This window comes from Bos mutus, chromosome 15, assembly GCF_027580195.1.
Source record: "Bos mutus isolate GX-2022 chromosome 15, NWIPB_WYAK_1.1, whole genome shotgun sequence".
Classification (NCBI taxonomy): domain Eukaryota; kingdom Metazoa; phylum Chordata; class Mammalia; order Artiodactyla; family Bovidae; genus Bos; species Bos mutus.
The window spans coordinates 42,167,495-42,239,583 of NC_091631.1; the positions used below are offsets into that span (position 1 = coordinate 42,167,495).

The 72,089-nt window shown below is 39.8% G+C and overlaps 1 protein-coding gene and 1 non-coding gene across 2 annotated transcripts; both read right to left on the reverse strand.

Annotated features, from left to right (window-relative positions):
• Window positions 1-12,354: 12,354 nt before the first annotated feature.
• On the reverse strand, window positions 12,355-16,800 carry LOC102268273 (calcitonin receptor-stimulating peptide 2). Its single transcript, XM_005902010.2, is given in 5 exon segments — window positions 12,355-12,480; window positions 13,028-13,064; window positions 13,066-13,200; window positions 15,836-15,967; window positions 16,715-16,800. Coding segments are annotated over 5 exon segments (516 nt in total).
• On the reverse strand, window positions 15,496-15,566 carry TRNAY-GUA (transfer RNA tyrosine (anticodon GUA)). Its single transcript has one exon. It is a non-coding gene; the product is annotated as a tRNA-Tyr (tRNA).
• Window positions 16,801-72,089: the final 55,289 nt, after the last annotated feature.

Below are 72,089 nucleotides of genomic sequence, written 5' to 3' on the forward strand. Positions count from 1 at the left end.
AGAGGAAAACAACAGAATGGGAAAGACTAGAGGTCTCTTCAAGAAAATCAGAGATACCAAAGGAACATTTAATGCAAAGATGGGCTTGATAAAGGACAGAAATGGTATGGACCTAACAGAAGCAGAAGATACTAAGAAGAGGTGGCAAGAATACACAGAAGAACTGTACAAAAAAGATCTTCACGACCCAGATAATCATGATGGTGTGATCACTGACCTAGAGCCAGACATCCTGGAATGTGAAGTCAAGTGGGCCTTAGAAAGCACAAACAAAGCTAGTGGAGGTGATGGAATTGCAGTTGAGCTATTTCAAATCCTGAAAGATGATGCTGTGAAAGTGCTGCACTCAAAATGCTAGCAAATTTGGAAAACTCAGCAGTGGCCACAGGACTGGAAAAGGTCAGTTTTCATTCCAATCCCAAAGAAAGGCAATGCCAAAGAATGCTCAAACTACTGCACAATTGCACTTATCTCACACACTAGTAAAGTAATGCTCAAAATTCTCCAAGCCAGGCTTCAGCAATATGTGAACCATGGACTTCCAGATGTTCAAGCTGGTTTTAGAAAAGGCAGAGGAACCAGAAATCAACTTGCCAACATCCGCTGGATCATGGAAAAAGCAAGAGAGTTCCAGAAAAACATCTATTTCTGCTTTATTGACTATGCCAAAGCCTTTGACTGTGTGGATCACAATACACTGTGGAAAATTCTGAAAGAGATGGGAATACCAGACCACCTGACCTGCCTCTTGAGAAACCTATATGCAGGTCAGGAAGCAACAGTTAGAACTGGACGTGGAGCAACAGACTGGTTGCAAATAGGAAAAGGAGTACTTCAAGGCTGTATATTGTCACCCTGCTTATTTAACTTATATGCAGAGTAATGGCACCCTACTCCAGTACTCTTGCCTGGAAAATCCCATGGACGGAGGAGCCTGGTGGGCTGCAGTCCATGGGGTTGCTAAGAGTAGGACACGACTGAGCAACTTCACTTTCACTTTTCACTTTCATGCATTGGAGAAGGAAATGGCAACCCACTCCAGTGTTCTTGCCTGGAGAATCCCAGGGACGGGAGAGCCTGGTGGGCTGCTGTGTCTGGGGTTGCACAGAGTCGGACATGACTGAAGCGACTTGGCAGCAGCAGCAGAGTACATCATGAGAAACGCTGGGCTGGAAGAAGCAGAAGCTGGAATCAAGATTGCCGGGAGAAATATCAATAAACTCAGATGTGCAGATGACACCACCCTTCTGGCAGAAAGTGAAGAGGAACTAAAAAGCCTCTTGATGAAAGTGAACGTGGAGAGTGAAAAAGTTGGCTTAAAGCTCAACATTCAGAAAACGAAGATCATGGCATCTGGTCCTATCACTTCCTGGGAAATAGATGGGGGAAGCAGTGGAAACAGTGTCAGACTTTATTTTTTTGGGCTCCAAAATCACTGCAGATGGTGACTGCAGCCATGAAATTAAAAGACGCTTACTCCTTGACAGAAAAGTTATGACCAACCTAGATAGCATATTGAAAATCAGAGACATTACTTTGCCAACAAAGGTCCGTCTAGTCAAGGCTATGGTTTTTCCAGTGTCATGTATGGATGTGAGAGTTAGACTGTGAAGAAAGCTGAGCGCCGAAGAATTGATGCTTTTGAACTGTGTTGTTGGAGAATACTCTTGAGAGTCCCTTGAACTGCAAGGAGATCCAACCAGTCCATTCTGAAGGAGATCAGCCCTGGGATTTCTTTGGAAGGAATGATGCTAAAGCTGAAACTCCAGTACTTAGGCCACCTGATGGGAAAAGTTGACTCATTGGAAAAGACTCTGATGCTGGGAGGGTTTGGGGGCAGGAGGAGAAGGGGACGACGGAGGATGAGATGGCTGTATGGCATCACTGACTCAATGGATGTGAGTCTGAGTGAACTCTGGGAGATGGTGATGGACAGGGAGGCCTGGCATGCTGCGATTCACAGGGTCGCAAAGAGTCGGACACGACTGAGCGACTGAACTGAACTGATACATATATCCACTCTTCTAGATTCTATTCGCATATAGGTCATTTACAGATTACTGAGTAGATCTCCCTGTACTGTACAGTAGGTTCTCTTTAGTTACTTATTTTATAGTATTGATCCCAGCCTCCCAGTTTATCCCTCCCTGCCTTTCTCCCTTAGTAACCACAGTTTGTTTTCTGCATCTGTAACTCTATGTCTATAGTTTTGTAAATAGGTTCAGTTGTACCATTTTTTAAGATTCTACATATAAGTGATATCATATGATATTATCTTTTTCTAACTTCACTCAGTATGATAATTTATAGGTTCATCCATGTTGCTGCAAATGGCATTATTTCATTCTTTTATATATATGTGTGTTATATATATGTACCACATCTTTATCCATTTCTCTGTTGATGGACATTTGGGTTGCTTCCATGTCCTGGCTGTTGTAAATAGTGCTGTAATGAATGTTGGGGTACATATATCTTTTTGAATTATGGTTTTCTCCTGATATATGCCCAGGATTGGAATTGGATCATATGGTAGGCCTATTTTTAGTTTTTTAAGGAACCTCCATACTGTTCTCCATAATGGCTGTACGAATTTACATTCCCACTAGTGTGTAGGAGGGTTCCCTTTTCTCTACACCCTCTCGAGCAATTTTTGTTTGTAAATTTTTTGATGATGACCATTCTGAGTGGTGTGAGGTGATACCTCGTTATAGTTTTGATTTGCATTTCTCTAATTAGTGATGTTGAACATCTTTTTATGTGCCTCTTGGCCATCTGCATGTCTTCTTTGGAGAAATGTCTATTTAGATCTTTTGCCCATTTTTTGATTGTGTTGTTTGTTTCTATATTGAGCTTCATGAGCTGTTTGTATATTTAGGAGATTAATCCCTTGTCAGTTGCTTTATTTGCAAATATTTTCTCCCATTCTGAGAGTTATTTTTGTCTTATTTACAGTTTCCTTTGCTGTGTAAAGACTTTTAACTTTCATTAATTCCCATTTGTTTATTTTTGTTTTTATTTTCATTATTCTAGGAGGTGAATCAAAAAAGATCTTGCTGAGATTTTTGTCAGAGAGTGTTCTGCCTATGTTTATGTCTAAGAAAAAACTCCTATTATATGCTGGCCTCTCCCTTACCTCTTTGGAGTAGTATGTCAGCATTTTCTGAAAGTGTGTCTTCTAGATTTAGGTCCTCAGCAAATCCATAAAATAAAATATAGTTCTTAGGCTTCCCTGGTGGCTCAGTGATAAAAGAATCTACCTGCCAATGCAGCCGTTGGATCACTGATTCAGGAAAATCCCACTTGCAGCGGAGCGACTAAGCCCTTGCACCACAACTATTGAGCCTGTGCTCTAGAGACTAGGAGCCACAACTACTGAGCCCATGTGCTGCAACTTCTGAAGCTTGCATGCCCCAGAGCCCATGCTCCGCAACAAGAGAAGCCACTGCCATGACAAGGCTGTGCACCGCAACTAGAGTGTAGCCCCTGCGTGCCACAACTGGAGAAAAGCCCATGTGGCAACAAAGACTTAGTTCTCATTTGTAAAGGGGAAATCATTTGTCAACTTAGATCCAATGAGTAATCAACTTATTCAGGCCTAGTTACTTTGTTCACTTGAGAAAATTTTGTTCATTTTTAGAGATGTGATATGATATCACATCCTCTAGAAAGTTTTAAAAAATCTAAATCAGGTTAGATTATAGTCCTCCTGTGCCTACTTCAAGGATAACATTTATCTCAATGGGTTCTAATTGCTTCTTTCCTAAATGCTGCAAAGACTTACCTTATCTGACATTATATTAAGTGCTGCAACAGAGAGCAAAATGGATGTGGTTCCTGTGTGAATGGGACTCGCAGTCTAAAAGGAAACAGATACTAATGAGATAATAAGCCTGAATGTATAAACTAAAACTGGAACAGTGAGTTGAAAGAAAGGTATCTTTGAATCTTTGAAGTCAGATAAGAAAGGAATGTAGCCTAAACTCAGGGAGTGGTCCCTGGGAAGGCTTTCAGGAGGAAACAACGTTTAGCTGAGATCCAAAAGGTAGAGTTAACTGGGAACAGAGACAATAAATTCTTCCATGAGTTTCAATAATTTCTTCCATGGAAGAAAATAATTCTTCCATGTAGGAAGAACGTGCAGATTTTTACAAATTGAAAGAATACCAGTGTAATTAGAACTCAGAGTGGGACGAGGAGCATCCTGAGAAACGAGGCTGGAACAATAGTCAGGTTTCACAGCGTGTGTAGCTTTGTGGACTATCTTAACGGTTTTATACAGGGCGTGGCAGATAGTTGACTATCTTCATGAAGACCACTCCTACAACCTTCCTAGATCCACAGTTTAGCCAGACTCTTCAGGAAGTCTCTAGAATGCCGGTCTTTATGGAAACAATCTTATTTTTGTCCTGGCAAGCCTGAGAGGAAGAGAAGAGGCCCAGCTTTATAGTGCTTGGCTCAGGCACTCCACGGGAAAAGGGCAAGACATTTTTTAGTTCTACCAATCATTTATGTACAGCTGTTGCTACAGGAATACCCTGAAATCTTTCACCAAGAGTAGAAATTTCTGAGGATCCAAATAATGGAAGAAATTTCTCCCCACCCTAGATACATTCTCGAAAATAAATAGGTGATTATCTAAGATGAATATAGCTAATGAGATGGCTAATAGAAAACCAAGTCCAGACAGACTTCATAGTAAAGAAAATATGATTTACTTTAAATCCCCATATGATTAGTATCTTCAGATGTGTGGTCTTAAGTCACAGCTAATTCTCCCTGGGTATTTTGCCAAAGAATGAATTTCTTAAGAACCCAGTGAAGCGGGAGAGGAGAGAAAGTGAATTCTCACTGTGCTCAATGTTGGAGAAATTTTCTAAGAGTCAGAATGATCCAAAGATAAAATGTCACATCAGTAGATTGTGAATCAAATTTTTAAAAGTAAGCTAGAAGACCAGTTGGGGGAATTATAGAGTAATTCAAGCGTGAAGGTTGGGCTATGTGATCTTAATGGTTTCTTCTCACCAGGAGAACCTTAGGGGCAGAAAGTATAATGTGGAAGAGTAGCTACAGGACGGAGAACATTGAGAACTCAGAGAGAGAAAGAGGCTGCTGGTAAAAAACATTCAATACCCAAGTCTCCTGCATTGCAGGTGGATTCTTTACCAGCTGAGCCACGAGGGAAGCCCAATAAGGAGGAACAGAAAGATTTAATTTTGTTTCGAGTGCAAGCCACTTGGGAAATTGCACCTGATATGATCTGGGTTTGGGGACCAGGGGAAAGAAATCTGACAATGCATCCTTTTCAGGAACTGTGACTTCCAATTTAAACTCAGGTCTGCTCATCTAGCCAACTTCCCTTGAATGTGTTTTCCAGGGAAGCACTAACATTATCATAGTTTGGATGGATATTAGTTATCTATTGTTGTGTATCAAATTTTCTCAAAATTGTGTGTGTGTGTGTGTGTGTGTGTGTGTGTGTGTGTGCATGCTCAGTCGAGTAGTTCAGAAGAACAAATATCTGTTTTCTTCACAGTTTATGAGGGTAGGTTATCTGAGAGAGGCTCAGCTGGGTGGTTCTGATTCAGGGTCTCTCTTGAGGTTGTTGTCCATCTCTCAGCTATGTCTATAATCAAATCCAGGCTCAAAGACAGTTGGAGAATCCACTTCCAAACTCATTCATTTGGTTGTTGACAGGCCTCCATTCCTTGCTGGCTATTGGTCGGAGACATGCATTTTTTTTTTTAATTAATTAATTTATTTTAATTGGAGGCTAATTACTTTACAATATTGTAGTGGTTTTTGACATACACTGACAAGAATCAGCCATGAGTGTACATGTGTCCCCCATCCTGAACCCTACTTCCACCTCCCTCCCCATCCCATCCCTCAGGGTTGTCCCAGGGCACTGGCTTTGAGCACTCTGTTTCATGCATCGAACTTGGACTGGTGATCTATTTCACATATGGTAATATACATGTTTCAGTGCTATTCTTTCAAATCATCCCACCCTCGCCTTCTCTCACAGAGTCCAAAGAGACTCACAGAGTCCAACTCACAGAGTTCTTTATCTCTGTCTCTTTTTCTGTCTCTTGTATAGGGTCATTGTTACCATCTTTCTAAATTCCATATATATGCATTAATATACTGTATTGGTGATTTTCTTTCTGACTTCACTCTATTATACAATAGGCTCCAGTTTCATCCACCTCATTAGAACTGATTCAAGTGCATTCTTTTCAATAGCTGAGTAATATTCCATTGTGTATATGTACCACAGCTTTCTTATCCATTCGTCTGCCAGTGGACATCCAGGTTGCTTCCATGTCCTAGCTATTGTAAACAGTGCTGCGATGAACACTGGGGTACACATGGAGACATGCATTTCTTAACACGCAGCTATGTTAAGCAGACTTCTCCATAGCCTGCTTGAACAGCCTCATTTCATGGCATCTGGCCTCCCACAAAAGAAGTTACTTAACAGGAAGAGAAATGTGAGCAGGTAAGTGAAATAATTCCCTAAAAGAAGCAGGATTCATATCTAGAATAATATTAAGATCTTTTATAACTATATTAGTAAGAAGATAAGGTGTCCAAGTAAAAATGGGAAAAATAGTGAAAAAAGAACTTCACAAAAGAATATAAACAAATGGCCAATAGGCTCATGAAAGGCTATTCAATTATCAGGAGTTATTAGGGAGATAAAAATTAAAACTCACAATGAGAATCTGCTACAGTATCACGAGCATGGCTAAAATTATAAAGGCCGAAAATACCAATCATTGTCAAGGTTGTATGCAGCAAGTTAAATGATCTAAAATTTATGCTGGGAGTGTAAAATGACAGAGCCATTTGTAAACTGGCTTAGTCAGTTTAGTTATAACAAACATTTACCATACAACTTTTAGCTATTTATCCAAGAGAAATGACTTAAGCTATTCCTAGAAATATTTATACATGAATGTTCCTAAGAGTGTGATGCATAATAACCAAAACTGAAAATAATATATCTGTTTGTCCAACAAATTTTGGTATGCAGTGGAATGCTACTGAATTTCTTCATTCCAACTCTTGAGAATTAATACTGAACTAACGTCCCATTAGTTTCCCAAATAATTATGTACTGACACATGAAAGTGAAAGTGAAATTCACTCAGATGTGTCTGACTCTTTGCGACCCCATGGACTATACATTCCATGGAATTCTGCAGGTCAGGATACTGGAGTGGGTAGTCTTTCCCTTCTCCATGGGATCTTCCCAACCCAGGGATCGAACCCAGGTCTCCCTCATTGTAGGCGGATTCTTTACCAGCTGAGCCACAAGAGAAGCCCAAGAATACTTGAGTGGGTAGCCTATCCCTTCTTCAGTGAATCTTCCCGACTGAGGAATTGAACCAGGGTCTCCTGCATTGCAGGCGAATTCTATACCAACTGAACTATCAGGGGAGCCCATACTAATATATTTAGTTCAGTTAAGTAGCTCAGTTATGTCCGACTATTTGCGACCCCATGGACTGCAGCATGCCAGGCTTCCGTGTCCATCACCAGCTCTTGGAACTTACTCAAATTCATGTCCATTGAGCCGGTGATGCCAACCAACCATCTCCTCTGTCATCCCCTTCTCCTCCCACCTTCAATCTTTCCCAGCATCAAAGTCTTTTCTAATGAGTCAGTTATTCATATCAGGTGGCCAAAGTATTGGGGTTTCAGCTTCAGCATCAGTCCTTCCAATAAACACTCAGGACTGCTTTCCTTTAGGATGGACTGGTTGGGTCTCCTTGCTGTCCAAAGGACTCTCAAGAGTCTTCTCCAACACCACAGTTCAAAAGCATCAATTCTTTGGCGCTCAGCTTTCTTTATAGTCCAACTCTCACATCCATACATGACTACTGGAAAAACCATAGCTTTGATTAGACGAACAAAGCAAAGTAGCGTCTCTGTTTTTTAATATGCTGTCTAGATTGGTCATAACTTTTCTTCCAAGGAGCAAGCGTCTTTTAATTTCATGGCTGCAGTCGCCATCTGCCGCCCAAGAAAATAAAGTCTATCACTGTTTCCATTGTTTCCCCATCTACTTGCCATGAAGTGATGAGACCAGATGCCATTATCTTAGTTTTCTGAATGCTGAGTTTAAGCCAACTTTTTCACTCTCCTCTTTCACTTTCATCAAGAGACTCTTTAGTTCTTCATCGCTTTCTGCCATAAGGGTGGTGTCATCTGTATATCTGAGGTTATTGATATTTCTCCTGGCAATCTTGATTTCAGCTTGTGCTTCATTCAGCCTGGCATTTCTCATGATGTACTCTGCATATTAGTTAAATAAGCAGGGTGACAATATACAGCCTTGACATATATTTGGATTTGGAACCAGTCTGTTGTTCCCTGTCCAGTTCTGTTGCTTCTTGACCTGCATACAGATTTCTCAGGAGGCAGGTCAGGTGATCTGATATTTCCATCTCTTTAATAATTTTCCAGTTTATTTTGATCCACACAGTCAAAGGCTTTGGCATAGTCCATAAAGCAGAAATAGATGTATTTCTGGAACTCTCTCACTTTTTCAGTGATCCAGCGGATGTTGGCAATTTGATCTCTGGTTCCTCTGCCTTTTCTAAACCCAGCTTGAACATCTGGATATATGCAACTATATAAATAAATCTCTCAAAATGCTGAGTGAAAAAAAGCTAGATAATAAAGAGTACATAGCATATATCTATTGAAAAATGAGTCCACAGTGACGGAAATTATATAATTATATAATCAGTGATTATAAGAGGTAGGGGTTCAGAGGATATTGACTTCACAGTAATATAAAGAACATTCTGAAATGATGGAAATATTCCATACCTTCTATTATGATGGTTACATAGGTTGTGTGGTATACTTTTGGTAAAAATCATGGAAATATAATTCATCTATATAATTTTATATTATATAAATTATACTTTATAAAAGTAGATTTTTAAAACAAGAAAACCTTTATAATATGTAAATGTTTTTAGAAATATGAGGGTATAATTCACAGAGACAAAATAATACTTGGAAACTTTACTGCCCTCCTAGTCTTTGATCAACTACCCAGGCAAAAATAATAGATAAGAATAATATAATTAATCCCTTTAATTACATATCCATAGACATACATATAGATAGATACCTATATGAAAATTTTAAGTTCAGGGAAAGTACTTTATTTTCTGTTACCTTTATAACACTTGTGAGAAAGAGCCACAATGATATGCCTCAAATAAAATCTAAATACATTTCCAAGCAAAAAATTATAGAGATCACTTTGTCAAAACTCAATGCAAAAAGTCTAGAACTAAATAACTGAAGTGTAATTTTAAAAGCTATTTTAAATTTGAAATTTCTCTACTAAATAACTTTTCAGTTAAAGTAGATAGCAAAAGAAAAATTAAAGATGATTTTTAAAATGACAACCTTCTCAAAACCATGATATGATGCATGGTTAAAGATGAATTCAGAGGGGGAAAAAGCCAGAAGTTCATAGAGTTTCATAGTTTATTAACTCAACAGGTATTTATTGAAGGGCTACTGTGTTCAGAATTTTTCTGCAATCCAGGGATATAGATAAATATCCATGCAACTTCTCTCATAGGGTTACATGCTAGTGGGAGTACATAGACTAACTAAATATATAACATTTTAGACAGTGATAGGTTCTATGTGGATAAAATGGTAAGCTCTATATTAGTAAAATAAGCTGAATGTTGGTAGAGAGTGATCAGAGCCATTTCATATATAAGCATACAAGAAAGCCTTTTCTGAGAAGGTGATGTTTCAGCAGACTTCTGAAAGAAAGGGAGTGTGTTAGTCATGTAAGACATTGAGGGAATAGCATGCCAGGCAGAGAAAATAGTAAATGTAAAGACCTAGAGGAAGCTGGAAGTAGAGCAAGCAATGGGTTAGGAGGCGATCAGAGAAATGATATAGAGTCAGGTCATATACCTCTTAGACTAAGGAAAATACAGATACACTATATCCAGAATGAAAAAGAAGATATAGTCTCAAATATGAAGATTTTAAATTATAATGAAAAAGTCCAATTTGCTAATGCATGAAAGTGAAGTCGCTCAGTTGTGTCCAACTCTTTGCGACCCCGTGGACTGTAGCCCACCAGGCTCTTCCGTCCATGGGATTCTCCAAGCAAGAGTACTGGAGTGGGTTGCCATTTCCTTCTCCAGGGGATCTTCCCGACCCAGGGATTGAACCCAGGTCTCCTGCATTGCAGGCAGACGCTTTAAGCTCTGAGCCACCAGGGAAGCCCGAAAGTTTCACAGAAATACATATAAAACAAGAATATATATTATTCTATATATTAAAACAAAATAATAATAGAATTGAGTAACCTTGGCAGAAATTGAAAACTTTGCTAGGTACTATGTTATAAAGGAACGCTGAGAAAATTTCACAGGTGAATTACATCAAGCTAAGGGCAGAGATAATTTCCACAGTATTTGCACTGACTTAAAACAGAAAAAGTTCAAAAGTTTATCAATTCAGGTGATACCATTGCTGTAGCCCCAGTTATAGACTTAACAAAGGTAATACAAAATCCTAAATAAATCACAAGCAAATTGAATTTGGAAATAAATTTTAATACATATCCTCTGACAAAGTAGAGTTGATTAAGAAACCACTGCAATGCCCCAAGTGTTTATTCTGAGATGTGGAGTCAGTGGAGAATTCTGTACCTAAGGGAGGCATGGTCTGATCTATCTTTATATAATTTTATGATGAGTAAAGAATGAATGGGAACAAGGGTCGTAATTCTATGAGCTTCTGAGGAAATAAGTAGAATCAGTAGGTAGTAAGAATGGTGTTCTAATTAAAAAAACCCACTTAGGGCTTCCCTGGTGGCTCAGTGGTAAAGAATCCACTTGCCAGTGCAGGGAACACAGGTTCGATCCCTGGTCTGGGAAGGTTCCACATGCCACTGAGCAACTAAGCCCATGTGCCACAACTATTGAGCCTGTGCCCTACAGCCTGGGAGCCATAACTCCTGAGCCCATGCGCTGTAATTACTGAAGCCTGCACACCTAGAGCCTGTGCTCTGCAACAAGAGAAACTACTGCAGTGAGAAGCCTGTGCACCACAACTAGAGAGTAGCCCCCGTTCACTGCGATTAGAGAAAACCCTGCACAGCCAAAAATAAATAAATAATATCTATATTTTTTTAAGTATAATCCATTAAAAAAAAAAACTGACTGTCCACCAGTGAAATGGGCTGTCCAATCATCTTGGAAGTTACAGTCAATAGCTGGTATCTAGCATTTCCAACAGATACCAAGAATGTTGATGCTGGGAAATTTCTGCATTTAATAAACCTTTAGACCCTATGACATCCCAGATTCCTTCTAATACTGAATGCCTCTGACTCTACAGCTGGATCACCTCAGCCTCCCCTGGTTAGAATATAAGCCCCATGAATGCAGGGGTTTTTGTCTGTTCTGTTCATTGCTCTTCCTGGAGCTAAAATGGTGTTAAGCCTACAGGAGAGACTCAGTGATTGTTAAACATGGCAATGTCTCTGTTAAACTTATTTCAGGCCTCTGAGCAATGCACTTTTCTTCTCTGCACCTCAGAAAGTAAAACATTGGATTAGATGGTATCTGATGATCTTTCCAGGTCTACCAGTCTGTGATCCCCTTTCAGATTGTTAGCCACTGCTTCTAAAGGGCTTTGCAGGCTGTGGGGGGTATGAAGAGTGGCTGTTGGGAGGTAAGACAGGAATGGGGGATGGGTAAGGAGAAATCTGAGTCAAGGAGAAGAGAACAGATAACCTCTGGGGCTGGGGACCAGAGCACTCCCTGAAAATAAATGTGAATGTCTCTTTGAGATGCTGAGGGTTCTAATTCCAATAAGGGTTTTTCACTTGACACTGAGGGTACATGATGCTGATGACCCAGCCCAAGCATGGTATCATTGCCTCATTTGAGCCAGCCTGGTCAACAAAGTGTTCACAGTTCCCTGAGTTTCTCATGGGAAAAGCAGCATAAATAGCAGCAACTGTCCTTTTAACTGTATTGAAAATATATTTTTATCTTGATGAAGTGCATAATGCATTCATATGCATTTATTATGATAAAAAAACATTTCTTTAAAAAGAGTTCCACTGAGGCTCGGTATTACTATGTGCCCTCCAGACACCCACAAGTCAGCGACCTCATGTGCTCCTGAAGTTTCACAGAACAGCTGACAGGTTGGCTGACAGGGTCCAGATTTGCTACCAGCTAAGTCAATGAGATATGTGTCATATTTACTGAATACAGAATCAAATATAAAAAGATGCACATTGGGTAATTGCAATGATTTTATTCTTCATTTGCCTTTATTTCAAGCAAAAAGAAATGTTTTCAGTATCAAGAGGCATGCATATATATGTGTCTTCCATTCAATTTTTTTTTTCAATAAGTTGCTTTCATGCAAATTAAAAGAAATGGAGTTCAGCTTCTTGGTGACCTAGGAGGAAAAAAAAGAATAGAATATTAGTACTTATTAATAATGAGGCTCTTGTCATGTACTATCTCAATTACTTTTTATATTAATGATGAAAGGTGGGTACGATTGTTGCCTTCAAGTTATATGGGGAAACCGAGGCTCATGGGGTAACTGGGTCTGCTCCATGGTTACATAGTAAGGCAAACACAATATTTGAACCCAAGTCTATACTCTGAATTCAGATGTACATGACATTGTAGGGCTTACTCCAAAGGGAAGGCTCTCTGCCTTTCAAAGTAAAAAACTAGAATACTTACAATTATAACTACAAAGAACAGTATTTTAAATGAATAGGATCTATATTTCCTCTCAGTGTCACAATAAGACACTGGAAAATAGAAATGAATAGAGGGGTTTCAGATATTCAGACTCTCTGTTCTATATCTAGACACTGGGGCCAGCAACTCTGCTGTGGATTTTTTTATGATAGAGGAAGTGTTAGAGTGTGGGCTGTACCCCTGCAATACCCAGCCATTTGCCCTGCTATCTGAGGTATTAGCATGCTCACCTTTCTTCCTGGAGTCATTTCACTGCTTAGTCCTGAAGGTCCCTGCGGCGCGGTCAAAGGCGTTGGTGGACATGAAGTTCCTCTTAATCTCACTCCCAGATCTGCTTAGTGAGCCTGCCACCTTATGGATCACACAGGTGGCCCTGTTACAGGATCTTTTCTGGGCAGTGATGCTGATTTGCAGAATGGAGAAAAAGAGTCTGTCAGTGAGAGGTTGAGGGCAAGTGCTACCCCACAGTAAAATTACTGCTCTGAGAGGCACCAATGAACCTTAAATATTTCTTCTAAGCACAAAATCACAGCAGAAAATCATAGAGCATAAGAGAAAATGCCACAATCATTCTCCATTTCCAGGAGTGTCAGAAAAACCAAACCCTTTCTGGACAACAAGCCATGGAACACAGAACTATAGCAGCCAATCTTTTCTGTGCAAGTAAAAACCTTGGGATTCCCATGTGGCTCTGTGGTTAAAAAAAAAAAAAATCCAATGCAGGAAATGCAGTAGATGTGGGTTCAATTCCTGGGTTGGAAAAATTCCCTGGAGGAGCAAATGGTAACCCACCCCAGCATTCTTGCCTGGAAAATCTCATGGACAGAGGAGCCTGGCGGGCTACAGTCCATGGGCTTGCAAGGAGTCAGACATGACTGAACATGCATGCAAATGAAAACTTAACTAAGCTTAGGTGACTAGAGAGATTACAGTACCACACCGAACCTCATTCTTAAAGACTGTCTGAAGGATGCATCCCATTCTCAGGGACTCAGTGTTTTTAGGAAAAGAAAAACTCCCCTGTCTCCCTGGAAAAGGAAGTGAATTTGTAGCATCAAGTCCTAGAAGTGCTATGTAGCTCCTCAGTGCTCCTGTTTTTGCTACCTGAGGTTGCTCACGGGGACCACCCGTCAAGCCCTAACTCCAGCCACCCAGGGCTAAGGCTACTTGCCAGACAGGTCCCTGAATCCATCTGGTATGGGATGTAGCTAGAGCAATAACCACCACAGCTCTGGTGTTTTTAGAAATATACTTTTATTCCCCCAGTGACAGGCATGTTCAGAAGCAGGACTGGGAAGCTGTACTATGAAATCCACAGGTACTCCTGGGGCTGCCAGCTCTCTCCTGATCTCTTCCTGATTCTCTTCTGACCTGCTCTCCCTCCTCCCATCTGATGTTCCAGACATCCACTGCTCTAAAGAAAGTCACTGATACCAGCCCAAAGAGCAACCAGAGAAGATCACATGCATCAAGTTATAGGACGAAAGAAATTGGAAAGGAGAGGAATGGGTGGAGTAGGTACTTTGGGGCATGCCAATGTGAGGGGGTCATGGTGTTTATCTAATTCCTGGTGACTCATATGGTAAAGAATCTATCTGCAATTTGGGAGACCTGGGTTTGATCCCTGGTTTGTGAAGATCCCCTGGAGGAAGGAATGGCTACTCATTCCAGTATCTTTGCCTGGAGAATTCCATGGACAAAGGAGCCTGGTGGGCTATAGTCCATGGGATCACAAAGAGTTGGACATGGCTGACCAACTAACATTTTTACTTGCAATGTGAGGTGTTGTGATCTTTCTCTAAAACTCTGACCATGACTGATTTCTTTCCAGGCATTCTGTCCCCAGTTTTAGTTAAGTAGAATATGTAAATCTTGTTGAGGTCCTGTGTGTATATGCCCAGCACATAGATACTCAGATTACTGCACCGCTTAGCTCTGGAGCCATCCAGCCTGCAGGGAAAAAACAAGCCAGACAATATCATGCACCAGGGCTGCCCCAGAAGGCAGTCATGCAGAAGGTTAGACCAGGGAGAGGGCACTTGGAGCAGAGGTGGGAGGGGGCAGGCAGGAGGCAAGCTCACACACCCTCCACTAGGAGAACTCAGGTTTGCTGAGTGGGGAAGGGCTGTGGTGGGGAAGGGGTGACCTTTTCTGGCATTCCACATGCTGCTCAGTCCTTCCTGCTCTGCAGAGAGGTTCTCAGGGTGGATGCAAGTGCCATACATGGCTCTGCTGGTGTGAACTCAAAACTCAGGGTGCACAGGGAGGTGGGGATGGGGAAGGGTGTCTGGTCCAGTGAGAACATGCACATATCCACAGATTCTACACATCTAAAGGCCCCGGACCTACCTCAGACACTGCTCTACCTGACCCCATCCTTTGTAAGGGCTCTGGCTTCACCTTGCAAATGTGCAATGATGATGCCTTGCAGGTGTGAAAGAATTTCATGCACCGGTTAATGAGAAGGGGCCACATTTCTATATCCCCTGAAATACATGAGATTCATTCCCTGGGTTTACTTTATGAGGCTAAACTCCTCCAATACTGGGAGGTTTCCTCAGTAGGTAGGTAGGTTTAGTCACTAAATCATGTCCAACTCTTGTAACCCCATGGACTGTAGCCCACCAGGCTCCTCTGACCATGGTATTCTCCAGGCAAGAATACTGGAGTGGGTTTCCATTTCCTTCTCCAGAGGATCTTCCCCAACCAGGGATTGAACCTGGACCTCCTGCATTACAGGCAGACTCTTTACCAATGAGCCACCAGGGAAGCACTGGACTGCCAGACAATTTCCAGAGTGAGCGATTCCACAGCTTCCCCCACTGCTTTCAGAAAGGCATCTTTTTACATGTGGGCAACCATAGTCCCTTCACATGATCTTTGTCTTCAGTGGAGCCTGTAGAAGAGCTGGACCCCAGGCATGAACAGTGACAGCTTGCTGGCTGCCTGGCTAGCTATATTCTCTCCTACCTGTCAGGATACCCCTTCCTGGTAAGCCAGGGGAGAGGGTAAGAGCAGAGTGGAGGGCAGAGCCTTACCGGAAGGCTTCTGTCTCCTGCTTCAGTTCACTGGTCTTCATCTGCACATAATTGTTCACCATTGCAGCCAGCAGGAGGCACATTTCCTTCTCTGTGAGTATAGCAGGATCAAAGTCATTCTCCAAGGCTGACCTAGGGAAAAGAAGCAAGTCCAATACTGGGTCTGAGTCCCTGCCTACCTCCAACCTCAGGGTAAGCAGCCAGGTTTCCTGGTTTCTGCAGCTTCCCCTGAGGATGTGGCTGCTCCAACTGTCAGTGGAGGAAATGAACCCATTTTCTATCCAAAAGTGCTGCTTCTCCAGCAGTTAGGCTCTGGTGTGACCTCCAAGAAATGGTTTGCTGGAAACTGATAGTTAGATTTTCTGGATCTTTATGAGCTCAGTGTTAAATGCAGCTATTGTTAAAAATTAAATGATAATGGCAGTTTGAGTCTGAAAACGGTTTCAGTTTAATAAATATAATTTGAATGAGGATGAGAAATTAGATGACTAGATCACATATCAGACTTAATGGCAAATGTATTGGCCAAGCAGTTAGGAGATTAAGATGAAATCTATTTTTCAAATTATGGTTAAATTAGCAGCTATCTTTGCTCAAGATACAAATGTTTGGTAAAAGCAACAAAAGTATGTTATGAAGTTCAATGAGTTATATGAAACTTATAATAACGAGTACTGTCTTATGCCTATTTGTAAACTGTGCGCTACACGTCCTTGTGTTATAAAAATTTCATGATAAGCTTTCTATGCAAGTGTTGCATTCATACATTACCACCATTCATCCCCTGCACCAGGAGCCAGTTGTTAAAGATTCAGCACAGCACAACTGAGAACACAGCACTTATGGGAGGTGAGAGGACACCTGGTGGGACTGTCTTACCTGAATGGTGCTGCCTGGAGCATGCCTGCGTGGTACACGGCCAGGAAGCTGAGGACCAGGAAGGGCAGAAACTTCCAAAACCCCATGACGTCTCTCTGCAAGGGGTAAAGTGACATGACCACCTGCAGCAGTTCGTTTAGTGAACCCAGAGACCTGGGCTCTACCCCTACCTCGGCTTCTAACACCCTTGCATCCTGGTTTCAGGCTGGTCATTTCACTCCCCTTCACCATCGTTTCCTGTTGGCCAGGACTCCTGGAGGACAGACAGGGAGTACCTGTCTCCACAGCTTTCCCCCTTGGGCCACCCAGAGCTGTCCTGCTGGTGCTGGGCTTTTCCTCATATCTCACTGGGGAAGGGGGTTAGAGAGGACTTATCACTGCGGTTGAAATCCCTGAAAATTAAAAAACCAAATTCTACCGGTCAGCCACTCCACACTATGGCAAAGAGGACCCTGTTAAAAGCTGGGAGAGTCTCAAATTGGGACCCAGAACTTAAACTGGGAAAAAAGCTCCCAGAACCTGCAACTGGGGCTTGCGTTTAACAGTTACCCTCCCCTCAGTCGTTGTACCTATTTGCCACCCGCTTTGGCTGGACCAAGTTCTGAACCCACGGCGCAAATTCTGAACCCATTTCCCACGGACCGCTAGGCATGAGATGTGCTCCGAGAGCGCTCGGTCCACACAAAGTTATTCCTGCTTCCTGCTCTGCAGGTGGCACCTGGAGAGCTCCAAAATCTAGAAATTGACCTAAGCACGTGTGAAGCGGGAGAGACTGGAGCCCGGTGTAGCAAGGGGAGAGTGGAGCACGAAGTACAGGAACTGAGACCATTCCGTGTTACCTTTGTGGAGGAATCCTTGGGAAGAACCGCGGAGTGACACAGAGTGTGATGAGAACGCGGACCCACACTCTTGATACCGGAAAGGGGATCAGGTAAGAAAAAGTAATGAGGAAAGGGAAGGGAGGGGGAGGGAATAGAATCCAGCTAAGCTGGAGTCTCCAGACTTACCTGGCAACAGGAACTGGGCGGCTTGGAGCAGAGGAGGGAGCAGTGACAGTAGCCTTGGCGGTAGGCGATTGCACTGCAGAAGTGACACGATCTGGTAATGCCTGCCTGTGATGCCTCCAGCACCAGCAGCTGCTCTTATTTCCGCAGCTCTGCGTCTGGGGTGGTCCAAGAGCTCCAGGCAACCAATGATGGGAAGGATCCTGAAGCCCCAGAATGATGGTGTCACCATTTGCGTCCTGGAGCATCCAGGAAGCCCACCCCAAGTGTATTTGCATTGAGATCACTGATGGCAGGGGTGGGAGGGTTGGTAGGGACCCAAAAAAGAATACACATAAATGTGACCAGCAATTTGAGGACAAATTGACGTCACGGTAAATCTCACCTGTTAGTTCCTCGAGTTTTGAACACGTCCTACTCCATCCCAACTGTGTGACGATCTTGTAGGGCAGCGTCCAACATTACAAGGAATCCTGGCTGCCCTGCAGTCTGACAGTATCCCAAGTGATGCTTTGAGGGTTAATGTACAGCAGAGTGGACGATTCTGTCCCCAAACTAGAGGACACGTCTGATTCAGGCAGCTAGAATGATACACAGAGGGATGGGGCTTCTGGGAATCAAGAAATGGAGGGGCAAGGACTTTGTCAGACCTGAAGTCAGTACCAGCTGTGCCAATATAAGCTAGTAAGATCATAGCAAATTATCAGTGCTTCAACACACTTATCTTTGAAATGGGGACTATATTCCCATCTTGAAAACGTTTTTTTTTTTTTAATTAAAAAACTCAAATTATCTTTATTTTAGTATCTGGCGTTTCTAGCGAAAGGCAACCGATCCCAGTTTAGCCTTACAGCGCTCTGAACACCCTCTCTTCCATTTTTGCGATTGAGTTGTGTGTCTGAGGGAGAGTCAAGCTAGAAACTGTTTCCCTCCTAGGGGGGGATCTAGAAGACCTTCCTGGTCCACATAAGGGATTCCGTAAGACTGCAACCCATACTATGGAAATTTCCACTTCGTTTTCTGCCAGACTCGCAATGGCTGGTCCAAACATACAGGTAAGAAGGCCTGGATGCCCCGCTGGCGCTCAGCGGGGAGATTTAAGGCATAGATGTTTCCTAAACCTCAAGGCATGTACTGATCCATCCCCTTCCTAACCAGCCATCCTTCGTTTCTCACCTGCCCCATCCATTTCCCAATTTCCCCGCAGTTTCCATGTGCTTCATGCCAAAATATCCTGACGGCATGTGATTCCACCTCTGCACTCTCACCCTCCTCACTTCACACTTCCATCCATACTCTTTCCCACACACAGTCTCATTACTGTCTCTAAATGTGTGCCCACTCCCACACCACCGGAACTCATAAAACAACACTGGTGCACAGGGGCATCCACGTGGGTTGAATTTGTTCAGTCTCAAGCGTCTTGGGTTCCTATGCACACGACTGCAGTAACACCCAATTAAGCAGCATGTCGACCTTCGTACACCCTCCACAACTAAGCTGCAGAACCTTCTGCCTGACTTTTCGACTTCAAGCCCTTTTCGACGGCCCTAAGAGAATAGAGACGGCTGCTCCTGGGCTACAGGGGCGCGAGGTCTACTGCACATGCGCAATCTGCTGTTTTCCCCTACAGATGCCCCAGCACTGCGAGCCCATCTGCCACATCGCGGGCCAACGGTGGGCTGCAAGGACCCCAGCTAGGTGATTCTGCCAGGCAGAGCCGAAACCAGCCTGGGTGTGTGATGAGTGGCCCAGGCCCCAGGTCCACGTCCCAGTCCAGGGTTCAGAAACCACTGTATATCCTTCGATACACGGCCCTCGCGCCACACCTCTTCCCCTTTCAGGTTGGTGGTCTCAGGGTTCAGAACACCTAACTTCCAAGAGGCCTTATTCCAGTTTTCTGCTTCTTAACCCAGGAGTGGCACTGATGCAAGAAAAATAAAAATCTCGGGGCTGGGGAACTGAGTATCTAAAACTCAGTCGCCTGAGGGTCAATTGGCAGGGCAGGGTGGGGAAGGGGAAACGGAAATGGAAGAACTCCTTGGTTGCGTGTGCTGGCTTGAGCTCAGAGCTGGGAAAGGTGAGCAGACCCAGGAGAGGGCTCAGAATGGCGAATCGCATACTCAGTGTGTCCTGGAGCTGAGACCCAGATGGGAATTTGGCGGCTTAGCAGTTAGGATTCCGAACCTTGGCTTAGGCCTGCATACAGATTTGCAAGTCTAAATTGGTGAAGGGCGCTTAGTAGGTAGTTGTGGCAGTATAAATTGGGCTCTGCCATTTAGTTGAGTCTGACTTTTAGAATACTCTTGCGGATATGACTTCCAAAGAAAGAGGTTTCTCATATATGAACCTTCTGAGATCATTTGTTAGTATGTGTTTACCTGGATTGCATTTTTCTGATGAGAGAACCACAGGTTTCACCAGTGCGATGGTGACTGCAGTGGTTAACAACTTTAGAAGCTGATTTTGTAACTAGTTTACTTTGTGGGCTGGAGCTCCACCCATGACTGCCATGTCTTCACTCTTCAAAGCAAACATCCATTCCTCACTCTGAAATCTTTGCAGGCTACAGAGGATAGCTGTTGGGGCAGGAGACAGGGTCTGCACCATAGAGGGTGCTAACATAGCCTCTGGCTATTACAGGCTTTACTTTAAAAAGCCTCTCTAGATAGGGAGGGACTGAGATTAATTCTTCCCTCAAGCACTTTCTGAGTGCCTCAAGCTGAGCTGAGTGTTCAGTTCAGTTCAGTTCAGTCGCTCAGCCCTGTCCAACTCTTTGCGACCCCATGAACTGCAGCGCATCAGGCCTCCCTGTCCATCACCATCTCCCGGAGTTCACTCAAACTCACGTCCATCGAGTCGGTGATGCCATCCAGCCATCTCATCCTCTGTCGTCCCCTTCTCCTCCTGCCCCCAATCCCTCCCAGCATCAGAGTCTTTTCCAAAGAGTCAACTCTTCGCATGAGGTGGCCAAAGTACTGGAGTTTCAGCTTTAGCATCAGTCCTTCCAAAGAACACCCAGGGCTGATCTTCTTTAGAATGGATTGGTTGGATCTCCTTGTAGTCCAAGGGACTCTCAAGAGTCTTCTCCAACATCACAGTTCAAAAGCACCAATTCTTTGGCGCTCAGCTTTGTTCACAGTCCAACTCTCACATCCGTACATGACCACTGGAAAATCCATAGCCTAGACTAGATGGACCTTTGTTGGCAAATTAACGTCTCTGCTTTTGAATATGCTATCCAGGTTGGTCATGAATTTCCTTCCAAGGAGTAAGTGTCTTTTAATTTCATGGCTGCAAAAACCATCTGCAATGATTTTGGAGCCTCCCAAAATAAAGTCTGCTACTGTTTCTACTGTTTCCCCAGCTATTTCCCATGAAGTGGTAGACCAGATGCCATTATCTTAGTTTTCTGAATGTTGAGCTTTAAGCCAATTTTTTCACTTTCCTCTTTCAGTTTCATCAAAAGGCTTTTTAGTTCCTCTTCACTTTCTGCCGTAAGGGTGATGTCATCTGCATATCTGACGTTATTGATATTTCTCCTGGCAATCTTGATTCCAGCTTGTGCTTCTTCCAGCCCAGCGTTTCTTATGATGTACTCTGCATAGAAGTTAAATAATCAGGGTGACAATATACAGCCTTGACGTACTCCTTTTCCTATTTGGAACCAGTCTGTTGTTTCATGTCCAGTTCTAGCTGTTGCTTCCTGACCTGCATATAGGTTTCTCAAGAGGCAGGTCAGGTGGTCTGATATTCCCATCTCTTTCAGAATTTTCCACAGTTTATTGTGATCCACACAGTCAAAGGCTTTGGCATAGTCAAGAAAGCAGAAATAGATGTTTTTCTGGAACTCTCTTGCTTTTTCCATGATCCAGCGGATATTGGCACTTTGATCTCTGGTTCCTCTGCCTTTTCTAAAACCAGCTTGAACATCAGGAAGTTCACAGTTCACGTATTGCTGAGGCCTGGCTTGGAGAATTTTGAGCATTACTTTACTAGCGTGTGAGATGAGTGCAATTGTGCAGTAGTTTGAGCATTCTTTGGCATTGCCTTTCTTTGGGATTGGAATGAAAACTGACCTTTTCCAGTCCTGTGGCCACTGCTGAGTTTTCCAAATGTGCTGGCATATTGAGTGCAGCACTTTCACAGCATCATCTTTCAGGATTTGAAATAGCTCAACTGGAATTCCATCACCTCCATTAGCTTTGTTCATAGTGATGCTTTCTAAGGCCCACTTGACTTCACATTCCAGGATGTCTGGCTCTAGGTCAGTGATCACACCATCGTGATTATCTTGGTCGTGAAAATCTTTTTTGTACAGTTCTTCTGTGTATTCTTGCTACCTCTTCTTAATATCTTCTGCTTCCGTTAGGTCCATACCATTTCTGTCCTTTATTGAGCCCATCTTTGCATGAAATATTCCCTTGGTATCTCTGATTTTCTTGAAGAGATCTCTAGTCTTTCCCATTCTGTTGTTTTCCTCTATTTCTTTGCATTGATCCCTGAGGAAGGCTTTCTTATCTCTCCTTGCTATTCTTTGGAACTCTGCATTCAGATTCTTATATCTTTCCTTTTCTCCTTTGCTTTTTGCTTCTCTTCTTTTCACAGCTATTTGTAAGGCCTCCCCAGACAGCCATTTTGCTTTTTTGCATTTCTTTTCCATGGGGATGGTCTTGACCCCTGTCTCCTGTACAATGTCATGAACCTCCATCCATAGTTCATCAGGCACTCTATCAGATCTAGTCCCTTAAATCTATTTCTCACTTCCACTGTATAATTGTAAGGGATTTGATTTAGGTCATACCTGAATAGTCTAGTGGTTTTCCCTACTTTCTTCAATTTAAGTCTGAATTTGGCAATAAGGAGTTCTTGATCTGAGCAACAGTCAGCTGCTGGTCTTGTTTTTGTTGATTGTATAGAGCTTCTCCATCTTTGGTTGCAAAAAATATAATCAATCTGATTTCAGTGTTGACCATCTGGTGATGTCCATATGTAAAGACTTCTCTTGTGTTGTTGGAAGAGGGTGTTTGCTATGACCAGTGCATTTTCTTGGCAAAACTCTATTAGCCTTTGCCCTGCTTCATTCTGTATTCCAAGGCCAAATTTGCCTTTACCCCAGGTGTTTCTTGACTTCCTACTTTTGCATTCCAGTCCCCTATAATGAAAAGGATATCTTTTTTGGGTGTTAGTTCTAAAAGGTCTTATAGGTCTTCATAGAACTGTTCAACTTCAGCTTCTTCAGCATTACTGGTTGGGGCATAGACTTGGATTGCTGTGATATTGAATGATTTGCCTTAGAAACGAACAGAGATCATTCTGTCGTTTTTGAGATTGCATCCAAGTACTGCATTTCCAACTCTTTTGTTGACCATAATGGCTATTCCATTTCTTCTAAGGGATTCCTGCCCACAGTAGTAGATATAATGGTCATCTGAGTTAAATTCACCCATTCCAGTCCATTTCAGTTCGCTGATTCCTAGAATGTCGATGTTAACTCTTGCCATCTCCTGTTTGACCACTTCCAATTTGCCTTGATTCATGGACCTAACTTTCCAGGTTCCTATGCAATATTGCTCTTTACAGCATTGGACCTTACTTCTGTCACCAGTCACATCCACAACTGGGTATTGTTTCTGCTTTGGCTCCATCCCTTCATTCTTTCTGGGACAGTATGAAAAGGCAAAATGATAGGATACTGAAAGAGTACCTCCCCAGGTCAGTAGGTGCCCAATATGCTACTGGAGATCAGCTGAGTATTAAGGTTTATTAAAAACTGTCCTTTCCTTTGTCATGTAACACATCTGGCTCACTAGTCAGCACTCGGCAGATGTTTATTGAGTGAATGGAAATTAATTCATTGGGGCAAATTCACCAGCCAATCTCTATGACAAATCTCTAGTCCCAGGCTGCAGATAAACTGGACCTAGTTAGAGATTCCCAATTTGTGAGTGCAAACATTTCAGTCAGACTTCTTTTATTTTATTTGATACATACAGTTTCCTGATAGAAGTTTCTAGGAATGAGACAGGTAAATAACAGTTTCCCCTAGGGTGTCCTCTAAAATCTAGGATCTCCTAGTGTGGGATACAAAACCATTCTCCTCTGAATGCATTCCTGATTTATGAAGTGAACTTTGGGAATTTTATACCTCCACGATTGATCATGAATTGTTTGTGATTGTGTCCAGCCCTGCCTGAACCATCTCAGGACAACAGTAAAGAGAGAACGATCTTGCAAAGGTGCCAAGGAAAATGCTAATTTAAAAATAGTCATTGACTATTAGGTTCTTGATTTTATAACCTTATTTCATAACTTTTAAACTTGAAAATCAGGATCAGTTAGAAACAATCTGGTTTGTAAAAAAAAAAGAAAAGATTTAACACTATAATAACCTCTCACTTTAATGCCTATTTCCATTCTTTAAAATTAGATTTCTGTGCTTTTTGACTTAAAATTTTTTTAAAAAGATGGTTTATCAGGGTGAGCCAGAGACTCAATGTATTAATAGTTGAAAATTCTTACGTGAGTTTCCATGCAGTCAAAAGGTTTACACCTAAAAACTTATTCCTGTAATTCTTTACAATTCATGTATAATACAGATTCAACAACAACAACAAAATCACAACAGTTAACAACCTTAGCAGCAGTGTGTGTGTGTGTGCTCAGTCGTGTGTATCTGACTCTTTACTGCTCCATAGACTGTAGTCTGCCAGGCTCCTCCATGGGATTTCCCAGGCAAGAGTGTTGGAGTGGATTGCCATTTCCTTCTCCTGGGGATCTTCCCCACCCAGGGGTCAAACCTCCTCTCTTGCATCTCCAGTGTTGGCAGGTGGATTCTTTACAACTGGTGCCACCTGGGAAGCCCCTAGCAGCAGTAGCAACAACACAAATTTTTTTTGCTTCAGTCTGGGAGAAATTTGTAGCTATCAAATTAACTGAAAAATTTCAACTGAAAATGCCACAGAGAAGTTTAGAAGTCATAAATACAAATAAAAAGCTGAGCAGACTAAAAAATCAACAACTCTTCAAGGATCCCTAGAAGAAGTAAAGACCAAAAGGGCAAATTTCTGCCCCCAAGATTGGCATGATATACAGATGAATACTTACGAGACACAAGGGCAGACTCACTTGAAATTAGTGCCAGACAGAGTAGGAAAACGTGAACTATAACTGACAAATTGCTGGAGGCTCAGTGTAAAAAACTCTGAAAGTTGAAAACCCACCTTCCTGCCCAGCAATTGTCTGAGATTTACCTCCAGGAGCCCATGTTCTCACACTAAATATGGGAGAAAAGTTTCCTCATTCTAGGAAGGGAAGAAGAAAAGGAACCATTTTGAAATATACCAGAGCATCCATTTTTCTTAACAAGGTCTGCCTTCAGGAGAAACTAGTTACCCAGAGCCTAACTTGCTGGAATACTATCAGAGCCTAAGTAACCTGGGGGCATGGGAAATTTCCAGCTAACTTCAATTCTAGTCTTGCAAGTAGGAGAAGGGAAATATTCAACTCCAGGACACTCTAGTTACTTCCTTTACCTAAGAGGGGAGGAAACAAAAGACTGAGAAACACCTGTGAAGTTCACAGTCTGGAAGCTTAGGCTCACCAAAAGACCAAGACCTAATTATAGGACTATGGAAATCGCCCCCTGTGCACAGACTTCACTGCCACCTTACTCACAGCCTATTTACAGCAGTTTCTCTTATCCTATACATAATGTCCAGCTAGCAAGAAAAAAAATTACAAGACATGCTAAGGGGCAAAAAAACACAACATGAGTAGTCAGAGCAAAGATCAGAAGCAGACATGGCACGGTTTTGGCCTTAGACTGGGAATTTAAAACAACCATAATTAATATGCTAAGGACTGTCAGGCAGACAGCATGTAAGAACAGATGGGCAAAAATGTAAGCAGAGAGATGGAAATCCAAAGAACCATAAAGAGGGATGAATAGGTAGAGAAGAGAGGATTTTTTTAAGACAGTGAAAATACTTTGTATGTTACTCTAGTGATAGATACATGTCCTTACGTATTTGTCCAAACCCATAGCATGTACAACAGTGAATGTTAACTCTAAGGTTAAATATGGACTTTGAGTGACTGTGATGTCAGTGTTGTTGTAACATATATATCACTCTGGTGGGTGTTCTTGATACTGGGGGAGGCTATGAATGTGTCAATGCAGGAGGCATATGGAAAGTCTCTGTACCTTCCCCTGGACTTTCTTGTGAACTGAAAATGTCTCTAAAAAAAAAAGCCTTAATAAGTTGATTGTGTCGTATAAAGAAGGGCATGAACCAAAACTTTTTTATGTTAATCAACATGGGAAGAGATACAAAGCTTCTGAATAATTTCCCTAAAGCATGTTTAGAGTTTTAAAAAACCACTATTAGGGGAGCAAGAACAGAAGTGGTTGCCAAAGACAGGCAGGATGTAAATCCTGGTGGGGATTTTGCTAAGATCTTTATTTTCTTTTTAACTGTATTTGTTTATTTTTGGCTGTGTAGTTGTGGCTCATGGATTTAGTTGCACCGTAGCATGTGGAATCATCCCAGACCAGGAATTGAACCTGTGTCTTCTACACTGGTAGGCAGATTCTTTACCAGTAAGCCGCTATGGAAGCCCCTTGCTGAGACCTTCAGAACAAGTGGATCTATGTAAATACCAGAGAAAGGGAGCATCAATGTTTTATTAATAACCTGGATATAAAATTATCTAAAAGATGTTGCATGTGCAGTGGATATGAAAAGTTATGTATAAAACAAAGGAAAAATATATAAATATGATAATGTCATCAATTGAGTTTCAGCTATGTGCCAGGCACTATGTATGCAATATCTCATAGCCCCAACAGTTTAAAAATGGACTGTAGTTTCTTTGTTTTATTGGCAAGAACATAATAAGAGTATTTGGCTTGACTTTGTTATATTCCCAGGTGCCACTGAGGCTTGAGGTACCTGAACATGGCTTGTATCTGCTACATCTGATGAGAGGTCTGGTCCCCTGAGGACTCAGAGGACAACATGGACATGTATGCTTGCTTCAGGGCTAATGTGATTTGTAGTGAGGCTCAATGACCAGGCATCATATACAATTACTGGCCCAACATTTAGAAGATTGACAGTTTTGCAGAAGGAAATTACACATTGGTGCTGTCATTTAAGATAGGTAGACTGCTAAAGAATAAAGCCCAAACCTAAACCAATCCAGATGAGTAAATTTCTTCACTTTTGCATTACTCATTGTTTCACCTTATCTTACATCGTGGTTGGTTTTGTAGATTGTTTTACTTTGCCAGTGGTTGCAGTCAGGGGAGGGGATAGTGAAAAGTGTGCTTGGAGTCAAGATTCAGTTCAGTTCAGTCACTCAGCCATGTCCGACTCTTTGCAACCCCATGGACTGCAGCACGCCAGCCTTCCCTGTCCATCACCAACTTTTGAAGCTTGCTTAAACTCATGTCTATCAAGTAGGTGATGCCATCCAACCATCTCATCCTCTGTCGTCCCCTGTTCCTGCCTTCTATCTTTCCCAGCATCAGGGTCTTTTCTAATGAGTCAGTTCTTCACATCAGGTGGCCAAAGTATTGGAGTTTCAGCTTCAGCATCAGTCCTTCCAATGAATATTCAACAGTATCTCCTTTAGGATGGACTGGTTGGATCTCCTTGCTGTCCAAGGGACTCTCAAGAGTCTTCTCCAACATCCCAGTCCAAAAGCATGAATTTTTTGGCACTCAGCTTTCTTTATAGTCCAACTCTCACATCCATACATGACTACTGGAAAAACCATAGTTTTGACTAGATGGACCTTTGTCAGCAAAGTCATGGCTCTGCTTTTTAATGTGCTGTCTAGGTTTGTCCTAGCTTTTCTTCCAAGGAGCAAGCATCTTTTAATTTAATGACTACAATCACCATCTTCAGTGATTTTCAAGCCCAAGAAAATAAACTCTCTCACTGTTTGCATTGTTTCCCATCTATTTGCCATGAAATGATGGGACTGGATGCCATGATCTTAGGTTTTTGAATGTTGAGTTTTAAGCCAACTTTTTCACTGTCCTCTTTCACTTTCATCAAGAGGCTCTTTAGTTCCTCTTCACTTTCTTCCATAAGGGTGGTGTCATCTGCATATCTGGGATTATTGATATTTCTCCTGGCAATCTTGATTTCAGCTTGTGCTTCATCCAGCCCAGGATTTTGCATAATGTGCTTTGCACATAAGTTAAATAAGCAGGGTGACAAAATATAGCCTTGATGTACTCCTTTCCCAATTTGGAACCAGTCTGTTGTTCCATGTCCAGTTCTAACTGTTGCTTCTTTACCTGCAAACAGATTTCTCAGGAGGCAGGTAAGGTGATCTGGTATTCCCATATCTTGTAGAATTTCCCACAGTTTGTTGTGGTCCATACAGTCAAAGGTTTTGGCATAGTCAATAAAGCAGAAGTAGATGTTTTTCTGGCATTCTCTTGCTTTTTTGATGATCCAACAGATGTTGGCAATTTGATCTCTGGTTCCTCTGTCTCTTCTAAATTCAGCTTAAACATCTGAAAGTTCACAATTCACATACTGTTGAAGCCTGGCTTGGAGAATTTTGAGCATTGCTTTGCTAGCGTGTGAGAGGAGTGCAATTGTGCAATGGTTTGAATGTTCTTTGGCATTGCCCTTCTTTGGGATTAGAATGAAAACTGACCTTTTCCAGTCCTGTGGCCACTGCTGAGTTTTCCAAATTTGCTGGCATATTGAGTGCAGCACTTTCACAGCATCATCTTTTAGGATTTTCTATAGCTCAACTGGAATTCCATCTCCTCCTCTAGCTTTGTTCGTAGTGATGCTTCTGAAGGCCCACTTGACTTCACATTCTAGGATGTCTGGCCTTAGCCAGGCTCTAACCATCATGGTTATCTGGGTCATGAAGATCTTTTTTGTATAGTTCTTCTGTGTATTCTTGCCACCTCTTCTTAATATCTTCTGCTTCCGTTAGGTCCATATCATTTCTGTCCTTTATTGTGCCTATCTTCGCATGAAATGTTCCCTTGGTATCTCTCATTTTCTTAAAGAAATCTCTAGTCTTTGCCATTCTATTGTTTTCCTGTATTTCTTTGCATTGATCACTGAGGAGGGCTTTCTTATCTCTCCTTACTATTCTTTGGAACTCTGCATTCAAATGGATATAACTTTCCTTTTCTCCTTTGCCTTTAGCTTTTCTTCTTTTCTCAGATATTTGTAAGGCCTCATCAGACAACCGTTTTGCCTTTATGCGTTTTTTTTTTTTTTTCCCCTTGGGGATGGTTTTGATCACTGGCTCCTCTACACTGTCATGAACCTCCATCCATAGTTCTTCAGGCACTCTATCAGATCTAATCCCTTGAATCTATTTGTCACTTGCACTGTATAATCGTAAGGGATTTGATTTAGTTCATACCTGAATGGTCTAGTGGTTTTCCCTACTTTCAATTTAAGTCTGAATTTGGCAATAAGGAGTTCATGATCTGAGCCACAGTCAGCTCCCGGTCTTGATTTAGGATTCTAATTCCTACCCCCTAACTCAAAAGGTGTGACTTAAATAAAACATTTGGATGTCTGTTTTCACTTTTGTGAACAAATTTATTGGACTGAGAGATTCTGAACTTCCTTTCTAATTCTGATATTCCATAAATGTGCTTTAAACTTTCTGCCAGATTACAATATGGTTCCTAATAGCAGGTCACTCACCATTTGACTTCCTGGTGGCTCAGACTGTAAAGAATCTGCCTGCAGTGTGGGAGACCTGGGTTCAATCCCTGGGTTGGGAAGATCCCCTGGAGGAGGACATGGCAATCCACTCCAGTATTCTTCTTACCTGGAGAATTCCCATGGACAGAGGAGCCTGGCGGGCTATAGTGCATGGAATTGCAAAGCAATTGTTCCCTTGAGCGACTAAGCACAGCACAGCACTTATTATCCAGGCCAATGTCTTCATCTCCAGGTCCTTAATTGAATCACATCTTCAAAGTCTCTTTTGCCATGTAAAGTAACATATTTGCATTTCCAAGGATGTAGACTTCTGGGAGTGAGGACGTTCTTTACTCTACCTACCGCAATAAGTAGATGCTGGGCTGATTTACAGGGACAGTAAGTGCTGGGGCTTTGAGAAGGGAAGCACTGAGGAAGTCTAGGGCAGGTGGGCCAGAGCCAGAAAGTGGCTAAATGGAGGGGAAGTAACAGAGTGCCTGTCCCCACTCCAGTACTTTTGCCTGGAAAATCCCATGGACGGAGGAGCCTGGTAGGCTGCAGTCCATGGGGTCGCTAGAGTCGGACTCGACTGAGAGACTTCACTTTCACTTTTCACTTTCATGCATTGGAGAAGGAAATGGCAACCCACTCCAGTGTTCTTGCCTGGAGAATCCCAGGGACGGGGAACCTTGGTGGGCTGCCGTCTATGGGGTCACACAGAGTCGGACACGACTGAAATGACTTAGCAGCAGCAGCAACAGAGTGCCTGTAAAGGGACTGCATCTGATGGGGTGTTGGGTGGGGGCGAGGAGATCACTCTTTATATCACGGGCCATCCTCTGTGCCTCTTCTGCTGGGAATGGCACCCCCACCCCCACCCAAATCTACCACCTGTATGGCTGGCTGCATTCACTCCCCTGACAGTCGTGTCTAGGAATCATGAAATCTCAAGCATAAAATGTTCTTCCCTTACCAGCTTTTGATTTGTCATGTATCCATCAATATTCTTTTTCAGATATGCTGCATAAAATGCGGAACTATTGAGCAAATTGGTGCCAATTTAGTTTGAAACTCTAGTAGAGATAGGAAATGGACATCTTTGTATCACATAACTCCAGGTCTTGACAGATATTATGATGCAATTAAATCCTGAAGTTGGTGCTTAGACATTGAGTCCCATGTCTTAGATACCTCTGCTAGACTCCTTTGACCATGACCAAAGAGATTTTTAATTGTGTCCCCCTGAGGGCTTCCCTGGTGGTTCAGATGATAAGAAATCTGCCTGCAATGCAGGAGATTCAGGTTCAATTTCTGAATCTGGGTCAGGAAGATCCCCTGAAGAAGGGAATGGCTACCCACCCCAGTATTCTTGCTTGGAGAATCCCATAGACAGAGGAACCTGGCAGGCTACAGTCCATGTGATCATAAGACTCAGACATGACTTAGTGACTAAACCACCACCAGATTAAAATCCACCTGAAAAAGCTCGCTTGATTTATTTATTTATTTATTTATTTTTGTGGTTTGTTATGGCTTTATTTCTCATCGTCTGGCCGCATCCCACAAGCAGCCTGAGCTCCACCTAATCAGTGGCCCTGACCATGCCCCCCGGGGAGGAAGGACACTCACTCGGCATCCCCAGCCAGTCCCTGGCTCACACATTCACACCCAGGGAAGGGTGGGCCACCAGCCCCGCATCGCCCTAGAGGGGGCCGGGCACTGGGTAAACAGTCGGGCAGATGGGCCACTGGACAGGGAGGGTCAAGGAACCTGCAGCCCCGACGGCTGCCCCTCCCAGGCCTGCCAAATAGTCACCTGTTCCCTCCAGTGGGCGGTAGGTGGCTTCGGGGGGGAGCCAGTCCCCGGCTCCTCGGAATCGGAAGGCTGGTGAGCGTTCCCTGGTGGCCAGTAGGCCCCTGGAGTCCCTCCTCCTGGATCCTGAGGCCCCAGCACTGGACAAGTCACTGATTATATTGCTAATGAATGGTTACACCTGGGTCTCCCTGAGGTCACTCCCAGCCCTGCTCGCCTCCCCCACCTCACCCCTTCCCAGGGGCTCAGGCCTGGACCTGCCCCCTACAGGTCCCCGGAAGAGCTCCCCTGTGGTCACGTCCCCTCCGGGGATATGGGGGAACACGCTCCCCCTGAATGCAACCTCCTCCTTGCAAATGAGGAAACCGAGGCCCCGGGACAGGGGCAGAGGGGCTGCCTCCGCTCCCAGGGCTCCTCAGGAGAACAGGCTGAGCAGGAGCCCCCTGTATCAAATATTTAATGATGCATATAGTTTGGGTAGGCAGTTGTTAAATAGGAAATTGTTAAAACAAGAAAAATGGATGTCACACCACCAGCCCCCTCCACTGCTGGGACTTTCCATTATCCAAGCTTGGGGATACTTTCTAATATGTCCCTGTACTCAAGAAACAACATTTCAGGCTTGCAGAGCTTTGATGTATGATTCTCTGTCCCTTCAGCGAAACACAGCAGCTGCTGTTAGAGCCTAAAACCAATAGTGGATTTTAGGTTAGGCAAAGAATGAGAAGGGCATCTGTGGCAGAAGGAAGAAATGGGGTAGCCTTCCTGGCCTATAATTCTTGGAAAAGGAGAGGGTTTAGCTGGTTTCCCTGCAGAGCTGAGTTGTCTTGCCCTTTGGACTGCTTTTCCCAACCCCAAAGGCTCCTGCTTGCTGTAGGCACCAGGAGAGATTCCTTCCTAGGTCAAAAGATTATTTTTAGGACATGATTTTGCTTCCAGGGCAAGAACTGAGTGAGTGTGTGGTTGAGGAGGACCAGGCTGGTCAGTCTGAGAGATGGACAGATTCAACTGCTCTTGTCAAGGAGTTACTCTTGATGGGTTCCTGTTGTACTAGAAAGTTCCTTACAGGGATGACTCCTTTATGGATACTTTCAGGGAGCCATAACGTGCATATAGGGAATTTCCTCTATAACTAGAGTCACCTGGGATGCAACTGGATTGGAATCTTGACTTTATTACTTACTTTTTGTCCCTGAGCAGATAATGATTTCCCTGAACTACAGTTTATCCACATCTAAATTGGGGATGATAATAACTACCTGGCAGGAATAAAGATAATTCATGTTAAAGACCGGACACATTACTTGTCATGGGTCAAATACTTAAGAATGCTATCTTTTTCCTTTCCTCCTTCTCTCTCTCCTCCTCCCCTTCTCCTCTTCCTGCTCCTCCTTCTTCTAACAAATCGTATCCTTTCTAGATTGACATGTACACACTGCTATATTTAAAATGGATAACCAACAAGGACATACTATATAGCACATGGGACTCTGCTCAATGTTATGCGGCAGCCTGGCTGGGAGGGGAGTTTAGGGGAGAATGGATGCATGTGTATATGTATGGGTGAGTCCCTTGGCTGTCTACCTGAAACTGTCACAATATCGTTAATTGGCTATCAGTTCAGTTCAGTCGCTCAGTCGTGTCCAACTCTTTGCTACCCCATGAATCGCAGCACACCAGGCCTCCCTGTCCATCATCATCTCCCGGAGTTCACTCAAACTCACATCCATTGAGTTGGTGATGCCATCCAGCCATCTCATCCTCTGTTGTCCCCTTCTCCTCCTGCCCATAATCCTTCCCAGCATCAGAGTCTTTTCCAATGAGTCAGCTCTTTGCATGAGGTGATCAAAGTACTGGAGTTTCAGCTTTAGCATCATTCCTTCCAAAGAACACCCAGGACTGATCTCCTTTAGAATGGACTGGTTGGATCTCCTTGCAGTCCAAGGGACTCTCAAGAGTCTTCTCCTATACTCCAATACAAAATAAAAGTTTTTTTTTTTTTTTAAGTTTATTCCTTCTAGTTCCAAATGGTGTTGGCTTAATACAGTAACCTAAAGGAAATCATTGCACATTCCTCTGCTTTCTTAAGAAGAACGCACTCTGTAAGTCTTTAATTCTCAAACTAAAGTCAATCACCAAGGCCAGTACAGAATAAATCTGCCTTCTCCAAACTTCTCAGATCCACACCTGGAAATGTTGCACCATCATTGCCCAGCAGGATTATAATGTCATATTAAACACCTGGTGCATTGCTTGACCTGGAGGCACTCAAAGATGGTGACTATTATTGTCATTATTACAAGAGTTTACCCCTTTAAGTGCCAAATTATATCAACTTGTTTGGAAAATTAGATAAAATGCATTGCATACACTTAAAGATTCTTTAAAAGAGTATACAGTATTGAATTTATTTATTTATAGTATCCAACATTTATTGAATACTGTGTACCAGACACTATACTGAACAGTTTATGTACATAATCTCATTTAATCTTATTGTTGTTCAGGGAAATAGGAACTATTTTGACTTAGTTCATAGGAGGTAACTGAGGAAAATAACTTGCTCAAGGTCACCAATGACTGATCCATCATTCAAACTCAGGAAGACATGGGTCCCAATAAGAGTATACTGAATGTAGTTTAAATCTTTTCTTGAAGATTTATCAGTACCATCACAAGAACATCACTTAGTGTGTTGGGGATTAAATTGTCTACTTTCAAGGCGTGTAAGGCCAATAGGCATGAATTACATGATATCACACTGTCTTTCTTTTTTGAGGTAAAATAGCCATATAATTATGTGTTTATTTCATCTCATCAGTTTGGCAGTTATTAATATTACTTCTTGCTGATGCCATTGTAGCTGCCTTTTGCAACAATACACTCACCCCTGTTTTCACTGGGTATGCAATGAAATTAACAACAAAACAATAACAACAAAAACCAAGCTTGGTAGAATGGCATGTGAATGAAGAGCCTGACTATAGACAGTGCAAACTTGTAAATGTAGCTATATATTTGTATATTCATTATGTACATTTACTTTATGTAATGTATATTTTATAAATTTATTGTTGTATATTATATGTACATCACAAACTATAAAAGCATCTTTTACAACCTTTACTTAACTAATCTGCACTGAAGTGAACAGAAAGAAAGCTTGTCCAATTTATGTGTAAACACAGAAGAAATAGAAACCAACTGAGCATTTATGAGTAATGATCAGGAATCTTATGGTCTTTGTAACAACAGTTTCAACTAACACATGCTCAGGGGAAAAACAGAAAACAGCCAAACGATTAGAGCTGGGTGTGAATGAAGAGCTACAGACACTGAGTGAGAACTTGATAATGGTCAGGACAGCAGTAATGATCCATTGTGAGGCCTATTTCAGTTATCTAGAGGCTATTTTCTTGGTTTCTTCGTCTCAGTTTTGTCTGTTTTAAAGGAAGTCATTAGTCAAGGCACATGATGAGTGAATGTTTTGTAGTTTCTTTCAAGAGGCATCATCATAGTGAAGACAAGACAAAGTCTGTGATGTGGGAAGGGCTCCGTGTTCCAGGCTGCAATCTTATGAGGAGTGTGTCCCTGGATAATGGGGCTCTGAAGACATGAGCAGAAATTTCATTTCCAGGCAAATATGTAATTGGTTCTTGGAGCTGATGCAAGATCAGTCAGCTTTCACACATCCAGATCAAAGTCTCCCATTGGCATAAAAAATCTGTAGGATCTTAAAGGTCCTTTAGGAACCCCTTAGCCCAGGGTCAGTTGTCCTCAGCACACCTTCAACCAGTAGTCAAACAGGCTTAAGCAATCAATGCCTGACTTCTCTTTAGCACTAATAATTGCCATCACAGTGAGACAGGCTGGGACCTGGGACCCTTTCCTGCCGTGCTGCGATGTTTACAACAGGACACACCTCTTTTCGAACACAAAATACAAAGAAACTGTATGGGACTAAAAATAACTGCATTCATGTGCAGTTGAGGCAAATTCTGGACAAAAGATACAAGGAGACCAAAAAACCCAACTGCCACTTTTGAAGATCCAAGGGGCTGGAAGCAAAAGTGGGATATGCTCATGCCCCGTGCACACACCACCACCTAAGGGGTGGGCAAACCACCTAAGCCACCCCTCTGGCCTGACCTCTGGACACACCACCACCCTTATCCCATATAAAGAACAAGCTTGCCCTCAGGGAGTGAGCAAGCAGAGGGATCTGTTGTTTATTCTACCCCCCCGCCCCCGCCCTGCTGCAGCAGGCAGCCCAATAAAGCCTTGCCTGAATTTCTTGTCTGGCCTCTGATCAATTTCTATTGATTAAGGAGGCTAAGACCCTGTTCAGTAACAACAGCAAACTTCCAGTTAAAGTGAGAATGTAAAGAATGGGCTCCCCAAAGAGCCCAAGGGCTGAGCAAAGACCATGGGTTAAAAAGGTTGGTTTCTCCTTTTCCTGCTTTGCCTTGTGGTCAGTCAGGGATGTAGTGTTCCTTTTGGCTTAGAGATTCAGGAATTTTCACTGGCTGCAGTACTTCTATGAAATCCTTGCTGTTCTGTCTGTAGGAAGACAAAGATGTCAAGTCCTGCAGGGGATGAGGCATGATACTTGGAGTTTTGAGAAAATTCATTTCTACTTCTGTCATATATATTGAGCATTAAATGTCTAGAGTGACCCTCTGATATTTGTTTACTTCTCTGCAGTCCAGCTCTGTGTGGGGTAATGTTGGGTTACATGTGGCCATTAGATCATGTATAGCTAATGTTAGGAAAGTCATTCTGCTGATTTGGCCTCTTTATAAGCCTATAAAGTAGTACCATTTAACTAAAATAGCTGTGAGGCACCTTCCAATCTTATTCTTTTATTTTATTTAAAGGGGGTGGAAGGAGTGAAGGAGGTAGGTATAGAAGAACAAAGAAGAAATGATGAACATTATATGATAGCAATGAGATTTAGTTGGAGGTTAGTTGAGAGACATTGATAATTATGTATTTTTAAAACATATAAAAATTTTTTTAATTATTATTATTTTTTTTGGTTGCACTGTGTGGAATACAGGATCTTAGTTCCCCCACCAGGGATCAAACCAGTGCCCCCTGCATTGGAAGTGTGGATTCTTAACCACTGGACTGCCAGGGAAGTCCCAATGATTTTTGTATTTTAATTTTGTGAACAAGGCCAGCTTGCGTTATCTTGTAAATACTTCTGAAGTATGCTGTCTTCAAGGAAGTCAAATATGAAATGGGACTGATTCCTTGTTTTCTATGTTTTAGAGCTCATGTCCTCATGAGAAATTTTATTCCTTCCCATTGCTTCACCCATTTTCTCCAATAAGCATGCTTATCCACATCTGTGATAGTCCCTGGTCAGTTTTAGAAACAGAATCAACTCAGGTATTTTAAGCAGAAAGGCATTTCAAACAGGGAACAAGATAGTAAAAAATACCGTGTAGTTCTGGAAGATGCTGGAGTTACGGTAACCAAGAGATGGGGATTTGGAAGTCCATACACTTGAACTGCAGACATGAAGAAAATCCCATGGAGCCTGTGATCCAGGGACTGGGACACTGCCCCTGGTGCTGCCACAGCTACCTTTCAACAGCCATGAAATGTTGGGCCCTGGAATGCTGATGTCAAACCCCTGGTTTCTTGGCTGCTCACCAGCAGGAAACAGAAGAGCAGGAAAACAGAACTGTCTGGCTCTGCCATTCAATTCTCACATGAGATATCTAATTGGAAAAAATTTGCATTCAGACACTACCTTTAAGAAAGTGTGGGAAAAATCAATGTAATCCATCACATTAATACACTAAAAAAGAAAAACCACATGATAGTATTAATAGATGATGAAAAGGCATTTGACAAAAATCTGACACTGATTTATGATAAATTATGAAATTTATGAAAAATTCAGAAAGCTAGCAATACAGAGAAACTTCCTCAACTTGAAAAATACTACAAAAATCCTGCAGTAGCATTATACTTAATGGTGAGAAATTCAAATCTGCCCACTAAGATCAGGTACGACAATGTCTTCTTTCACTACTCCTTTTCAGTGTCATACTGTAAGTCCTTGCTTGTACAGTAAGATGAGAAAAGGAGATAAAAGGTATACAGTTTGGGGGGAAAAAAGACAAAAAAAGAAAAAACCCCAGATAAACACCCCACTCCGGAGCTAATAAGTGATTATAGCAGGTTGCAAAATACAAGGTTAACATACAGAACTCAATTATTTTCCTATATACCAATAATGGACAAATGGTATCTGAAATTAAAAGCAAAATTCTGGTTACATTAGCACCAAGCAGAATGAAATAGGTATGAAGCTAACAATATATGTACAAGATCTATATGAGAACTAAAAAACTAATGAATGAAATCAAAGAATAGCTACATATATGAAGAAATATTCCATGTTCATTGAGAGGAAAGACTCAATATTGTCAAGATGTCAGTTCTTCCAAATTTAGTTGATCTATAGATTCAATGCTGTCCCCCCAAATTCCAGCAAGTTATTTTATGAAAATTGACAAACTGATTCTACAGTTTATTTCATTTTCTTATTTTATTTATTTGGTCACGCTGTGCAGCATGCAGGATCTGAGTTTCCTGACCAGAGATCAAACCTGTGCCCCTTGCAGTGGAAGCATGGAGTCTTAACCCATTGGACTGCCAGGGAAGTCCCTGTTCTATAGTTTATAAGGAGAAGCAAAAGACCAAGAATAGTTATAATCTTGAAGGAGAAGTACAAAATTTTGAAGATTGGTGCTAATTGACTTTAACACTTACTATAAAACTACAGTAGTCAAGACTGTGGTATTGGTGAAAGAACAGACAAATAGATCAATGGAACAGAATAGGGAGCCTGGAAATAGATCCCTCATAATAGAGTCAACTCATCATTGACAAAGGAACAAGGGCAATGCAAAAGAACTATGGGTGGTATTTTTGTTTTCCAGTTGACTGGGAGAGTTAAAAGAATCCTTAGTGCAATTAAACCATTTTCACTGTAATAGCCAAGTGCTATGAATATTCTCAGCCTGTCATGGTTAAGGCTTAAACCAAAGGAATGGATATTTAATAACGGGGAACTTCATCTATCAGTGAGAGAAAGTATTTTTTCTCTTTGTGCAGGGAAGCCTTTTCATATCTTAAGACATAAATGATCATTTACCAATTTTACCTTTGGTCAACTGATACCATATGGTTATGCATATCCAATAGAGGAAAATAAATAAATGGAACAACTCTTCCTTTTATCACTACTCAGAAATGTGTTATATTCTCATATGTAATTTTGTGATTGAGATTATCAACTAGATTGTCCCATCTCAGGCTCTTACTTTCTTCCATTCTGGTGAAACACAGCCCTGAGCGCACATAATGTATGTGCAGAGGAGGCACACCTATGCTGGTTTTATCCCCGTGCACCGCAGGAGCTCTGTGGGGCAAGCACCTAGTCCCAGGCTAGGCTATAGCTGTACAAGATCTGGCAAGGACCTTAGGAGACACTCTCACCTGATGCTGCTCCTCAGGAAAAATATTGGAGGGATAGTTTTCAAAGGGCAAGAAAGAGGCTCTCATTTGAGCAGTGCTGCACTCTTCTCTATTAAAGTGTTACCATTTTGCATACACAAATGTCAGAGCCCTGGACAGAGTATTCCACATTTCTCCAGGCACCCATTCCACCTTGCATACTGAAGATAGGATCCTTGCCGTAAAACAGTGAAATCTCTCACTTCCTCTTTCACCAAACATCCTTGTTGTGATCAAATCCATAGATGAACATTATCGATTGTTTTCTATAACACCAAGAGAAAATGCAGGGACTGTTTCTTTTTTCTGAGCACTGAGAGAACTGGTTACAAGGAAAGCTTTATGTTCTGAAAGATTTTTAGTGGTTATTGAGACCACCCCCCTTACTACCTCTTTTTCTTGGGGAGGAGGCATCTCAACAGTGCTGTTAGACTGGTTGAGTCATGGCTCAAGTTCTCCTTTCCCAATGTAACCAGGGGAAGAATGCCAAAGGATGAATGCTGCTTAATTTAAATGAACAGGAGGTATTTACAGAATGGAAATCAATCTTGTTTTGAAGTTAAAAATGATCTGGCCAAGGATCTTCTCCTGATGGATTTTATGGTTAGACTTTTACTGGTTTTTGTTTTACGGTTTTTGATTTTATGGTTATGGTTTATTTTATGGTTAAAGTTTACTGACGTAGATTTCAAGGATTTCAAGATTTCAGGATTATCCTTTTTGAATCATCTCCCTTCTTCTGCTGCCTCCTTCTTCACCTAAGGTCCAGTCTTAATGATGTTCTCATAGGCACTTTCTAATGGCCTGACCCTAGGCTGTTATTTGTCATTTTGACAAAGTCCTGACCAAAAAACTTATCTTGGAATATCACGTAGCTTGAGGGGCAGTGGAGAAATCTGCATTTGGTACTATTATATAGACCTTTATTATTTAAACCTTCATAATTAATTGTTGCCAACCATTGTGAAACATAGATTATATTAATCAAAGTCCATAAATAAAATGAGCTCAATGAGCATGATGAATGTTTATAAATCTGGCTGTATGTGTAGGAATGTGTTTCTGAGGCTGTCTGAATCTTACTGAAACCATGGTCTAGAAATCCAGGGAAAGTTGACATCTCCTAGTGGTCAAAAAATTAAAGACAAAGTTATACATATGTCTTTGTCTGTTCAGGTTGCTGTGACAGACTACGGTGGACTAGGGGCCTTTAAACAACAAAATTTTATTTTTTTATGATTCTGGAGGCTGGGAAATTCAAGATCAAGGTACTGGCAGATTTGGTGTCTGGTGAGAGAGCCCACTTGCTGGTTCATACATAGATGGCTGTCTTTTCACATGGTAGAGGGACAAAGGAGCTTTCTAAAGTCTTTTGTAAGGGCACTAATCCCATTCATGAGAGCTCTACCCTCATGAACTAATCACTTTCCAAAGGCTTCACCTCCAAGTACTAATACATTGGGAATTGGGGCTCAACATATGAATTTGGGGGAAACACAAACATTCAGTTTACAGTAGCATGAACTACTGGAATATATGAACAAAGCCAGCTGGATGACCTTGGTTCATGCCTAATGTCCGAGCGAGCTACTGATACCACCCACTTTTACTCAGAAGGATACCAGTATGGACAGCATTTTTATCCATTTGGGTGGCTATAGCAAAATATCATAGACTGGGTAGCTTATAATCAAAAGAAACTTATTTCTCACATTCCTGGATTCTGGAAGTCCAAGATCAGGTGCCAGCTTGATCAAGTGGGGTTTGCTTCCTAGGTAATACATGGTTGTCTTGTTGCTGTATCCTCACATAGTGTATGTAGAAAGCTAGGGGTCTCTCTTGAGCTTCTTTAGAAGACACAAATTCCATTTACCAAGGCTCCACTCTCATGACTTAAGTATCTCCCAAAGGCCTCACTCCCCCAATAATATCATCACATTCATATTAAAATTTCATCATAAGGACACAAACATTTCAGACTATAAGCACAATAAAATCTTATATACATATGTCATCAGTCTAGGATATGTGGCCGATCAGTGTAAACTCCTGTCAGTATCATTATTAGATGAGGCCTAGGGGTCGCACAGAGTCGGACACGACTGAAGCGACTTAGCAGCAGCAGCAGCAGCAGTACTATAGAGGCTTCCCAGGTGGCGCTAGTGGTAAAGAATCTTCCTGCCAATGCAGGAGAGGCAGGAGATGCAGGAGATGCAGGTTCAAGCCCTGGCTAGGGAAGATACCCTGGAGGAGGAAATGGCAACCCAGTCTAGTGTTCTTGCCTGGATAATCCCATAGACAGAGGAACCTGGTGGGCTACAGTCCATGGGTTACAAAGAGTTGGACACAACTGAGTAACTGAGCACCCACGCAGTACTATAGAAGACAGGAGAAATAGGCTGCACTGGAGGTGAAAAGAAAGATGAAAAGGAAGACAGATCCCATAAAAAGGTAAATCTTCTGATAGGCAAACCCTTTCTTTATTCTCTAGGCAACAGAATCTACTACACCTCTGATATCTGAAATAAATGTGTCAAATATGAGAGGTATGTGAAGTGTTTGAATGAGAATGTGTGATTTATTAGAACACATGCATATTTATTATTATTCAGCCTTTACTAACTGCATTTTCTTAGCTACTAGAAATAGAAAAATGAAGAAACAAAGGATTCTGCTTTCAGGGAATACTAGATCTACCCTTATGACAGAGAGTGAGGAGGAACTGAAGAGCCTCTTGATAAAAGTGAAAGAGGAAAGTGAAAGGACTGGCTTAAAACTCAACATTCATTTTGATGTTTGGCAAAACTAATACAATTATGTAAAGTTTAAAAAGAAAATAAAATTAAAAAAACCTCAACATTCAAAAAACTTGGATCATGGCATCTGGTCCCATCACTTCATGGCAAATAGGTGGGGAAACATTGGAAACAGTGACAGACTTTATTTTCTTGGGCTCCAAAATCACTGCAGATGGTGACTGCAGTCATGAAATTAGGAGATGCTTGCTCCTTGGAAGAAAAGTTATGACCAACTTAGCATATGAAAAAGCAGAGACATTACTTTGCCAACAAGGGTCCATCTAGTCAAAGCTATGGTTTTTCCAGTAGTCATGTATGGATGTGAGAGTTGGACCATTAAGAAAGCTGAGCACTGAAGAGTTGATACTTTTGAACTGTGGTGTTGGAGAAGACTCTTGGGAGTCCCTTGGACTGCAGGGAGATCAGACCAGTCAATCCTAGGGGAGGTCAGTTCTGAATGTTCCTTGGAAGGACTGATGCTGAGGCTGAAACTCCAATACTTTGGCCACCTTATGCGAAGAGGTGACTCATTGGAAAAGACACTGATGCTATGAAAGATTGAAGGCAGGAGGAGAAGGGAATGACAGAGGATGAGATGATTAGATGGCATCACCTACTTGATGGACATGAGTTTGAGCGAGCTCCGGGAGTTGGTGATGGACAGGGAAGCCTGGCGTGCTGAAGTCCATGGGGTCACAGTCAGGCACGACTGAATGACTGAATTGAACTGAGATCTACCTCAGTGTGTATTAACAAGTTCTCTTCAGTCTTGGAGTAATTTTCATATTCCAAGTTACAGGATATCCTTACTCCCTAAATCACTTCTCTTAAGGCACTCTAACATATACTTAGAAAAGATCTTGAGCTCCTGATATATTTATGAAAACATAGAGCATCAAGCTGAAATGGAAAAAGTTTAGGCAATCACCTAGAACTTTCCATTCAACAAAACTTTTAATTTCCTGTAGTGATACAAATATTCTGTGCTTGTACTGTCTGATGCCATAGCCACTAGCCACATGTAGTTATTGAACACTTGACATTGACTAGGCCAACTTAGCAACTGATTTTTAAATGTTATTGAATATAAGTATAGATTGCTACATAGCTAGTGGATACTGTTTTAGACGGTACAGATTCTAGAGCTTTTTTTGCTCAACTAAAATAGTCAAAGTTTTTGCTGATTTTTGTTTTTTTTTCACTTGGATGTTTTAGCACTGTGGGGATATAAGTTGTTTAGTTGCTAAGTTGTGTCTGACTCTTTTATGACCCCATGGACTGTAGCCTGCCAGCTTCCTCTGTCCGTGGGATTTGCCAGGCAAGAATACTGGAGTGGGTTGCCATTTCTTCTCCAGGGGATCTTCCCAGCCCAGGTATCAAACCCGAGTCTCCTGAATTGACTAGCAGATTCTTTACCACTGAGCCACCTGGGAAGCCTGTGGGGCTATAACATATGTCCTAAATGAAAGTGGGTAAATTATAGGAATGACAACTGAAGAATTTATGTTTTTAATGGGAGAAATGTATTAATTCACTTAGTGAAGTGAGATTTAGTGAGTATAACTGTGTGCTGGGCACAGTGATGGGATATGATGTGTACGTGTATTTGCACCAGGGGATCATAGGAACTCAGGATAAATAATTCATCTGTTCTGGTAATGGATATCATTAGTGCCTATATTGGAATATTTTTCCTACTCTTCTTTCCTTTCCCTGACACCAAATCAGGTGTATCAGAAGTTTCTGACTGTTTAAGCCTTAAAGTAAACAGAGGTCAGGCAATATCTCTGTGCTGTGAAAGGGGACTTACATGTCCTGATGTGACTGAGACTAAGGTATTTAATTTCCTGTCCATTAAAGAAAAATATTGAGAAGCCCAGGCAGGAAAGATTTAGAGACATTTCTTATGAAGATTAACTTACTGGTGAGGTATCATTTATAAAAATAAGAAAAAAAATCAAGAAAACGATAGAGACTTCATCTATTTTTTAATATCTGTACTTTGGAGGGAGATATAATGATATTCCTGGCACGACAATTTGCCCTCTGGAACCATCAAACATTGTAAATGCTATTAGGTAGGATTATTTAAATATGGTCATACATCTTTACCTTTCTGGTCAATCACAATGTCTGTTATTTTTTTCAGATAATTTAGTTTACTTCTGAATATTTTAAATAAAATGAAAACAAAAAATATAACAGTTTTGTTTTCAAAACTCTCTTTGAGGTATCAACTATTAAAAGATGGGGGTTTTGTATAAAAAAACCACAATGGAGTGGTTTATTGAATATTTACAATGTTTACACCTCCAATATTAATTAAATTCTACTTAGTTTTAAAGGATGGAAGTGCATAAAACAAGGAGCTGTTGGAAACATCTTCAAAGTCGGAACCTCCACAGATGAAACCGTGGCACTAGACACTGACCCAGTGTCCATGGTGGTGGGGTAGGGGCGGTGGTTTAGTTGCTCAGTTGTGTCCAACCCTTGTGACCTTATGGGTTCACTGCCAGGCTCCTCTGTCCATGGGATTTCCCAGGCAAGAATATTGGTGTGGGTTACCATTTCCTTCTCCATCTGTTATTTTTTTTTAAATAAAGTTTTTTTTTTTTTTTAATGTAACCCAACTGTCTGAAAGTCTTCAGGCCTCTTGGGGTCATTCTTTTATTTAACATTAAAAAAAAATGTCTTAAGTTCCCATTCTATGTAACAGCAAGTTCTAGTTTTAACATACCTTTATTTCTTTTTCTTTTCTTTCTTCTTTTTAATCTGTGCTTCCTATTCCTTAAAAGGATTGGAAAAGGGAGGGTGGGGTGTTTGGAAGTTTTTTTAAGGGGCTCTGAGCAACTGAGCCCATCATTTCATTAAGCCTTAATTTTCATCTTCCCCAGAGGATACTGTCTTTGTACGGCAGCTGGCTAGAATTCAGGATTGTCACTTAACTGAGAACAGGGTAAACTGAATACTGATGATCTGTTTTCCTGAAGCCTGGGTAGTTCTTTAAGATCCAGGCCCCTGGGTAATCTTTGTTGAAAGAAAGTCTAAAGACCCACCTGTAGCTTTTCTACACTAAGCCAGTAATCCCCTGGATTTGAGGGGAGGAGGGGTAGACGAGATCATCCCCATGCATTTTAGGAGTCAGCACCTGAGGCAGCTGACCTCTGCATTGTTTTCTTTAATTTTTATTTTTTTAGGTCATTCTATTTTTTTTCTTAAATTGACATATATTTGATTTATAATGTTGTGTTAGTTTCAGGTGTACAGTCGAGTGATTCGTGTGTGTGTGTGTGTGTGTGTTCCTTTTCAGATTCTTTTCCATTAACTGCTACTAGAAGATATTGAATATAGTTTCCTGTGCTATATAGTAGGTTCTTGTTTATTTTATATATAGTAGTCTGTATATGTTAATCCCAAATTCCTAATTTATTCCTCCCCTCCACCTCTGCCCTTTGGTAACCATAAATTTGTTTTCTATGTCTGTCTCTTTCTGTTTCTGGAATAAGTGCTTTTATGTCATTTTTAAAGATTCTACATATAAGTGATATCTTATGATATTTGTCTTTCTCTGCCTGACTTCACTTAGTATAATAATCTCTAGGTCCATCCATGTTCCTGCAAATGGCATTATTTCACTGTTTTTTTATGGCTGAGTAATATTTCATTGGAGAGTGAAAAAATTGGCTTAAAGCTCAACATTCAGAAAATGAAGATCATGGCATCCAGTCCCATCACTTCATGGCAAATAGATGGGGAAACAGTGGAAACAGTGTCAGACTTTATTTTGGGGGGCTCCAAAATCACTGCAGATGGTGATTGTAGCCATGAAATTAAAAGATGCTTACTCCTTGGAAGGAAAGTTATAACCAACCTAGATAGCATATTGCAAAGCAGAAACATTACTTTGCCAACAAAGGTGCGTCTAGTCAAGGCTATGGTTTTTCCAGTGGTCATGTATGGATGTGAGAGTTGGACTGTGAAGAAGGCTGAGCGCCGAAGAATTGATGCTTTTGAACTGTGGTGTTGGAGAAGACTCTTGAGAGTCCCTTGGACTGCAAGGAGATCCAACCAGTCCATTCTTTTTTTTTTTTTTTTTAATTTTTAAACTTTACAATATTGTATTAGTTTTGCCAAATATCGAAATGAATCCGCCCCAGGTATACCCGTGTTCCCCATCCTGAACCCTCCTCCCTCCTCCCTCCCCTACCCTCCCTCTGGGTCATCCCAGTGCACCAGCCCCAAGCATCCAATACTGTGCATCGAACCTGGACTGGTGACTCGTTTCATACATGATATTATACATGTTTCAATGCTATTCTCCCAAATCTCCCCACCCTCTCCCTCTCCCACAGAGTCCATAAGACTGATCTATACATTGGTGTCTCTTTTGCTGTCTCGTACACAGGGTTATTGTTAGCATCTTTCTAAATTCCATATATATGTGTTAGTATACTGTATTGGTGTTTTTCTTTCTGGCTTACTTCACTCTGTATAATAGGTTCCAGTTTCATCCATCTCATTAGAACTGATTCAAATGTATTCTTTTTAATCGCTGAGTAATACTCCATTGTATATATGTACCACAGCTTTCTTATCCATTCATCTGCTGATGGGCATCTAGGTTGCTTCCATGTCCTGGCTATTATAAACAGTGCTGCGATGAACATTGGGGTACACGTGTCTCTTTCCCTTCTCCAACCAGTCCATTCTAAAGGAGATCAGTCCTGGGTGTTCTTTGGAAGGACTGATGCTAAAGCTGAAACTCCAGTTCTTTGGCCACCTTATGCGAAAACTTGACTCATTGGAAAAGAGTCTGATGCTGGGAGGGGTTGGGGGCAGGAGGAGAAGGGGACGACAGAGGATGAGATGGCTGGATGGTATCACTGACTTGATGGATGTGAGGTTGAGTGAACTCCGGGAGTTGGTGATGGACAGGGAGGCCTGGCGTGCTGCAATTCATGGGGTCACAAAGAGTCGGACACGACTGAGCGACTGAACTGAACTGAGCTGAATATTTCATTGTGTGTGTGTATGTTGTATATATATATGCCATATTTTCTTTTTCCCTTCATTTGTTGAATGAAGCTTAGGTTGCTTAGGAAGCCTAGGTTGCTTCTATGTCTTAGCCATTGTAAATAGAGCTGCTATGAACACTGACATGCATATATCTTTCCAAGTTGCAGTTTTTGTCTTTTCCAGATATATGCCCAGGTGTGGGATTGCTGGCTCATATGGTAACTCTATTTTTAATTTAAGGAACCTCCGTACTGTTCTCCATAGTGGCTGCGCCAATTTGCATTCCCAGCTGCATAGGAGGGTTCCCTTTTTGCCATACCCTCTTCATTATTTATTATTCATAGATTTTTTGATGATGGTCATTCTGGCTGATGTGAGGTGATACCTCATTGTAGTTTTGATTTGCATTTCTATAATAATTAGCCATGTTAAGTATCTTTTCATGTGCCCATTTACCATGTGTAGGTCTTCTTTGGAGAAATGTCTATTTAGGTCTTCTGCCCACTTTTTGATTTTTTTTTGATATTGAGCTGTATGAGCTGTTTGTATATTAAGAAAAAAGTGTAGGTAACATTGAATGCAAAGCAAGTAACAATTTACTGAAAATGGCCATTTGGCAAGAATAATTCCAAACACAGCTTTATACACATAATCAGATAAAACTATGGATATGTAGGTGGTAAGCAAGTAGATACATAAAAACAATTTTACAAAATAGACTGTACATGTCTTTTAAATGTATTATATTTATCATTTGCTGTTCTGTACTTAGTCACTCAGTTGTGTCTGACTCTTTGTGATCCCATGGAGTAGCCCACTAGGCTTCTCTGTCCACGGGGATTCTCTGTCAAGAATACTGGAGCGGGTTGCCATGCCCTCCTCCATGGTGTCTTCCCAACTCAGGGACTGAAACCAGGTCTCCCAATTGCAGGCAGATTCTCTACAGTCTGAGCCACCAGGGAAGCCCAGGAATACTGGAGTGGGTAGCCTATCTCTTCTCCAGGGGATCTTCCTGACCCAGGAATCAAATCGGGGTCTCTTGCACTGCAGGTGGATTCTTTAGCAGCTAAGCTACCAAGGAATCCCTATATTTATCATATTTGAATTCAATAGAAAAGTAAGTTGAAGAAATTGCTGAATTGCAGATAAAGTTGAGAGGAAGGTACAAAGATCTCTCATATGCCTTCTGCCCTCACAAATTCTACCCTTCCCCATTATTAACATCACTCACCAGAAAGATACTATTTTTTATATCAAGAATGAACCTACATTGATATATCAGAATTACCCAAAGTTCATATTACCTTGGAGTTCACTCTTGGTGTTATATATTCTATGGGTTTGGGTAAAAATACAATGACACATATCTGCCACTGTATTATACAGAATATTTTCATCATCCTAAAAGTTTGAAACAAAACCTTTCCTTTTTTCTTTTTGATGCATGTTCCTTTCTAGTAGGAAAGCAGGATTTAATTAACACAAAGTTTGAAATACATGTGTTTAAAGCAAAGCCTTGGATCAAATGTGCCACATTATTTTAGGAGAAATTATATTGAGAATAAGATGTCATATATCCCTTTGCCATTTCCCTGGCAATTTTATTAAGGTCTAATTTGCATATAATTAAATGCACTCATTTAAAAAATAATTTATAGTTTGATGAATTTGGACAAATGTATACACCCATGTCATCACCACCATATTAAAGATATAAAACATTTCCATCACCCCCAAAGTCCTCTATCTCTCCTTTCCCAGCTAATCCCTCTTTCCTACCCCCTAAACCAGTGATCTGCTACCTATCATAGATTGGGTTACTTTTCTAGAGTCTCAAATAAATGTAACCATACAGTATATACTCTTTTATCTGGCTTCTTTTGTGTAATTATCCATGTTTCTCTGTATCATTACTTTATTTTTTTTATTGGTAAGTGTAGTTCATTGTATAAATATACCACATCACCTTTATTGATTTCAGTTCAGTTCAGTCGCTCAGTCGTGTCCGACTCTTTGTGACCGCATGGACTGCAGCAAGCCAGGCCTCCCTGTCCATCACCAACTCCAGGAGTTTACGGAAACTCATGTCCATTGAGTCCATGATGCCATCCAACCATCTCATCCTCTGTTGTCCCCTTCTCCTCCCACATTCAATCTTTCCCAGCATCAGGGTCTTTTCAAATGAGTCAGCTCTTTGCATCAGGTGGCCAAAGTATTGGAGTTTCAGCTTCAGCATCCATCCTTCCAATGAATATTCAACACTAATCTCCTTTAGGATGGACTGGCTGGATCTCCTTGCTGTCCAAGGGACTCTCAAGAGTCTTCTCCAACACCACAGTTCAAAAGCATCAATTCTTCAAAAGCTCAGCTTTCTTTATAATCCAACTCTCACGTCCATACATGATTACTGGAAAAACCATAGCCTTGACTAGACGAACCTTTGTTGGCAAAGTAATGTCTCTGCTTTTGAATATGCTATCTAGGTTGGTCATAACTTTCCTTTCAAAGAGTAAGCATCTTTTAATTTCATAACTACAGTCACCATCTGCAGTGATTTTGGAGCCCCCAAAAATAAAGTCAGCCACTGTTTCCACTGTTTCCGCATCTATTTGCCATGAAGTGATGGGACCAGATGCTATGATCTTAGTTTTCTGAATGTTGAGCTTTAAGCCAAATTTTTCACTCTGCTCTTTCACTTTCATCAAGAGGCTCTTTAGTTCTTCTTCACTTTCTGCCATAAAGGTGGTGTCATCTGCATATCTGAGGTTATTGATATTTTTCCTGGCAATCTTGATTCCAGCTTGTGCTTCTTCTAGCCTGGTGTTTCTCATGATGTACTCTGCATATAAGTTAAATAAGCAGGGTGACAATATACAGCCTTAACGTACTCCTTTTCCTCTTTGGAACCAGTCTGTTGTTCCATGTCCAGTTCTAAATGTTGCTTCCTGATCTGCATACAGATTTCTCAAGAGGCAGGTTAGGTGGTCAGGTATTCCCATCTCTTTCAGATTTTTCCACAAGTTTATTGTGATCCACACAGTCAAAGGCTTTGGCATAGTCAATAAAGCAGAAATAGATGTTTTTCTAGAACTTTCTTGCTTTTTCTATGATCCAGTGGATGTTGGCAATTTGATCTCTGGTTCCTCTGCCTTTTCTAAAACCAGCTTGAACATCTGGAAGTTCATGGTTTATGTATTGCTGAAGCCTGGCTTGGAGAATTTTGAGCATTACTTTACTAGTGTGTGAGATGAATGCAACTGTGCAGTAGTTTGAGCATGCTTTGCTTTCTTTGGCACCTTTTCAGTCCTTTCTGAGTTTTGGGATTGAATGCAAACTGATCCTTTGAGGATTTGAAATAGCTCAACTTTTCATTGTCCTGTTTGCATTTTTGGTCTATTATTAAAAGAACTCCTGTAAACATTCCTGTCTGAGTTTTCCAGTTGTCAAATTTGCTGGCACCAAAGAATATTCTTTTGAAATGAGAAGCATGAAGTCCCTTGGACTACAAGGAGATCCAACCATCATCTTTTAGGTATTTTGAAACTCCAGTACTTTGGCCACCTGATTCAAAGAGCAACTGGAAAAGACCTTATTGATAGATTGGCTGTTTGAGATTTTTGGTCTCATTGGGTTTTAAAAAGAACAGGGAGGCCTGGTATGCTGCAAGGGTCATTCGACTGTGACTGAACTGAAGTCATGAACTACTTCTGCTTATTGGCCATTGGTTTTTCCAGTTGTCTTTTGCCCAGTTTTGGATTTTGTCTTTAACACTGAAGTAAGAGTTCTTTATATATAAATAATATATATATATATATAGATAGCATAGGGGAAACAAGAAAAGTTGACTTTTTTTTTGAACTGCAGATGGTGTTGGAAATTAAAAGACTTACTCCTTGAGAGTCCCTTGCATATTAAAAGCAGAGAGATTCTTTGTCAACAAAGTCCATCTAGTAAAGGATGGTTTTTTAGTCCTGGGATATTCATAAAGAAAGCTAGAAAGCTGAGCACTGAAGAATTGATGCTTTTTTACTGTGGTGTTGAGAAGACTCTTGAAAGTCCCTTGTACTTTGATCCACCTGATTCTAAAAGAGTCCTGTGTTATTGGAAGGACTGATGTTGAAACTGAAAAAGACCTTTGATGCTGGGAAAGACTCATTTGAAGAAGGCTGGGAAAGATTGAGGGCAGGAGGAGAAGGGGACAACAGAGGATGATATGGTTGGATGGTATCACTGACTCAATGGACATGAGTTTGTGTAAACTGGAGTTGGTGATGGACAGGGAGGCCTGGCCTGTTGCGGTTCATGGAGTCTCAAAGAGTCAGACACAACTGAATGACTAACTGAACTGATATGTTGGACACCAGTCCTGTATTAAATATATGTATCATGAATATTTTCTTCTAGCCTATGGCTTTTTTTAAAATGCTGCCTTTCAAGAAGCAGGAAATTTTAGTTTTTATAAAGTCCAATGTTTCATGCTTTTTGTAACTTATCTAAATAAATTATCAATTACTCCATGCTTGCAAGATTTTCTCCTATGTTTTCTTTAAACTTTATAGTTTTAATTTTTATATTTAGGTCTGTGATCCACTTCAAGTTAATATTTGGGTATCTATGAGATCAAGATTTCTTTTTTACCATATGGTTGGCCAGTTGTTCCAGCACCATTTGTTCAAAAGATTATCACTTTCCCATTGAATTGCCCAGAACTTGTGTTAAAAATCAGTTGACCACATATGTATATCTATTTCTGGATTATCTATTTTATTGTGTTGATCTACATGTTTATCTTCACTCAATTATCACACTGTTATGATTCCTATAGCTTCATATTAAGTCTTGAAATTGGGTAATGTAAGTCTTCCCAACTGAGTCTTCTTCAAAATGGCTTTGGCTATTCTAGCTCCTTTACATTTAAATTGTAAATTTGGAAAAAAATTCTATGGGTAGTTTGATTGGCATAGCATTGCATTTGTAACTCAACTTGGGGAGAATTGAATCTTAGCAATACTGACTATTCCAATCCATGAACTTGAATATATCTATTTACTTGGGATTTCTTTAGTCCTGTCAGGAGTGTTTTATAGTTTTCACTGTAAGCTTGTCTGGAAATGTTTTACATTCTACATCCTTGTAGTTGTAGATGTTATTCCCAGTTGTTAATTACTTGAATATGGAAACAAATTGTTTATCTCTCTGAATGCTTTACATGAATCCTTTAACTTTTATGGGCAATATTTTAATTATGATTTACTTCAGAATAATTTATTTTCCCTATGATTTTTTTTTGAGCTATGAGTTCATATGAATTATGAAATTTAATCTCCCAATATTTGAGTATTTTAAGTTTTTTTTTAGTTAGTAATTTCTAATTTAATTCCCTTTTGATTTCAATCTTTTAATGTATTGAGACTTAGTTAATGACCTAGCATCTGTTCTATCTTGATAAATGATCCATGTGTACTGGAAAGGACATATAGTCTGTGGCTGAAGGGTTAAGTTCAGTTCTGTCACTCAGTTGTGTCTGACTCTTTGCGACCCCATGAATTATTGCATGCCAGGCCTCCCTGTCCATCACCAACTCCCAGAGTTCACTCAAACTCATGTCCATCGAGTCGGTGATGCCATCCAACCATCTCATCCTCTGTCATCCCCTTCTCCTCCTGCCCCCAATCCCTCCCAGCATCAGACTCTTTTTCAATGAGTCAACTCTTTGCATGAGGTGGCCAAAGTACTGGAGTTTCAGCTTTAGCGTCATTCCTTCCAAAGAAATCCCAGGACTGATCTCCTTTAGAATGGACTGGTTGGATCTCCTTGCAGTTGAAGGGCTTCTCAAGAGTCTTCTCCAACACCACAGTTCAAAAGAATCAATTCTTCGGTGCTTAGCTTTCTTTGCAGTCCAACTCTCACATCCATACATGACTACGGGAAAAACCATAGCCTTGACCAGACGCACCTTTGTTGGCAAAGTAATGTCTCTGCTTTTCAATATGCTATCTATGTTGGTCATAACTTTTCTTCCAAGGAGTAAGCATCTTAATTTCATGGCTTCAGTCACCATCTGCAGTGATTTTGGAGTCCAAAAAAATTAAGTCTGACATTGTTTCCACTGTTTCCCCATCTATTTCCCATGAAGTGATGGGACCAGATGCCATGATCTTAGTTTTCTGAATGTTGAGCTTTAAGCCAATTTTTTCACTCTCCTTTTTCACTTTCATCAAGAGGCTTTTTAGTTCCTCTTCACTCTGCCATAAGGGTGGTGTCATCTGCATATCTGAGGTTATTGTAGTCTTCTAGAAATGTCCATTAGTTTAAGTTCTTTGATAGTGTCATTCAGGTCTTCTATATTCCTACTTATTTCTGTACTTTTTATATTAAGTACTGAGAGAAGAGTTTTGGGACCTACAACTATAATTTTATACTTATCCATTTTTTTTTTGTTTCAATGTAATCAAGTTTTAGTTTTGTGTATGTAAACTTCTACTGTTATCCTTTTAAGAATTTTTTCTCTTCTTTTTTCCTCTCTTTCTGAGACCAAAATCACATTTATGCTAGGCCGCTTGATACTGCTTCACAGATTAGTTAGGCTCTCCTATTTATTTTTATTTTTTTCCCCTAAGTGCTTCATTTTGGATATTTTCTATTGCTTTGTCTCCTAGTTCACTAACCTTCTTTATCTTTTACATCTAATTTGTGGATAATTTCATTCAGAATAATTTTTACTTCATGTATTTTATTTTTCTTCCCTAGCAATTTGGTTTTATTTTTTAATTCTTCTATTCCTACCTCATTATGTTCATGCTTTTATTTAAGTTCTTAAGCATAGTGAATATATGCTTAGCGAATATTTATAAAACATAGTGAATATGCATAGTGAATATTTATAAAAGTTATTTTATCATTCATATTGCTAACTCCATCAATTTTATAGTTTATGCATCTGTTCCATAAAGTCTTTTTTTCTTTTGGTCACATTTTCCTCTATCTTTGCACATCTTGTGCTGGATTATTGCATTTCTTTAAAGGGTGTGGATTTGGTTCTGGTAAGCAGTTAAATTACTCATGATTCACTTTGATATTTTCTAGACTTATTTTAAAGCTTTCTAAGGATGTGACTAGATGTTTTCCTATAACACCAGTTTAGCCTTAGATATGACTCTTCTAGAGTCACTAGTAAATGTCATGTATATTTAACAAAGTCTTTCTGTTCTGATGGGAAGGAATTTGAATAGTCCTGGCCCTGTACATATGTTGGATGTTTGGTTTCCACTCTGTGGTAATTGGTTTTTTCTCCACATGTTGTCCTTCATGCAGTCTTGTTGAATTTTATGTTGTGCATGGACATATTAGTATTCAATCAAAGGCTGACAGAGATCCACATTCAGATATCTTAGACTTCTTCTGTATAACCCTCTTCTCTGTAATATTCTACTCTGCAAATTCTAATGGCCTGAGCTGCCCTAAACTCTTAATGTCTGACTCCTCAGCACAGAGAAGACTACTAAGACTTTGAGATCTCCTATCTGCACCCCTGGGCCTGAAATTGTCTTCTTTCTGAAAGCTGGAGCTATTGGATGACCTATATCATTTATTTCCTTTCTTTCAGGGATCATAACCCTTCAGTGGTTGTGGTCCAATGTTCAGAATCATTTTTTATATATATATATATATATATATATATATATATATATATATGTATATTTGGTTAGTTTTCTAATTGTTTATGATTGAAGAATTTACTCCTTCACAGTTATAAGCACAAACCATAGTATTTTTGTTGAAATATTTTTTTCCAAGTGGCTTTGTTTCAGTTCTCTGTTCATATGGTGGTCATTACTTATCATTTTACCTCTTTGGGTTCTTAACTTTGAATCAACTTTTGCTTAGCTCATTTTATCTATCTGAAGTGCTTTTTGTTGAGAGGCTTATGGGCGCTATGTGTCTAGAGAGTTTCAGAAAACATCACTTAACATTTTTTACTTGAAAAACAACTTGTGTGGGTTTAATATTTGTGAGTCATACCCATTTTCCCTTATAATTTATAGACATTTTTACAATGTCTTCTGCCACTGAATGTTACTGTGAGAAGCCAGTATGGTATCCAGCTCACTTTTAATCATTGTATTTTTATTTTTTGCTCATATGTCTGAAGACTTCTGTTTTCATCCTTAGAGTTCAATAATCAAGATCTGTCATTAATGCCCTGTTTAATTCTGGGAGGGGGGGGGAAGATATGTGGTATATGCCATTTTAATCCACAGATTTTTATTTGCAGATATATTTTTTAATTGCAGGTTTATTTTTTAATTTTTGTTGGGTTCACTATTTTAGAGACATCTAAATAACTTAATATTCCAATATGAGATTGTCTTTCTCTGATTTCTGTCTCTATTTTTTTACATCATTTGTTTTACTCTCTGTTTTTATTTCCTATTCATTCATCATCATTGTATTTTTTTCTTCTGCCTTCATTTGAGTTTTAGCTATATTTGTCCTATCCATGCAATTCTAGTTTATAGATAATGTTGTTTGGATCTCATTTTATTTCCTTAGCTTTAAAATTTCTGTTTTTCTTTCCTTTCTGATACTTCATTTTCCATTTAGTCTTTGAGCTCTCATTTTACTGAATTTATGTTTACTAAGTAGTTCTATAAAGCTCAGCACTTGTAGGTAATTTGTTTCTGCATCTCATGCTATGTTATTTTTCAGACTGCATTCTTTGACAGTTCTTGCTTGCTTTCTGGATTGTTTGTTTGTTTTTTTTTGAGTAAATTCTCCTTGGTGTTTTTCTCACTTTATCTGGGAATTGTTTTTTTTTTTTCCCTGCCATTGTTTGAGATTTAGTTATTTCCTTCCATCACTTTTCTGAAGCCTATTTATCCCTCTGTTCTTGACTTAGTGTTATTACTTAGGGAGGTCTTCTCTTATTCCCCAATCTAAACTAGGACTCCACTGTTATTTTTCTCCCAGATCTATGGTCTTTCCCCTTATAGCATTTATTGGAATGTGTGATTTTGACCACAATTTGAAAAAAAAACCTTCCTACAGTTTTGAAGTAATTTCTCCCCTTCCCTATAAAGTCTATTAGTACCATCAAGCTTTTTTTTTTTTTTTTTTTTTAAGCACCAGAGTTTCAGCCTTATAAATATTTTATTACCTGGGGAATAAAAAATAATTACAGTAAAACTTTCAAATAATCTTAAAGAAAAAATACCTGCTTTACAAACCACACAGATGAGATAGATTGCTTGGGGCATCACTAAATGTCTTAAAGGTCATTAGAAAGATATTGATTTCATGAATACTTTGACCCTTTCTACTAAAGCTCCTATCAAGTGCTAAATGATCACCTCAATGCCACTTAAATAAAGAGTGTAAACTCACAAAATTCTGCAAATTACAGTATTTGTCTTTTTCATGCACACACATGTACACACACACACACAAACACACAAACATCTATATGTGGCTATAGAACTACTTATTTTGTGCTTATTGTCATTACCACAACTTAAAAGTATGGCCAGATAAAGAATGAGAGGAGTTTACATGGTTGAGGAAAAGATATTAAATTGTATTTAGAGATATATAGAGAGTCAACTGAAAAGAATTTGAAAAATAAATTCAAGATTCAATCAGACAGAAAAGTGATTAGTTGACTCCAAATCGGGATAAAGAGTTTCAAAATACCATCTACCCAAATTGACTCATATAAAAGATCCCAGCATATCAGAGGAAAAATAGAATCATTTTGGAAACAAAGAATATCTTTTATTTGCTGTGGTTCATTTTCTTAGAGTGTAAAAACTTCTGGTATGATAAAAACATTATCTGGAATTTTTGGTGCTGGGATTGAGAAAGTAAATCTCTGAAGATTAAATTAAAAATCTTTGAGAAGTCAAAAGTTAAAAAAGTTAAGTCGTTCAGTAGTGTCTGACTCTTTGCGACCCTGTGGACTGTAGCCCACCAGGCTCCTCCATCCATGGGATTCTCCAGGCAAGAATACTGGAGTGGGTTGCCATTTCCTTCTCCATGGGATCTTCCCGACCCAGGGATCGAACTCAGGTCTCCCACATTGCAGACAGACGCTTTAACCTCGGAGCCACCTTAATGGTTTCCAATTATTTGTTTTCAACAAAGGACCTCATCAAGATACTTGCTTACAGATTATTAAAAATTAGTTTTGAAGCTTAGAGTACTAGGTGCTTTCTGGCTTTTAACTCAGAAGTAGTTCAACGAATTATGATATTGTCATGAAAAAGTTTCTTCCACGCCCATTCTCACTATTTGTGTGAATGAGGTATCATAGTTTTTACATCTATTAAGTAGGAACTATAAAAATAGGAATAGAATTGTATCAGCATTGTTTTCAAATAAGTAGAATTGTCCACAGATACTGAAATTGATTAAAAAATATCATATCCATCTTGTTAAGAGATGCATTTCCAGTAAAATATTACTTTATATATTTAATAATTATGTAACAAAATAGATAATGAATTTAAAATGTATAATTGATTATATTATCAATAATATTTATAACCATAATTTTATACTTGAAGTATTGTAGATAACTAGAAATAAAAAATATATTCATCTCTTTTTTCAAAGCAGAATGCAATGGGACAAATAAAAGACTCTCAGACATAAAATGTAATGCATTACGATAGAATTCAAGGGAAGATGAACAATGTAAAATTTCTGACAGTTAAAGAAGAGCCTGTTCTTTTATTTTTTGGATTGATGAAGTTGTTATACATTGCTATAGCATTTAGATTCCAGTGAATATCTTTAAAAGAACAATATAATAGCTTAAAATGTCGATATTTGCAATGTCCTGGGAAGTACGTTATTTTACTACTCTTCAAACTTATGAGAAACATTTTAGATATTGTCTAAAAGAGGGTAGTGAGCAAATCATTTAAAATTACTGTACCAAGCTATGTGGACTGGTAATAATCTCACTTAGTTTAAATTTTCTAATCTGAAAAAGTAGGCATAATTATACAAAATTCACAGGGTGCTTCTGTTAAATAAGATAATAAATGTAAAGGTTTTAGCATGAAATAAGCTCTCAATGAATGTTAATTCTGTTCCTTCTCATTTTTCAAGTGAAGAAACTAAATTGAAACTTGCCTAAGAAAAATGGTGTTAAGCTAGCCCCAGTTCCAATGAGAGGAATGTGGAGGCAGTACCTTGTATTGGCAACCCTGGGTAAAGGGTAGAGGGTCCAGGTAAAATCCTAGCAAAGGGACTCATTTAGGTGCCAAAGTTAGTGTCAGGAACAGAACAAGAGATCAAGCAACTCTTCTGTGTATGGAGCACTTGCTATATGTCCGGTTACTGTGCGTTAAACCCATTTCAATCATTATTTAATTTAATCCTATGAAAAAGTCTATGTAGACTTTATTTTTAAAATTTTATCTCCATTTATCAGATAAGGAAACAAAGTCTATCTGATGTTAATTTGTCTGAGGTAAGGCAGTATATTTCTGAGGCAGGAATCAAATCCCGCCTCAGATAAGTTTGTCCCCAAACATAATCTTGCTTGCATTGAAAAGAGTGTTCTTAGTTTGTATTCTACAATCTCCTTCCTCAGAAGGTTACACCCAGAGAAGACCACGAGATTGGTTTCTAGATTCTAGAAATGGTCCTTTTGGGACAGAGGCCTTAAAAGCCCTGGCAGCATGACTCACCAAGACCCATGTTTCAGATTAAACTTTAGGTCAGACTCAGAGCTGGATTCTAGAGTTGGACCCCAGGCTCAGAGAATGGCTACTGAGCCCCCACCTTCACCTCTTGTCATTTCCAGGCAGGAACGGCAGTCACTATCTTGGGTCAGGCTTACATAGATACTGGCCAGTTTTCATATACCCTAGGAAATCCATCCCGGGCTCTGTGAGCAGCCTGCTGTGAGAGGGAACCTTTCCCTTAAGTCAGGGTCTTTGATCCAAAGCGCCATTCTTATGGAAAGACTTGATGAACTAGGAAAGTATCACAGCACACTGTAGTAGATTCTCTGATGAGGCTAGTTATAGGAGGAGTGAGATGATGGAAGAGAGAGCCTCTCAACACGGTCCAGCAATGCCACCCTTGAAGGATGAGAAGCACACTACAGACTAAGGTGGTAGTGAGAAGTGGGGAAGGAGGGCTGAGGGGCAGTGAAAAGTCTTCAGGTGAAAGAAAACAGGGATTAGGTGTTTGAGAGCCTTAGTGCCATGTGAAGAGTTTGGACTTTATCCAGTGCAACAGGGGAGCAATGGAGTGTTCTAGGCTACACAGTGAGCACCTCTGGACTATGTGTGATCAGGGCTTGAAAATAGAAAGGGGTGGCACATTTAATTTAGAGGCTTGTATATAATTCAGGCAAAAAATGATAAGGACTCCATTTAAAGTAGTGACAGTGGGATTAGAAAGGAGAAAGCAATAGTTTTTCTAAGCACTGTCCTGCTTCAGAATAATCTGCAGGTGCATCTGAAAAACAATGCAGATTTCTAGGCCAACCAAAGGGAGAATCTTTGATGGATAAGGTCCAGGAAACTACAAGTTCATCAAGTACTGTGGCACAGCACTTTACGATTGGGAAGGAATCACCAAATAAATCCCAGCTTCTCTCTAAGGAGTGAAGATTTTGGATCATATATCTACTGCCCTGATTTTTACATCTGATAGACAGTGAGACTCAGCATTTGCCAGTCCGTCAGGACCACAGTCAACAAACAGGTGGTGGTTAACTGAGTGTGTGAGCACTTTCAAAGGCTTCCCCGTGAGGTTCATCACAGAGGGAGCAGGCAAAAACTCAAGAGCTCTCAGTTTCTCCCTGTAAGGGATTAGACTACATACTTTCCTACCTACTACCTGAAAGTTGGGCTTCTAATTAACCTGCATGCGGGAGCTGACTGGGATCCTTGTTGAAGCCTGAAAGAGCTTGTGGGCACTTCCCCAGCCACACTGAGACACATTGTATTCAAACTGTAAAACGTTGAAAGGGAGAATCTTGAAAGCAGCAAGCAGAGTGATATGCTACATATAAGGGAACACTCAAAAGACTGTAGGTAGATTTTTCAGCCAAAACATTATAGGCCAGAAAGGAGTAGAATGATATTTAAAGTGCTGAGAGAAAAAAAACTTGCCAATGAAGAATAGTTTTCCTGGCAAACTTGTCCTTCAGAATTGAAGAAGAGATAAAGATATTCCCAAACAAAGCTGAAGAAATTCCCCACCACTAGATTGGCTTTGTAAGAAATGCTAAAGGGAGTTTTTCCAGCCGAAATGAAAGGACACTCATTAGTACCATGAAGACATATGAAGTATAAAATTCACTGGTAAAGGTAAATATCTGGTTACATTCAGAATACTTTCATACTGTAATGATGGTGTATAAATTACTTATTAACTCTAGGATAAAAATTAAAAGACAAATTACTAAAAATAAATATAGCTACAATAATTTGTTGGGCTTCCCTGGTGGCTCAAATGGTAAAGAATCCACCTGCAATGCGGGAGACTTGGGTTCGGGCATGGCAACCCACTCCAGTATTCTTGCTTGGAGAATCCCATGGACAGAGAAGCCTAGTGGGCTATAGTCCACAGGGTTGCAAAGAGTTGGACACAACTGAGCAACTAAACACACAGCACACAATAATTTGTTAACTGATATGCAATAGGAAAAGATGAACATTGTAACATCAAAAACATAAAATATGGAGGGAGATTAAAAGTGTATAGCTTTTATATGACATCAAATTAAGTTGTTATCAGCTCAAAATACATTATTGTAAGATGTTCTATGCGAGTGTCTTGGAAACTATAATTCAAAAACTTGTAGTAGGTCCACAAAAATTAAAGAGAAAGGAATCAAAGCAGAAAATTATCATATCACAGAGGAAGACAGCAAGAGAGGAAAAAGAAGAACAAAGGGTTAATGAAACAGCCAGTACATTAAATATAAATCTATTAAATTCTTAAAGTTTTTAGGTAAAAAGCTAATGAGACTACACAGTACTCCTGTGAACAGTAATATGCCAGAAATTGGATCACCTGGGAGAAGTGGGTAAATTCCTAGAAATATACAACTTACCAAGCTTAAATCATGAAGAAATTAAAAATTTGAACAAACTGGATAATGAATAAAGAAAGTGAACCACTAATCAAAAACCTCCTAATAAAAGTCCGAGACCAGATGGCTTCACTGATATTTCTACCAAACATTTAAAGAAGAATTAGAATCAACCTTTCTCAAATTCTTCCAAAAAACATTAAAGAGGGAACATGTTCAAACTTATTTTATGAGGCTAGCATTACCCTAAAATCACAGCCAGATAAGTACACTTCAAGTAAAAAAAAATTGCAGGTCAGTATCCCTGATAAACATAGATGCAAAAGTCCTCAATGCAAAATACCAACAAACCATCCATAAGAGTGAATTTAAAGGATCATACACCACAATCAAGTAGGATTTATCCCTGGACGCAAGGATGGTCCAAGATTTGTAAATCAAGAAAAGTAATGCACCACATTAACAGAATGAAAGATAAAAATCATGTGATTGTATCAGTAGATACAGAAAAGAGATTTGATAAAATGCAACATCCTTTAACATCCTTTCATGACTAGAATTCTCAACAAACTAAGAATAGAAGGAATGTATCTCACCACAATAAAAGCCAACAGGACAAACCCACAGCTAACATCATACTCATTGGTGAAAGCTGAACACTTTAAAAATGCACTTTGGTCATTCCTATTCAATAAAGTACTAGAAGTCTAGCCAGAGCAAACAGGGAAGAAAAAAAAAGGCATCAAAATTGCAAATACGGAAGTAAAATTGTCTCTGTTTTCAGATGACATGATGTTATATATACAAACCTTAAAGAATTTACAAAAAAAAAAAAAAAAAAAGACAAAAAACAACTGTTAGGACTTGTAACAAATTTGATAAAGTTCCGGACTATAAAATCAAAATACAAAAATCAACTGTGTTTCTATACATAGACTATGAACAATTAGAAAAAAAAACAATCCCATTTGAAATAGCATCAAAAAGAATAAAATACTTAGGAATCCATTTAACCAAAGAGGTGAAAGATCTATATATTGAAAACTATGTAATATTGATGAAAGAATTTAAAGCAATCACAAATTAAATGAAAGATATCCTTTGTTCTTGGATCAGAAGACAATATTGCTAGAATGTCCATGTTGCTCTAAAGATTCAATGCAATCTCCATTAAAGATTCTAATGACATTTTTCACAGAAATAGAAAAAAAAATTAAAATTAACATGGAACCAAAATAAGACTCTGAATAGGTAAAGCGATCTTGAGCAAGAGGAACAAAGCTAGAAGCATTATGCTTCTTGGTTTCAAACTGTATTACAAAGCTATAGTAATCAAAATAATATGGTACTGGCATAAAAATAAACACACAAATCAATGAAACAATAGAAATTCATAAATAACCCCATACATATATTGCCAACTAATTTTTGACAAAGGTACCAAGAATACAGAATGGGGAAAAGATAGTCTTTTCAATGAATGATGCTGGAAAAACAGGATATCCACATGCAAAAAAAAAAAAAAAGAAACTGAACCATTATCTTACACCATACACAAAAATTGACTCAAAATGGATTAAAGACTTAAATGTAAGGCCTGAAACAATAAGAACCCTACAAGAAAACTCCCTAACAATAACTTTTTGGCATTAGGTTGGCAATAACTTTTTGGATTTGACATTGAAAGCTCAGCCAATGAAAACAAAAATAAACAAGTGGAACTGCATCAAACCAAAAAGTTTCTATATGGCAAAGGAGATAATCAACAAAATGAAAAAGCCAATTATGGCTAGAAGGAAATATTTGCTAAGCATACACTGAATAAGGGGTTAATATACAAGCTATATAAGGAATTCTTACAACTCAATAGCAAAACCTCAAATATTCTAATTAAAAAATGAGCAGAGAAACTGAACAGACATTTCCCCCCCCAAAAAAACATATAAATAGTTAACAAGTATGTAAAAAAATGCTCAATATTACTAATCATCAAGGAAATGCAAATCAAAACCACAATGAGATATCAAGTCACACATTTTAGGATGTCTGTTATCAAAAAGATGAAATAAATGCTGGTGAGGATGTGGTGAAGGGAATGTAAATTTGTACAGCAATTATGGATAACAGTATGGAGGTTTCTAAAAAAGTTTAAAATGGAACTATCAAATGATCCAGAAATCCCACTCTGATATCCAAAGGAAGTGAAATCACTACCTTGAAGAGATATTTGCACTTCCATGTTCATTGCAACATTATTCATAGTAACCAAGATGAAGAAACAATCTAAGTATCCATCCATGGATGAATGGATGAAGATGTGAATATATAGTGAGATATTAAGAAGGAAATCCTGTAATTTGTGACAATGCTAGCAAAACTGTAAGTCATTATGCTAAATGAAATTATCCAGACAGTGAAAGACAATGCTTATAACATAGAATCTTTTGGGAAAAAAAAAAAAGACAACGCCAAATTCATGGAAACATAGACTAGAATTATGGTTTCCAGGAGCTGGAGGGATGGGTGAAATGTGTTGATGCTGGTCAAATGGTACAAAATTTCAGTTTTAAGATTAATAAATTCTTGGCTCTAATGTACATCATGGTGACTCTAGTTAATAATACTGTATTGTACATCTGAAATTTGCTAAGTGTAGATCTTAACCATTTTCATAAAAAAGTAACTATGTGGATTGATAAATTTGTTAACTTGATTGTGACAATCAGTTTTACAATGTATATGTATACCAAATCATCTTGTACACTCTAAATACATTGCAATTTTATTTATCAATTATACTGTGATAAAGCTGGAAAAAAGTAAAATAATTGTCATTCACCTTAGTAGTACATGATATGAGTCTGGAGAAAGAGTCATAAGTGAAGGGATACACCATCTGGTGTGGTGTATCTGGTGTGGTGATGGGTGGTTCAAATATCAATGTATAAGGAGGCTAAAACATCTCTAGACAATAGGAAATATGTAATTGTTCATTTTGTTTTCCAGTTTTCCAATAACTGGAAATGTACGTTGGTAGTACCCTCTAGTGGAAGTTAGAGGTAGTGCCCTCTAGTGGAAAGTTAAGCAAAAATACCCTCCTTGCTGGTGTCAACCGACTATAACTATCTTTTTCACTAGCCTCTTTTTCTTTTTAAATTTAAAAAATTGTAGATCTCCACTTTCCCAGCCCTCTTTGAAGCTCTCAATAGCCACTTGTGGCTAATAGCTACTGTACAGAATAGCACAGGTATAGATCACTTCCATAGATGCTTCCCAGGGGGCTCCGTGGTCAAGAATCTGTCAATGTAGGAGATGTGGGTTCAATCCCTGGGTCAGGAAGATCCTCTGGAATAGTAATGGCCAACCCACTCCTGTATTCTTGCCTGGAAAATTCCATGGAAGAGGAGCCTGGCGGGCTACAGTCCATGGGGTCGCAAAGAGTCAGATATCACTGAGTGACTGACCATGCACATACACGCAGATCACTTCCATTGTTGAATATCATGCATTGTAGACTGTGTCACTAACTATGAATCCAACAGCTGGTGTGTCTTAAATCTGTTGCCACAGTCAATTAAAATTCCAAGTCACTAAAATACATGGCATTGTGCTTTCTACCAGGTATAAGTGATTTGTTTGTTTCAAATTATTTGTCTCTTTAAAATACCTTGCAGGGAGTTGTCAGTTTAAGAAAATAGAAAACATTTAACTTTAAATAAGCAAAAATGTCATGTTAAATATAATTTTTAGCATAAACAGATATGCTAAAAATTCTACCCACATCAAAATAATATTGAACAGTTTTTAAAAGAATTAGAGCCTGAAGTAGTGTTATGTTTTTAGCTTCTGTGTCTTCTCCATTCTACCTTTTTCCAGTTAGACGCTATCTACCTCCATGACAGCAAGGAGTAGGATGAGTTAGTGATCCTTCAGGCTTTTGTTATTTCTGAGAATCGAAGTCCTTCACTAAAGCTATTTGGAAAGCCTGTTTTGTCATATAAAATCCATGGCATTTCCCCTGCACAGAAGCTGAGTAGTGGCACAAGAAAACCAATGAGGACTCACAAGTATTTGTCTTATTCATGCTGTTCATGACCATATCAGTAGAGGAAACAACAGGTAAACCCCATGCCCCAGAAATTTTCATCAAATAAAACCCTCATTTATCTACTGTTTTAATTGGAATCTAATCGCTTTACAACAATGTGTTAGTTTCTACCATACAATACTGTGAGTCGGCTATGAGTGTACATGTATCTCGCCCACCCCGAGCTCCCGCCCAGCCTCCCTTTCCACGGCTCTAGGTCTTCACAGAGCACTGAGCTGCACGCCCTGTGCTGTACAGCAGCTTCCTGCTGGCTGGCTGTTCCACACGCGGTCCTGCATATGCGTCAGAGCTGCTCTCGAAATATGTCCCGCCCTCACTTCGCCCCTCTGTGTCCACGAGCCCATTCTCTGCCTTTGCACCTCTATTCCTGCCCTGCAAATTAGGTTCATCAGTACCATGTTCCTAGATCCCATATATATGCTATTATTTTAAAAAGCCATTGAAACATGTATAATATCATATATGAAACGAGTCGCCAGTCCAGGTTCGATGCACAATACTGGATGCTTAGGGCTGGTGCACTGGGACGACCCAGAGGGATGGTATGGGGAGGGAGGAGGGAGGAGGGTTCAGGATGGGGAACACATGTATACCTGTGGCAGATTCATTTTGATATATGGCAAAACCAATACAATATTGTGAAGTTAAATAAAATAAAATAAAATAAAAAAAATAAAAAAATAAAAAGCCCTGTCACTTTCCTTTGCACATACTTCTTTGAAAACTCACATCAAATCTGGCCCTCTCTTATAATAGAAAAATATTAAAAGTGTGGTCTCTTTTTCTCATGCTTTGTTTCCAAGGGTCTTGCTGAGATATATTTTTCATGCTTATTAAGTTAAATCATCTCTATCTACTGAGTCAATTAATTCTATTTCTACCATACAACACAGCATGAAAAATACCCTATACTGTACAATCATATAATTATGTATTTTACATACTGAATCTTTTGTAAAATGTCTTTATATATTAATTAGTCTAACAGTTTCCTTCTATTTTAATGTGGTATGCTTTCTCTCAACCAGTGCTTGGAGAACTGGCATTTCTTGATCAGGCTAGAAAAAATGAATGTGAATAGAGTCTCAAGAAACAAATTCTCTCTAGTAAATCAAACATAAGACAAATAAATGTAACACTTTGCAATTTGGTCTCCAAAAGCTACCTGAGCATATGTAGAAAGGTTGAGAATGATATGACTCCTCAGATGCATTTGTGAAAAATGTTTAGTAGCTTTAGTTACTCTTGATTTTAAGATATGTTGGTAATGTGACAATGTAGTAGATTTCAGCTAGGGTGATGGTCTGACTGTCCCCTCTACTTTCTGGGAGCAGAAATAATACATACAGTTAGACCTAGGTTGGTCATGTTGAATTACCCACAGCCAACTGGCCCTGATGGCACCTGACAAAGACTGGTCAGACAAAATCTGTTCCCAGGATCTGCCACAGGAAACTATGAAAAGAGAGAGTGGTTTTTGTTATTGAGATATGAGTATAGCGCCTGATGGGGTTTCCCAGGTGCTCAGTGGTAAAGAATCTGCCTGCCAATGCAGGAGATGCATGTTGGATCCCTGGGTTCGGAAGATCCTCTGGAGTAGGAAACGGCAACCCTTTCTAGTATGCTTGCCAGGAAAATCCCATGGACGGAGGAGCCTGACGGGCTGCAGTCCTGGGGTGGCAAAGAGTCGGACACCACTGAGTGCACACACACAGATGCACGTATAGTACCTGACAATGCCCGTGTTTCCTGTCACAAGAGTCCTGTAAGGAGCTGGTCTTTGTTTTGGTTGTCTCTTGGGACTGTTTGACTTTTCACTGTGGTTAAATAAGATTTTTAATCCCAGCTATTGCCCTCTGCACAAAACCCCTTACCTTTGCAGTGAATTTCTTTTTGCTTGAGTTCACGTCACTTGACTTTCTACTACTTGCAACCAAAGTTGAGATTAAATGCTGTTTTCAAAGGAACGAATGAAATCTTAGTTTACAGTATTTTAGGACTGTGAGTATTTAGGATAAGAGAAGTGATATACACATTTTATTCTAAACTGTAGCGTTATGTTGATTCTGGATGATAAAGAGATTCAAGGTCACATCATATAAAAGAAGGTTGAAGGAACTGGAAATTTAATTTAGAGGAGACTCCACTGGGACAATGATCGCCTGAAATATGGCTGTTAGGTTTGTTTTATACTATTTCAAAGGCCCTTAAAAATTATTCAAAGTCCAACATGCTTTCAATGCTTAAATCTCTCTAGGATTCCTGCCTCTAAGACATTGGTGTATTTTTGACACATCCAGGAATTCAACAATTATTTAACAAATAGTCACTGTATACCTACTATGTGCCAACCACTATACTATAAACTTGTGTTTTAGCAATGAGAGTGATGTCTGTGCTCTCAGGGCAGCTAGAGTCTCATTGAGAATTTAACTCCCACTTGAAATATTCTATCAGAAAACTCTTGCTGGGCCCAATGGAAAGAAATTGTGGAAACACATGATTTGAGTTGTTTGAAAATGGCCAGATCTGAATGAGAGTAAATATTTAGATACATTTAGATAACTTTCCGGTCCTGAGATTATATGTGAATAAGGACATTCTTGATATCAGTAGTTTCCAGTCTTTGGACTGCAGACCATGACGGTTTCAAGGAATTATTTCAGATGGTTTAGGAACCATATGTGCTTCATTAATTGTTTAAGATGAAGTCATTAATACTGCCACTGCTATCATGTAAGAATCCATTGAAATTTTCATTCATTTATGCATTCATCCATTCAGTGTATATTGATGACCAGTCAGGTCCCAGGGACTGATTTAAAAGCTGGGGGAAAAACAGAACAAAAAATATTTAGAAAGATTGGGAATCACTGCTTTGAGGTATTTGTAATATTCAGTTTTGTGTACTATATGCTTTCATCAGAAGAAACAGAAGGCAAATCCATGATCCTGTTGGCTTTTTTTTTGGCAAGTAGGGGTGTTTCACACACTATCTACTAGTTATTAGGATATAAATGATACTCTACAAGCTATGTGATCCAGGACAATTTGATAATTTTAAGACTTTTATCATGACCTTTGGCTGTGAATAAAATTTTATTTGACTGAAAGTCACATTATCTTGCTATGTTCACAGAAAAAAGAATTTCTTCTTTTTTATGGCAGTTAAATTGAAGCTGGTGTATTAAAAAATAATGAGATGTCTGTTTCCATGGTAGTAGTACAAGAACAGCCCACAAAGAGGAGGATTTCAAAGCTCCTGTAACTGGAATCTTCGAAAATCTATAATTGCTTAATAATCTCAGGAGACCCTGGAATCCTTGGACATCTAGAATCAGCAGAGAGAAAACAAAACATCAAGCACCATTCTTTGCCTCTTCCTTTACACAGTGCTAGCATGTGAGAGTAAGATTATAGAGACCCATTAGCCAGGTTGTATCCTAGAAAGAAGGTAGTTAAAACTAGTGAATGGTGCTGATTATCTTAGTGCTATGTAGTGGTCAGAATATTATTGAGTAACACTGGTTTAAAACATTATATGTGTCATGTGAACAACATTAAATTTCTACTTCTGTATACCCTATAGTGTGCTTACCACCAAAAACTTCATTTCCATCGGTCACCCTACCATCTGATCCCCTTTACCTGCTTTGCCCACCCACCACTCCCTTTCCCACTGCTAACCACTATTCTGTTCTCTGTAATTACATGTTTGTTTTTTCCATTTATTTTGTTTTGTCTTTTATATCCCACATATGATTTAAATCATGTGGTAATTGTCTTTCTCCATTTGACTTATTTCACTTAGCATAATACCCTCACAATCTAGCCATGTTGTCACAAATGGCAAGATTTCATCTTTTTTTTTGGTTGGGTAGTATTCCTTTGTATATACCTCCCACATCTTCTTTATCCATTCATCTGTTGATGGGCACTTAGGTTGTTTTGATACCTTGGCTGTTGTAAATGATGCCGTGATGAACACGGGGCACATGTATCTTTTCAAATTAGTGTTTTTGATTCTTTGGATAAATATCCAAAAGTGGGATAGCTGAATCATAAAGTAGTTATATTCTTAACTTTTTGAGGACTATCCATACTGTTTTCTACAGTGGCTGCACTAATTTACATGCCCACCAGCAGTGTATAAGGACTCCCTTTTCTCCACACTCTCACCAACACTTTTTATTTCTTGCCTTTTTGATAATACCCATTTTAACAGGCAAGAGATGATATCTAATTGTGGTTTTGATTTACATTTCCTTAATAATTAAACTAAAAAGCCTCTTGATGAAAGTGAAACTGGAGAGTGAAAAAGTTGGCTTAAACCTCAACATTCAGAAAACGAAGATCATGGCATCCAGTCCCATCACTTCATGGGAAATAGATGGGGAAACAGTGGCAGACTTTATTTTTCTGGGCTCCAAAATCACTGCAGATGGTGACTGCAGTCATGAAATTAAAAGACGCTTACTCCTTGGAAGGAAAGTTATGACCAACCTAGATAGCATATTCAAAAGCAGAGACATTACTTTGCCAACAAAGGTTCGTCTAATCAAGGCTATGGTTTTTCCTGTGGTCATGTATGGATGTGAGAGTTGGACTGTGAAGAAGGCTGAGCGCTGAACTATGGTGCTTTTGAACTGTGGTGTTGGAGAAGACTCTTGAGAGTCCCTTGGACTGCAAGGAGATCCAACCAGTCCATTCTGAAGGAGATCAGCCCTGGGATTTCTTTGGAAGGAATGATGCTAAAGCTGAAACTCCAGCACTTTGGCCACCTCATGCGAAGAGTTGACTCATTGGAAAAGACTCTGATGCTGGGAGGGATTGGGGGCAGGAGGAGAAGGGGATGACAGAGGATGAGATGGCTGGATGGCATCACTGACTCGATTGGACGTGAGTCTGAGTGAACTCCAGGGGTTTGTGATGGCCTGGCGTGCTGCGATTCATGGGGTTGCAAGAGTCGGACACGACTGAGCAACTGATCTGATCTGATCTGAATAATTAAACATCTTTTCATGTTCCTGTTGATCCTCTGTATGTCTTCTTTGGAAAAATTTCTATTCAGATCATCTGTCCATTTTTGAATCAATTATTTGTTTTTATTGTTGAGATGTATTCGTTCTTTATATAATTTGGATATAAACACCTTATCAAATTGTTTGCAGATATCTTCTCCCATTTTGTAGGTTGTCTTTTTGGCTTTCTTTTTACTGTGCAAAAGCTTTTTAATTTGATGTAGTCCCGTTTGTTTATTTTTACTTTTGTTTCCCTTGCCTGAAGAGACATATCTAAAAAGATTTGGCTAAGACACATGTCAAAGAGGGTATGTGTATTTTTTTTAGGAGTTTATAGCTTCAGGTCTTACATTCAAGTCTTTAATCCATTTTGAGCTAATCTTTATTTCTGATGTGTGATAGTGATCTAGCTTCATTTTGGTTTTACCATGACTTGAATGAACTCTCTCTCCAATTTATACAGTTTCTGTGCTTGCCATGTGATTTTTAATTTCTAAATTTGCCTCTTGATTAACCAGCTGCCAAGAAGCATACACAAGTATACTATTCATGGTGAAGGTATATACTCTGTTGCAAATTAGTAGATTTTTATGAACTTAGAAGATCTTATTGTGCTTCATAGCCATGGTTTTCTACTATTATATGTCATTCTTTAAGAATGTGAGGTCCACCAGTTTGGATTCATAGGTAAAATTAAACCAGGAAAGGAAACCAAAATCTTGGACACTATTGTTACTTCATGAGATTCTGCATAAGCATCTAGTTTTTAACCCCAGGTGCATTATCTTACACCCCTTTCCAAAGTAGTCCTTTGAACTAGAGATAAATCAGATGCTTGGAAGAGTGAAGAGTAGTCTTTATTTTTAGTTCCTTACTAAAAACAAAGCAAAAACTAGAAAAAGATCCTTCTGTTTGGATATATGGTTTTATTTCTACCCCATCTATGTAAATCTAATTCCCAAACTGACATCTATATATGCAGAGATGATTCAATATAGTATACATTTCATTGAAGAGAATTGCATTTCTGCTTTGTAAATGCCAATTTAAACATTCTCAGATTTTAAACATTAATCTTGAATGAACTGTAAAAGCTTTATTGTATTGTTAATACTCTATGTGGTTTAATTAGAGGAATTAGTATCAATGAGTGAAAATGTTTTGAAGATTGTTCTCAGGCTTAAATTCAGTTGCAAATATGGCTTAAGCTGTGTTGATCACAACAGATTATCCATAAACTGAACTCTGGCTATGACAAGCTGTGTTGGATCAAATGATACACCTACAAATAGCTTTTAATTTTAAGCATTTAATAAACAGGGTGAGGAATCCAGTACAGAGTGGGTTGCATCAACCAGGAAGCCTGGGGGTGCTCTTTTTATTGAATGCTTGGTATATGATGTAAAGGAAAGTTAATGGCAAAAAAATCTTCATATCAGCAAGATGCTTTGAGTATCTTATTATATCTAAATGTGATAAAAATGATGATAGCCCATTAATTATACATTCAGAAGAAAACCATATTGTTCAGTGGAAAAACCCATTTCCTGGAATTGGAATTACCATTAGATATCTTTTTTAATGGATTTTATTTTCAAAAATGAAAAAAGCTTTTTGTTTGTTTCTGATTATAAAAGTAATGGGATTAATGGGAAAGATGGTGGTCTAAGTGTTCATTTATCCATGCCTAATGTTTACTGAAAAGAAGCAGGAGAATGAACTAAGAAAAAGAAAACTTCATTAGTGCTGAAACGAGAGCAGGCTTTATCTTCATAATATAATGTCTGGATAAAGGATGCCAAGAAAGGAACATGATTCTCCTGCTCACGAGTATCATGGGCTGGGCTGAGGAAGTGGGTGGAGATGATACAGAACTCCTGTGGTACTTCTCACTAGAAGAGCAAGATACCTGTGGTATGAGTGGGCTGCAGGAAGAACAGCAAACATCTTCTTTGGAGTGAAGGGGATGCTGGAAGAGAACCATATGACTAAATAGTATCATTCTGTTTTTCTGACCTAGCTTCCTAAGCAGTAGAGATCTACAGATGAACCTTCATTGAAGCTGTGGACCAGAAAAACAGACTTTCCTGATGGCTCAGATGGTAAAGAGTCTGCCTGCAATGCAGACTCTTTACCCTGGTTCGGGAAGATCCCCTGGAGAAGAAAATGGCAATCCACTCCAGTATTCTTGCCTGGGAAATCCAATGGACAGAGGAGCCTAGCGGGCTATAGTTCATAGGGTCACGAAGAGTTGGACAGGAGTGAGAGGCTAATACTTTCACTTTTTCACAAATTTAAATGTACACTAATCCTTTAAAG